General features: G+C 41.3%; 6 protein-coding genes and 1 long non-coding RNA gene across 15 annotated transcripts in view; 5 read left to right on the forward strand and 2 right to left on the reverse strand.

Moving 5' to 3' along the window:
- Positions 1 to 2,256, forward strand: part of camkk1a (calcium/calmodulin-dependent protein kinase kinase 1, alpha a) — a 67,721-nt gene extending 65,465 nt beyond the window's left edge. The window contains exons 16-17 of the mRNA XM_029447507.1: positions 460 to 507; positions 1,277 to 2,256. Coding sequence (XP_029303367.1) covers positions 460 to 507; positions 1,277 to 1,349 — 121 coding nt within the window. The 3' untranslated portion in view covers positions 1,350 to 2,256. The remainder of the gene's footprint in view (positions 1 to 459; positions 508 to 1,276) is intronic.
- Positions 2,257 to 6,444: 4,188 nt separating this feature from the next.
- p2rx1 (purinergic receptor P2X, ligand-gated ion channel, 1) lies at positions 6,445 to 20,556 on the reverse strand. 7 transcript variants are annotated; one of them, XM_029447511.1, is made up of 14 exons: positions 20,293 to 20,556; positions 15,747 to 15,891; positions 13,576 to 13,647; positions 13,227 to 13,296; positions 11,416 to 11,500; positions 11,137 to 11,217; positions 10,367 to 10,508; positions 10,039 to 10,184; positions 8,931 to 9,021; positions 8,771 to 8,836; positions 8,589 to 8,684; positions 7,337 to 7,426; positions 7,212 to 7,247; positions 6,445 to 6,978 (listed from the first exon to the last, which is right to left on the reverse strand). In XM_029447511.1, the coding sequence occupies exons 1-14, from the start codon at positions 20,427 to 20,429 to the stop codon at positions 6,973 to 6,975; spliced, it is 1,263 nt and encodes a 420-aa protein (XP_029303371.1). In that variant the 5' UTR covers positions 20,430 to 20,556; the 3' UTR covers positions 6,445 to 6,972. The 7 variants fall into 7 exon arrangements, with proteins under 7 accessions (XP_029303371.1, XP_029303370.1, XP_029303369.1 ...); XM_029447510.1 differs by having other exon boundaries at positions 7,203 to 7,247; XM_029447509.1 differs by having other exon boundaries at positions 6,445 to 7,247; positions 13,239 to 13,296.
- A 2,325-nt stretch (positions 20,557 to 22,881) lies between these two features.
- On the forward strand, positions 22,882 to 32,718 carry LOC115018732 (RWD domain-containing protein 3-like). Its single transcript, XM_029447918.1, has 5 exons — positions 22,882 to 22,891; positions 30,896 to 31,128; positions 31,213 to 31,437; positions 32,372 to 32,490; positions 32,604 to 32,718. The coding sequence occupies exons 1-5, from the start codon at positions 22,882 to 22,884 to the stop codon at positions 32,716 to 32,718; spliced, it is 702 nt and encodes a 233-aa protein (XP_029303778.1).
- A 19,170-nt stretch (positions 32,719 to 51,888) lies between these two features.
- Positions 51,889 to 53,245, reverse strand: LOC115019090 (uncharacterized). The gene is made up of 3 exons (XR_003833430.1): positions 52,520 to 53,245; positions 52,123 to 52,300; positions 51,889 to 52,020 (listed from the first exon to the last, which is right to left on the reverse strand). It is a non-coding gene; the product is annotated as an uncharacterized LOC115019090 (long non-coding RNA).
- A 526-nt stretch (positions 53,246 to 53,771) lies between these two features.
- Positions 53,772 to 62,180, forward strand: dhx33 (DEAH (Asp-Glu-Ala-His) box polypeptide 33). 2 transcript variants are annotated; one of them, XM_029448440.1, is made up of 13 exons: positions 53,772 to 53,824; positions 53,906 to 54,171; positions 54,900 to 55,060; positions 55,195 to 55,422; positions 56,242 to 56,412; positions 56,998 to 57,183; positions 57,418 to 57,529; positions 58,723 to 58,882; positions 59,359 to 59,447; positions 59,536 to 59,663; positions 59,805 to 60,008; positions 60,122 to 60,208; positions 60,684 to 62,180. In XM_029448440.1, exons 2-13 carry the CDS (start codon positions 53,961 to 53,963, stop codon positions 60,990 to 60,992), a joined length of 2,046 nt encoding a protein of 681 aa, XP_029304300.1. In that variant the 5' UTR covers positions 53,772 to 53,824; positions 53,906 to 53,960; the 3' UTR covers positions 60,993 to 62,180. The 2 variants fall into 2 exon arrangements, with proteins under 2 accessions (XP_029304300.1, XP_029304299.1); XM_029448439.1 differs by having other exon boundaries at positions 53,784 to 54,171.
- A 1,873-nt stretch (positions 62,181 to 64,053) lies between these two features.
- Positions 64,054 to 67,577, forward strand: c1qbp (complement component 1, q subcomponent binding protein). Its single transcript, XM_029449057.1, has 6 exons — positions 64,054 to 64,441; positions 65,243 to 65,393; positions 65,483 to 65,573; positions 65,744 to 65,839; positions 66,548 to 66,673; positions 66,796 to 67,577. The coding sequence occupies exons 1-6, from the start codon at positions 64,189 to 64,191 to the stop codon at positions 66,943 to 66,945; spliced, it is 867 nt and encodes a 288-aa protein (XP_029304917.1). The 5' UTR covers positions 64,054 to 64,188; the 3' UTR covers positions 66,946 to 67,577.
- A 1,601-nt stretch (positions 67,578 to 69,178) lies between these two features.
- The window catches only part of mlxipl (MLX interacting protein like), a 23,596-nt gene continuing 22,365 nt past the window's right edge, over positions 69,179 to 70,409 (forward strand). For both annotated transcript variants that reach the window (XM_029447323.1, XM_029447322.1), the window contains exon 1: positions 69,179 to 69,707. In XM_029447323.1, the coding sequence (XP_029303183.1) occupies positions 69,364 to 69,707 (344 nt within the window). In that variant the 5' untranslated portion in view covers positions 69,179 to 69,363. The remainder of the gene's footprint in view (positions 69,708 to 70,409) is intronic.

Raw genomic sequence — 70,409 nt, forward strand, 5'->3', positions numbered from 1 at the left:
AGTTTGTAATGCAGACTTTCTGTCAAAGATTTGTATTTTCAAAGTCCCAAACTGATGACATCATTCTGACATCACCAGGGTTATTTTCTCAGACTTGAAAAAGCTCCTTCAGAGCCACAGAAGAAGTCATAAAACTGTTCTCACATGTTCCCCATGAGGAGTAAGCTGAATTTGATTCGTAAAATTGGTGGAGAGCCCTTCTTAGAGAAGAAAAATAATAATAATAATAATAATAATGAGAAAATGGAAAAACCTTTTGAAATGGTCATTGATAATTAAACTGTAAGTTGATCAATTGACTGGGCACTAATACTGAAGCTCCACAAAGCACCTTCAGTTTGAGCAGGTGAAGTGTGTTGGGGGGAGGTCATCTCCAACAGCGACCATGCCTTTGACCCCTGAGGTGACCTTTGCCCTCTCACCTGTGACTTTTCCATCTTTTCTCCCACTTTGCTGCAGGGACTCGTGGCCCTTCCGGCCCACTTTAAAACTTCACCCCTCACTCAGGTAACGCTTTGTGCAATACAGTCTGGCACGCTGTCTGTCTAACATCTACCAGCCTCTACGCCCATCATCATCATCTTAGTCTCCTCCTCTCCCTTATCCCCACTGTGGGAAGTGATGGAGCCGCCTTACCCTTCCCCAGCTGTCATCCCAGAGAGTTTTCTCATCTCCCTGCTGCTCTCTTGTATGCTGTGTTACATTGTGTCTTTAATATTCATCATGTAACAATTGGAAAAAGTCTTCTTTTGGTTTTACTGCATTTGGGAAGATAAAGCACAATCCTAAAGTTGTAGTTCAGATGCTTTGAAGTGGGGTTGTATGAAGTAATTATCCACAGTCAGAGTATTATCTACTGTAGATGACGGTCGGCACGCCTCCAGTTTGGAGAAACAGACATGAGTACCAGCACTGAAGCTAAGCACTGCTGGGGACGGGGGCGGCTGCAAAACATATTTTAGGCACCTAAAAAAATTGATATCACTTTAATTGTTCGCTATGTTAGAATGTGAATATTCACATATGGCGTACCCTTAAACTGACAAAAAAAATTTGGGTGGCTAAAATATGTACAGCAGTATATTGCTTAGCATCTGCACTGGTAATTCTGTCTTCCAAACTGGGGGCGTGCTGAATGCCATCTACTGTAGACAATACACTGATAAGTACCTCGTACAACCCCACTTCAAACCGAACTATCCCTTTTATTAGTCTAATCAATTGGTTTTGTAGAACTGCTCATATTAACTCTCTCTTTCCCGTTATTTCCTCTCAGAAAGGGCAGCACAGGAGATGGACCCAGAGAAGGAGAGCTGGAGGACCTGCATGAAGACGAGCCCTCCTCTTGAGTCTTAATGACGCTCCTGTCAGCAGTCTTGAACTCCATCCTCTTTACATCCCTCCTTGAACCACTGTGTGCTCACCCTACACTACACACTTTCATTGTACACACTGGATAGACTGAAGGTTTACATCTCGTATGCTCGGCCCTGCTTATAGATTTTGCTTCTCGTTAGCCTCAGAGTATCCTTTCTCACCCCAATTTGCTCTTTTCCCTTCTCCAACGTCGAGTCTCCGCGCAGTAAGTGTGATCTACAATGTTGCTTGTCTGAACTGATCAACCACTTACTGTTGAGACTAGCATCAGTGAACCGACACGAGGAACTCTGGAATTTCTGGATCATTGAGAGTTGAAATTATTGTTGCAGAAGAAAGACACAAACATGTTTGTCAGCTGGCATTACACTGTAATGTGGGAGAGAAAACTGTCAAATCTTTATTTTCCCGTCTGCATGGATGAATAGTGAGACCTCATCATCAGACTGTCTATTGCCGGCCTGACGAAGAGAATAATCATCACAGACTTCAGCATGTAAATGACATTATAATGTCTCTTCAGTGAACTACTACTGGGCTTTTTTATTTCTGATCAATGATCAGTCATGTTAATGTTGTACATAGATGTCCTGAGGTTCATCAACGTTATCGTCTCACAGCTCTATTTTCTATCTGTGCCATCAGGAGCTTTTTCTTTGGAGCTCGGTAATAGTACTTCCTGTGCTGCCTTCATAGGTCCGACTTGTTGAACTTCTCTGATAGGACAGAAATGAAGTCAGCTGTCTAAGGCGATCACTCAGAAAGGGCAGGGACTTTGCTGTGTTCGAATACATTAAAAGTGACTTTTGTGTAATTATTTCTTTTAGAAGTTAATTCCCCCCTCCTCTTCTCCAACTCTTGTTTAAATATTGTCTCCAACGCCAGTCTCTTTATTTTCATATCCTACTGTACTATTTGGTCCAATGTGAAGTCATTCTGCAGAAATTGGAGCATTTGGAAGTGCATGTTGTTGAATGGCGAGTGTGAACAGACTGAAAAATAGGACTAACTACTCCGATTGTTTAAACCTTAAATCATTTCCCTTACAAATAAGAATGTATTATTATACAACATTCCTGGAAGCAGAGCTGATTTGAAGGCATAAATAATCTTATTGTCCAAGTCAAACATCAGTGAGTGCTCTTACAGAAGAAATTGAATCTACGCATGCAAAGTTATCCAGGCTAACGGACTGTACATCAATTATTAAGGGAGAGGGGAGGTCAAAAAAGGGGCAGGTTTCCTCTATTCCTTAGGGTTAGGGTAGTCTGCCTGTTTTTAGTCAGACTACACATTTATATTTAATTTTTACAGAATAATTCAAAAGAAAGGAATCAAACCATCACAAAAGATTGTTCAGTTGTGCACAGCAGCTCATAAAGTGTCTTTTATGTATTTCTCCTATGACACTAAATGCAATGCCTACCAAAAGTCTCCTTAACATAACATCATAACATCATAACAAAAAGTGTTAAGTAGTAATAATACTCGCCTATTTTATAATTCCATTTCAGTCTTTTATTTTTGCCATTCATTTGGAAATTGTTAATTAATTGTAATCACTTAAAATGCATTGGTGGCTATTGTGAAAAGTATTGTTCCTTAAATATAAGTATTTTATAGACGTACAAAGTATATTTATAAATTAGATTACATTTTAATTAGGTTTAAATTAGATTATAGGACCTCTAATTCATGAATAGTCCAGAGTCCCAATTTAAAATATGTATAATGATGCGCAATCTATATTTTTAAATATAAGATTTAACCACCCTACACACCCCAGTAATTTTCGCACAGTTCCTAACTAGTTTCCCTCGTTTTGAAGGCTCTACACTAGCCATGCATGTGTAGAGCTGTGTAAGCTAGTTTGTTAGTATTCTAACCCTGTGAGATCACAAATGTTGGTGATGAATGAAAAAGAAAATTGTTTTTGTTTTTTGGGTGATTCAAGTCCTTTGTTTGCAATTCAAGGTGGTTGCCAAACTTTAAAAGAAAAGCCAAAACTGTGGGCTGTTTTGTCTCCGCCTACTCAAATCAATGAGAACATGTTTCCCTCCTCAGCAGCTCTGCCTCCGCTCAATGTTTGTATAACTCCATTTTGCTTCTTTCCTTTTCTTTTGCCGGCCTTGGTCACCGCCCTGTGAAGGAAAGCGTATTTGGCTGGCAGAGTGCTCTGAGCACTTGAACCGCAGTGAAAAGAGCATTTCAATGTCATGATTAGGCCCAGGCTGCCAACAACAACACTTCCCCATCCATCCACTTCAGTGCCGTCCCCAGTGTGGCTGATTATAAATGGGAGAGTGCAGTCCTTTGCATTTCCTCTATTAAACTTGCCCTCAGTATCTCCAGTGAAGGACGCAAACTAAAGCACAGAGAACAGATGGGGATTGGTCGAAAGAGTCGCACACACTGTTATTGAGCCTCTGTGTTTAGGGATTCAGGTCCACAGAGGCAGGGACGTTATGCACAAAAACCATGGATGATTAGAATGCCAACTTTATTCTCGCCTGTGCTGGGGAATGTAAAGCTTTATATCTTTTATTGAATTGTTCCTTAAAGAAGTTGATAAGTTGTTCATGAATATCTTAATGTCTAAATGTCTGATATGTTGTCTATGCAGATTGAAATGAAGGGTCTTTCATTTAATAATGCTTTTCCTTTATTTGTGTTCCTCTGCTCAGGATAGTGTGTACGGAGGCACTGAGGTCTGTTTGCAGGGTAACCTTCAATGAAGGGCTGTTTGAACCAAAAAGTATGAAATGGTGTGTTGTGTCTATCTTTTTATTTGCTTAAAAAAGAGTTTAACAGTGATAACATTCTTATGAGTGTGTTTTTTTATCTAGGTGTTGCCAGCTTTACATGTGTGTGTTTGTCGTGAGGGACATTTGTCAGTGCCAGAGGTGCAATATTGTTGTCGTCTTTGTCATTGGTGCATTGTCGGCATGCCCCTGCTGTCAGAGCGGGCCGCTCATCCTTTTATGTGTATTTTAGTTGACCTTGCTGAAAAAAACTAAAATACTGCTTGTATTTAAATATTTGCACTTTTCCACTTGCAGAAACATATTAAAGTTATTGCGATTACATACAACACTACTGGTACTTGCCAGCCATTTAACATTGTACAGTTTATGATCAAGAAAAGAACTGTGGAAACAAACTGTGGTTCACCTGTAAAATACTTTATTTACTGTGTTCCCAGAGTCTCCCGTGCTTTTGATATGGATCTGCATGTCACAGCATTGCTACTTGGATTTTGAGAAATTTTATAAATGAAAACTCGTCTGTTTCCATTTTACAGTAAGTTATTCTCCTGTCTGCAGTGACCAGATGTACATGTCTATATAACACAATTGTGAATATTGTGTAACTGGGGCAAGTTTACTGCTAAAATGATGCATAATGTTAAAACACCGTCAACCCTATTATAATAGCAGGGCTCAGAGCACAGGAGCAGCTTAAAATAGCAGCCTTGTGTTCAAGATCTCCAGAGACACAGGGATGGATAATCACAAGCTGCCCTCGCAGATGAAACATTTAAGCCTGCAGCTATTGGACATTGGTCTCTTCATGCCACTCAGCTACCACTTATTCAACAGCCAACAGTCTTTTTTTATATGAATTATTATCTCTGCAAAGGCTTTGTTTTCTGTCCTGTTTTTTTTCTTAGTTTTAAAGGGACAGTTTGCCCCAAAATCTTGCTGACTTGTTTAGTTCCAACACTCGACAACTCACACCAAAACTATCTAGATTGATAAATAGCACTACGGGTACAAGGAAAAATATGTATTTTTGATTTTGGGGGGGATCTGTCCCTTTTAATCATTTATCCACAGCTTCTAAACTCAATTACATTTGGTAGAAAATGACAAAATTGGCTGAGGAAGAACTGATTTTGGTGCAGATTACATTCCATGTGGCCATTTAAAAAGTTCCACGATGTGCCAATCAATCCATATAAATCACACCCAAAACCACTCATACGAATTTCTTCACTAAATTTAATTTAAAGTGTCTTTTTACAATTTTCGTAAACAGACTATTCATAACTCTGCTTTCAGTTGCGACTCCATTTAAATGGCATGTGAACATATTGAATCAACTCATCCAATCTAAATGTAAATTAATTTTGACCAAAGGTGGTACTACAGCACATTTTATACATTCAATGAGGGCTGAAAGATTAGAAAAAATATCTATTATTCTGACTGATATTGCAATATGATTAGCGAAATTGAAGGGAATGATCATTTTCTTATTTTCATTTAAAAACAAAGATGTTTTCTTAAGTCTGAAGAATATGATGTGTAGGCCCAGACATCTCTGCAGCAATATTTCATTTAAGACAAATATTGCGCCTCCTGCGATTAGAAAATTGTAGGAGGCTATATTGTGATTTCGATAGCATTTCAATTATTGTTTATGAAATTTAATTTAGTGGTCACCTGTATGACTCTTTCAATGCTGCACAATTCATCCTTGGAGAAAGCCCTAATACATCCAGACTTAAGGTATTCTCTGAAAATCAGCAGTCTCTCACTATTTTGATGCAGATCTGTCTCCAGATACATAACGAATACAAATATTAAATTGTGCATCCTTTGCGGAGGTTTTCACACTCTTTCTGGCTTAGTGTTGTTACTATAGTGAAACACAGAAGAGAAATCAATGGGGGCAGTTGCTGCAGTAGCAGCACAGGAAGTGAGTGACTGGAATACTTTCTCATGATTTTAGGTCATAATTATATCCAAAGGAGGAGAGATGATTGGACCGCTGCTGTGCATATTATGTGACTGTCCTGATGTTTGTCCTGAAGGTGCCTGCTGTCTCTGCGTCTCGTGTTGTCTTGTGCATTTTTCTGAATGTACACACTCGCCTGTCACGCATACACAAACAGAAGCATGGCACATCCCTATGGAATGCAGTTGTTGTAATGTAAATATGTACATATATATATAAAGAAGCTATTTTTTGCATGCTTTTTGTACACCTAGACATAATCAAAGACAATAAAAAGGTTTACCTGTATTTCTGTTTGATACTTGCGCTGTGATACAAAAGAAAAAAGCCGTAACATTACTGTACATATTTTATTGAATTCAATCGTAGATCACAAGGTGCACACAGGAGTGAATGAATCACTCAGACAGTGGCACATCTGCACATTGCGTGACTTTGACAAAAGACTGCGACAGTTAATGGGTAATGAGTTATGGGGATTTGTGTACACACGCAAGTGGTAAGAAAGTTTTATTTCCCCTGCACGAATGTGGTGGAGTTGGAGGTTACACCCAAAGTGTGAACAAAAGCAAACCGAGCTACACCCGAAAAAGTACACATACATTTGAGCTACGCTAAAGTTCTACATACAACAGCAATAGTCACAGTCACTCAGGGTGGCTGTAAGAGAGGAAACATGTTGTTGGTAGAAGGTCCCGTTGAATAAATGGACACACTGTCTCCCGACTGTCCTTCTCCAATCCTGAATCCGTTCAGAGTCTGTGTGTGTGTGTGTGTGTGTGTGTGTGTACGTTGTCTCTCAGGGTCCCAGAACAATACTCCTTCAAAGCACCGCCTTCAAGGTTTGCTCCCAGGTCATTTCTACAAAAATAGCAGATAGATAAAACAACAGCCATAACAAAAGTAAAGCAAATATACGGAAGCCCTGAGAGGGCATTTATTTTTTGTATGCGTATCCCCTAAGTATGAGATATTATCTCCTACATATTGGATTTTTTTGCCTGAGCTAAATTAATGAAACTCTTTCCTCCCAGGGCTTCCGTACATAGGCTTTATTTTTTGTAAGATATATATGAAACTCTTACTTTGGATACCTCTGTCTCTGTGCTACCTGCCTCCGAGTCAGGATCCTGTAGGATAAAAGTCAAATCCATTTAGACCTCTCAGGTAACGAAAATAAAAAATCTACTCTACTGTCTAGACTTCTACGTGCACTCACATTGGACTGGCCAGTGCCTTGGACTTGTCTTGCATTTGCTTCAAGGTTGCAATAGTCGCTTTTTTCTAAACCAAGCAACTCGCTGTCATGCTGTAAATACAAAATGTTCTGCCTGTTTTAGTTAAAGAGGGGAACTGTCTGGAAAGGGATTGGGAGAAGATTTAATCTTCAATCAGATAAAATGGCTGTACTGTACTAAGCATAGATATGCTCTGCGCTGACTGTAAATGTTATGGGTATAAATCATAGACTGTACGGTACAGAGCACAGGGCCCCACTTTAATTTAAATTCATCAAGACTTTTCTTGTTATTTTTATTCTTTGTTTACTGTAGAGCAGGGGTGTCAAACATACGGCCCGTGGGCCAAAACCGGCCCGCCAGAGGGTCCAATCCGGCCCGCAGGATGACTTTGCAAAGTGTAAAAATTACAGATAACCCATTAACTGCAATTTTTCAATAAAAGTAACTTAAAGTTTCCACTTCAGTTTGTATGGTGTGGTGTGTCAGGATTACTACACAGATGTGGAAATGAATTTAAATTGAAAATAATTTCTAGATCTTGATAAGTTTTGATCATAAAGTAAAATAATTGTTCAGTTCTAGATACCTGTGACTAAATGTTGTGTGCCTTTGTAGATACACTGTGATCTGTAAGTTGTAATGCACATGTGTAGATGATAAACTAATACTATTGTTGAAATTACACTTATTTTTCTTAAGAAATTTCAGGTTGTTCACAATGTTTTGTAAAAAGATAGTACATTAAATGTGAATATTTTCAGAATGTACTTTATGCCATTATGCCGTTATTTATAGGTTATTATGGTCTGGTTTTACTGGTCCGGCCCACTTGAGATTAAATTGGGCTTTATGTGGCCCCTGAACTAAAATGAGTTTGACACCTCTGCTGTAGAGGCATGCGAGAACAACCAAGTTTTCTTCAAGAAGTCAACGTAACACGTGGTGAGTAATTAATATAAAAATGATCATTATGTGGGTGAAGTATTCCTTTAATCTGAAGGTTACCGCTCATGTTTGGGGTTTCTATTTGTGCTGTGTATAGCATTCCTTCATAAGAACTGAACTGCGTCCAAAAGATGTTCAGGAAAAGAATTGCACTGTTGATGAATATTCTGTTTCTGTCTGGACTGTTAACATTAAAGGCCCCTCTGCTGCCATCTTGTGTTCAAACTGAATTTACATCACAACAGAATCACAATATTATCACTTTATAAGCATCGTAGGGCTTACCTGTACATGTGTGTCTGTGTATTTGAATTTCATGTTCTTGTAAAATGCTCTTTTTGGTAGTAAATAGAGCAGCACTAAGTCACACACTACAGTAGCCTGTAAAATCAGAATTATTATAGTTAATATACAAAGTATTCCACAGACGATGAATAATGATTACAAGTAGTCATGCTACAACATACCACTCCAAAGATGCCCACTCCAGAGCCTATAGCTGTCAGTGTTGGGATGATATCAAACTTTCTCGCCTGTGAAGGACAGAGTGCCGGTGATTCAACATTCCCTTTGACTATTTCTCATGTCAGAAATTCATGAATAAAAATATTCAAATGTATTGCTCACCAGTGACTGCACAATGATATCGAACCTGATCCCAAACACTTTGAGAAGGGTTCTCTTCTGAACTTTGTTGTCCATATAATGCTTTGCATACCTACAAATAGTCATGGCAATTATCATAATATGTAATGTTTTGCCAAAGAGTGCAAATATAAATATAAAGATTTTGCACATATTCCCTATCATCCATTTCAGGTCATATTGCCAAGGAGTTTGAAGGACAGAATTTAATAAATTACTACTATTAGAAACGATAATAATAATGGCATGGCAGGGAAGACTTCCCATGCCATTAGAGTCAACACCCATAAAGCCAACAAGCACTACCTAAACAATGTCCTACTGATGCCTATGTGTGTCCAGACTACTGTCAGATTACATTAAACAATAACAAGTTACTGTTTGAAACAAGTTTGAGCGGACTGTGCAAACACCGTAAACTTCAGGAAGCCTGCATTGAGTACAAACTCCACAGACCTGAAGCAGAGCAGCTTTACCTTTTAAAGGGATAGTTCGGATTTTTAAAATTGGGATTGTTTGAGGTACTTGTCCGTAGTAAGTGTATTACCTATAGTAGATGGCGGTCGGCACGCCCACAGTTTGGAGAAACGGACAGGAGTACATGCACAGTAGCTAAACAATGTACTCCTCTGGACTGGACCATCAGCGAAATGTGTTTTAGCCACGAGGGAAATCGATTTTCTTTGCTTTCTTGCCGAGGGTTAGATGAAGAGATTGATACCTCGCTCATGTCTGTCCATGAGGCTACAGCCAGAAGACGTTAGCTTTCGCTTGACATAAACACCGTAAACAGCAAGCCTAGCTCTGTCCAAAGGTAACAAAGTCCACTTACCAGCACATCTAAACTCCCTAATTACACACACAGAGTATATATAGTGTAATCTAAAGTGTAACATTTTGGTGGTTTTATGGGGTGTAAATAACACCCTATAAAAGCTTAGTTTTAATGCTAAGCTAACTGGCTGCTGGCTTCAGCTTCATATCATGAGAGTGCTATCAATCTTCTCAGTGTGAAAGTAAGTGCATTATAAAACAAGTAGGCCCTAATATAGTTTTTGTTCATTCAGTGAAGCACGCTATATTTACACACCTGAAATTGTAGCCCACTGAAGCTTTGGCTTTGTCTGTCTCAGCAGCATTTCCGTACAGACCGTGGAAGTTGTATTGTGGTTTACAGTGTGTTACATCCACATCGAAGTTGCATGTCCAGTCCACCACAATACCAATGGCCCCTCCCTGTCAGGACACAAGCACATGAACACAATACAAGTCTCCATTATAACAGGAAACACAAAAGAAACAAAGCACCAAAAGACGATACATGTGCAGCTGGGACTATAGATGGAGTGAAAATCTGCCTCTCAACCTGAACAATCGTTTCTATCCATTCAGTGTTAAGTAAAGATCAGCTAACTTACCACTCTGGCGATTGTTTCGAAATCAAAGCCAGACAGTTTAACTATGTCTCCCAGTTTGAATATGGGACACAGTGGAGCGTCGTCCGGATGATGAAGGCATTTACTGATGTATGCAGCATCAATATCCTCTACCAGGTTGCTCCTGAAAGCACAATTGGTATAAGACACAATTATACATAGAGCTATTTTAATGTCCATTAAAACACAATAACTTCAAATTTGGTTGGTTGCATTTAATAGATAAAGACCAATTCTTGTGTACGATATTGGCAAGATTTCTTAAGATGTTTTTTTATTCAAAGGACATTGTTGTCAGACCATCTACGATTTACTTGTTTGAACAATTCAGCATTATCAAGAGCATGACTGAAGTGGGTATTTAAAGTATTCATTGTTTTTAAGCCCCTAAAGACAAGGTACAACATTTTACTAGCTTGATTTGACCAACAACAAGAGTTTAAACCCCTGGAATGGCAAAACATTTAAACTTAAAGGGGTAGTCCAGAGATTTAGTGTCACACTTTCATAAAGTTCGGGGACTATGACTGGTTATAAAGAGAAAAATCCAAATCAGTGCAGTAGAAGCCTAAACATCAGTTCCTAATTTGAGTAATAAAATATGTTTTATTATTACTTACTTATTATTACTTATACTTACGATAAAGCTGTGACAATATATGAAAACACATGGCTTATTTCTATTTATCCTTCTACATATTATGTAGCATCTGCTGAGCCAAATTATGTTTGCTATGAATGAGGTCCATCACCTTGAGACACCAAACAAAGGGAAAGTCACAGAATTTTTGATGAACAGCGTGTAGTTCTCTGCAGACATCAACATAGGAGGACTGGATGGGAATAAGCAGAAGAGAGAAGAGTATCAAATCCAATGTGTTGAGATGCAGAAATCACCACACGTGATATTTCTCATGTCTAGATAATTATGTTGTTCACTTAATGGCACATAATCATCACAAATTCAATCGTCACATTAATTACAAGTCAGTATCAGCTTGCAGTATGAATAATTGAGTGCTTCCACATACTCTGGTATTTTGTGATCGTCCTCAACAGGACACCAAGCCAACACCTCACAAGTCTTGTTCTCCACACAGACTCCTGTCATTTGTCCTTGAAATAGAAACATACTGGAGTTCATCATTAGACACGAAACTTAAAACTGGAGCAAGTGTTTTGAGCAGCGACGAAAAGAAAGACTATAGGCTTAAACATTAAAGAAAAATTTCTCTGCCTCCACTTTTATCATCTTATCTTGAATTAGCATCAACAGCAGAAGCAAGATATTAAAGAGAAGCAAAGCAAGCGCTGAAGTAGCTGTTTTCTTTATCTCGCGCTGATCCTCGCCTAGGATTTCTCTCCATGTGATTAGCTTTGTCGCTATCAGTCTCTCTCATCATGTGCTGGATGAGTTCACCGACAGTTCTACAGCAAGCGTTTGGTCATCTTAAGGCTGACCTTTCACGTGAGCCTGACAGTCTGTTTAGCTACAGGGGCGCTCCGCGTGTTTACTTGTCTACAAGCATAGAGACAGTGCACCGCGTCTAAAGAGATACTGGCACCTCAAGGTGAATTTGACTGGTCTGAAACAGACAGATCTGAAGCCTTGGCAAACATTGGCCTTATTGAATTCGATGTGGGGCACAGAGGGCTTGAAAGGCTCCGAATTTATCCTCGGGACAGATGGGGGACAATAAATGTATATAACTGCTCTTTGAACTCGCTCACAATACTGTGTATGTTTGTACCTATTAAAAAAGCTTGTCTGAATGGTTATTAGTTTTCTATGTCTCTGTGTGCTTATGATTTGTGTCTGCTCATATGTACAGGAGTTATAGTGACATTTGGGATTATATATATATATATATGTGTCTACTTGCTTAAGGCAGGGTTTTTACTTGCACAATTCAAGGATCAACAAGCCCTGATCCAAACACACACAAACTATTTGTTTGGTTGCGAAGGTTGTTGATTTAATTCCATTTATTTTCTCGATGCTAGACGAGAGCAATGCATGAATTACATCTAAATGTTTATCTTAGCAGCGACAATGATGAGTCAGATGTGATGTGTGAGCCCATCCTATAGCAGTTCTCAAGGGCCACAACCCATTCTACAAAAAGTGCATCTGGGCCTTACTTTAAAGGCATGGTTTGGATTGTTTGTAGTGAGGTTGTAGAAGATACTTAGATGGTGTTCGGCATGCCTCCAGAAGTACTGGCACGAAAGCAAAGCAATGTCCTGCTGTGAAAGAAAGGCCCCCTACAAAACAGCAAAATCAGTTTACGTGTACGCTATGTTTAGAATGCTTTTGCCGCTTTACCTTGACATTAGACTGAGCTTTCCCACAGGGAACTAAAGCCGTTATCTATGCTCCCGTGTTCTTGGAGGTTACTTTTTTTGTCAAAGGAAGATTTGGAGAGAGCATAGATAGATATAATGTAAGGTACAGCTGTGAAGAATTTCTTAATATAATGAAACTGATATAGATTTTTTTAGGTGGGCCCTTCTTTCTGGTGGCTGAAATATGTTTTGTTCTGCCCACATCCACAGCAGAACATTGCTTATCTTCAGTGATGGTACTCCTATCTGATTCTCCAAACGCCATCTACTATAGGTAATACAGTGACTATATTTAAGCACCTCATTCAACCTCCACTTCAAACAATCAAAACTATCCTATTAAGAAGTTAAAGTTTTTAAGAAGAGCTTTCGTCCCTCGCGGAAAAAAGACAAAATAACAGAAAGCCAACGTTGATCGCCGTTTGGCCACAGATGGACAGACGGTTACTCAGTGAGGACTGCTGACGCCACACACTGTCAGGCCGTCAGGATTTACCATGTCCCGTACGTTTGAAACTCCCTCCTTCACAGTCAGCGTTTGTGCTGCAGTTGTGCTTGCCGTGGAGCTGTTATAAACAAGAGACTGGGGTCAGTGTGTGGACACAACTGTGGAATGTGGATCAACAAAATCAAGATTTGCATTTACTGTGACTGCATACAGAAACTGTTCTTCATGTCATCTTGGTGGCATTAAGTTCTGCTATTCGACAGCTACAATTACCCAATTACAGAAACAGTCTTGGAATGAGACAATTCCTGTTTAGTTTGACTATTTATGGAAGTGTATAAGTCAGAGGGAGAAGGAGAGAGGAAGAAGAAAAAAGGGAGGGAGAAGTCCAACATACCTCTGGACACGTCCCCATCTCCTGACCTTCTGTTATGATGTAGTTTGTCATCACCACAAAGGATGCGTCTCCCTGAGGTTTAAGATTAAAAGAAGTGATATGTTAAAAAATGTTGTATCATTTATTTATGCCAAACAATGACCTAATAAAGGAGGCAGTGGTTGTTAGGCAACATGCCATTGCAGACAGTCTGTCACACTGACCCAGCTGAGATGACAAATAAAACGACTTCAAACCAAAACCTTCAAATCCCAAAAAGTCAGACGTTGTTTTACACATGGTCAGTTTTCATCTTAAAGAAATAGTCGGACATTTTGGTAATAACACTTTTTGTTTTTTTTGCTGCGAGAAGATTGATACAACTCTACACATCAATATTCTTATCTAATTCAACAAGCAGTTGTTTACAGGGGGTTATGTGCTGGACTATTTATTGGTCATGAGCACAGACTTCCTGTATGAAACCAGTTATAACATGTTTATAAGTGAACTTTAAGACTTTCAGACAGAAAGCACAGTGAATATTTACCTCGCGCTATTTGCGCAAATTTGACTGCTCGATGGTGCAGTCCTTCTTGATTCACCCCAAATAGCCAATGTACCACCTAGACGTTAGCTGTAAGCTAGCTAGCAACAGACGCACCGACCATGTCCGTGGTAGTGTGTGTGTGTGTGTGTGTGTGTGTGTGTGTGTGTGTGTGTGTGGTGCGTGTGTGTGTGTGTGTGTGTGTGTGTGTGTGTGTGTGTGTGTGTGTGTGTGTGACAGCTCAAGTCTCTGACTGAACTCAGAACTCTGCAGAAGCTCCAGTTCTTTCAATTACAATTTCTCCAGGTAGCCTAAGATTTGCATCTAATCGCGTCTTTCCATTGACTTTTTATGCACTCACGACACCTCTCACTTTGCGTTGTAGCTCAGGCTAGCTGTTTCGGGAGTGTATGAATGTCCCCAGGGTTCTATGTCCCCGAGCTCAATATCCTCCTAATATGACACATTAAGGAGACCTTTCAAAGATGTTTTGTTCTCTAAAATGTTTTTTCTACCGACATCAAATGTTTCATGTGTTATTCCCTGGGTCAATGTGTTGAAATGACCCACCAACAGTGTATAGTCTGATGTTATACTCCTTGAAAACTAGGCCCTTACATTTTCAGACAAGATCTTTTTCTTGACTTTAGATATTGATATCTCTACAATGACAAACATCATTTTGCCATTTGAACTGCGAAGATAGCCCTAATCAATCTCTGACAATGAGAACCCTGGGAACATAGGAATGACCCTGATGTTCCCCCCATTTTTCAGTCTTAACTGCTAAAGCTAACCAGCTGCTGGCTGTAGCTACTATGGTGCTGTTCATTGTCATATTCTGGACATTAAGTAGCCTATAGCCTATTTGATTGAGTTTCTCTCAAACTAAACCATTCTACATGAAAACATAAAGGTGGATTTCAGAGTTAAGATGAAGTTGTAGTTGATAGCTACCTGATCAGTGTGAGACGTTGTACCTCGGTGACCTTTTCATCTGGTTGGTTGGGTTTGTCATACCAAACCATGTGCCAAACCCACTCTGAATTTACAAGGCCCACACCCAGACTTCAAAGCAAACATGACAATCTTCACAGTGTCTCTTTATTATTTTCCCTACAGATAACAGGACACAACATTTTAGGTAAACAAAGATTTATATTTGACTGTAGTCTCTCGTTGTTATGTTGTTACGTTGTTTGCTCAGTTTTTTACAGCATGCATCAACGACTTTTGGAAAGCACGGGACACCTGGATGTTGATCAAACCAGATAATCATCCAAGTCAAATCATCAGTAACTTTTAATCTGCGTGCAGTTCATCCTAGTTTCGTCATGGATCGGAGCTGGCATAACATATAGCCAACACAGATGTTCTTAAAAGCAGTACTTCTTTGTCACGATCTGACCAGCCTTCTTCAAAGCGATATTGCATCGTCTGACTCAGCCTGATGTTTATTCACTCTGACAGTTTAATTCATGGACTGTGGATGTTGACTTCACAGCATCTGACTGACCCAGATTTACTACAGTCCTAACAATGGGCAGTGACTTGTGCAAGGTACAAAGCGAATTCTTGACAAATTAGGAGCACATATATAAATGTTCCTTCATGCGTAAGAGGCTTCAGCCAACTAGTCACCAACCTGAGAGGGGAAGACGTAGTCGGCCACATCCCAGACTCTCTCACTTCCGTTTATGCTGGTGTAACCCACTCCTTTCATTTTGGTGAAGACAGAGCTCACTGCTGTGTCTGCGGACTGGTAGCCTTTCTCGTAGATGAACACCCACCTGTACGAGACATAGAAAGCATTAGTCAGGTCTGTCAGAATCCCACTCCACCCCAGCCAACCATGCAACCCCCCAGGCTTGTGTAGTGCTGATGTCGACATTCTGCACTGCAATCCCACATGCCAGCAGCGTACCTCACAGGGATACATGTGCAAGTTATTGTGGTTGTGCAATGTTGCAGTGGTCGTACTTTAAAGATCGTCCCTTAAGCACCACTGAGATATAAGAGTACAGACATTTACTAATATATTTTTTTAAAGTTTCAAAATATGTTAAATCGCATCATCAGAGGGTCTGAGGCCTTGGCATCGTTTTGCAAAGTCCTGGTTAGTTTGACAGACTTAATAATACGTAATACAGGGGTTCCCAAACTTTCTGTGGCCAAGGCACACCAAACACCAAGACAAAATCTCAAGGCACACCTGTGTTCATATCCGGGCAAAATCCCCTCTGTAACACATAGTATCACTGTTATAACTCTGTGAGCATTTATTTAGCCTAGTCCTTGTAAGAAGCTATTCTCCTTCACACTAGCAGAGAGTCTCTGATGTGTCACACTCTAATATTTCCCGGGTTCGCTTTGACAGATTTCTTTTTTTTTTAATGATTGTTTTATTTATATGTAGGCCAAAGCATATAAGACCTATTGTTTCTATATTGTAAAATAAGTGTGTAGGACAAAGTACCGATAAAGTATAGTGTTTCCCTGCGCTCCCCCACTCCTCCCCCCCTGAAATTCAAGACGTTTTTTGTTTTTGTTTTAATATATTCACTTTTCACATTGAACAGGTGCTCTTTTATTAAATAAACTAAATGCTTATGTAATTTATCTCATGTATGTGCACGTTTCAGTTGCTTTGCGTATTTACATTCTCTCTGCTTTGCTTCGCGAAGGGCAGAGCTCCGCTTCCGAACCCACACACACACACACACACACGCACGCACGAGCGCACACACTTACAGTCAGAGACCGAGCGGAGAAAAGGTAAGGAGAGAACTTAAAAACACTGAAGTAAATAAAACATCATTCATAACCTTGTGTACAGTTAAATTCAATAGGCCTAATTGTTTCAAAATCTCATGGCACACCGGGATTTGTCTCACGGCACACGGCACACCATTTGGGAACCACTGACGTAATGTATCTGACGTAACATCAGTACGTTATGTTACTACTTGGTCAGGGTTAGGCAACAAAACTACTCGGGAATGTTTAAGAAAAGATCATGGTTTGAGTTCAAATAAGTTTGTTACGTATGTAAGTTAGGTATGTTACGTACATGACAAATAAATTACCTTACACATGTGAATTAAAATAAATCGTTGAGCACACAAACAGCAGTCTCCTGGGTGAAAGGCTTGTGTTTGTTTGCCGTATTTGACGAGTTGGGAGTGACAATGTCCTGCCTCCTAAAAGAATACTGCTTGTGATAACTCAATAACTAAGTTCATTTAATGTAATTAAACACATATTTGAGGTACTTGTACTTAACAGTACTGAATATTTCCATGTAATGTTACTATATACTTCCACTCGACCACATTTCAGAGGGAACTGTACTTTTTACGCCCTTACATTTATATTTTATATACTATAGTTACTAGATTAAGATTTTACATAAAGTAAACCACAAATGATAAGTTTAAGAAACACAAAACATTGCTAAAGATTTTTTTGGCTTGTTGCCAGTAGTTGCCCCTTGTCATGGTTCAGAGTTCTGTGAGTTGTTAGCAGTTACATCAAAGAGACATTTCCTTCCTAAACTCCTCACATGGTTTAATTTATACAACTGTCTGAGGCCCAAAGTGGACAAATTATTTAACGTTTCACAAAAAAGATTAGAGAAAAGTCCAGAGACTACAAATGTTTGTAGAAGAACTTTGTTTTTTCTTTTTTCATCTCTCATTAATCATCTTAATCTTCCTTGTGACCCTTTGGGGCACTGCACTAAACAATCTAACTGTAAATAAAGTAGTTAAAAACTAACTCCACTACATTGATTCACCAGTAAAGAAACAACTTTCTGATAAAAAATAAAAATAAGAATAAGAATAATGTGTCAGTCACAGGGACCACTTTTTTCTGTTAATGGCATTTTGAATGCAGGACAATCCTACAGGACATCATGCATTGCAGCACAAGTTCATTTATCTATGGACAATAAAAGCACCTTAGAGCAAGAGACGAACAGAAACATCCTTCAAACTAAAGATGGAAATAAGGTGCCGTCTGCACAAAAAAATCTACAAGCCACAACTTCTATCAGTTAGGCGAATCAAATTATGTAAATCGCTAACATTCCAGAGAAAGATGAGTAAAAATAGAGCACATTAATGGAATAAAGAAACCCATGAGCGTGAAGTATTGGAAGGATCTTCCAAAACAGCCGTCTAAGTGAGATCTGTATCTGCTCCGACACAGAGGCAGGCAGGAGGCTCCTTGATGTGCGGAGGGCTTTTCTTCCCACTCTAATGTGGCGCTGAGATTAGTGCTCATTTTGTAAAAGACAAATTAGAATGGAAAACGAAGTCAAGCTAAGTAATCACAATGAAATGCAGGCAAAAAGATTGGCATTTTTGTCAACTTAAAAGTGACAAGACGAGAGTTAATTATGGTTTCGTGAGGCTGCTCTCTGTTGAATTAGTCTTTGCTTTTGAATTTAAGAGGTTTACATTTAATTGATTTACCAAAAACAATTCCAAAGCCATTCATGTGGGATTTTTTTCTGCGAGAGATTTAAGCAGAGCACTGTCTGGTATGTGTAATCCCAACTGGCCAAGGATGCAAACATTTCCATATATGAGAATGAAGCTGTCAGTTAAGATAAGTTAAGAATCTTTTGCTGATTAATATTTAAAATCGATAAAAAGTAGAAAATATATATATTTGCGGCAAGACTGAGGTTAAAATTGAAAGCTACATGCCGACTTCTGCTCCGACCTGTCAGCCTGCAGCTTGAATCTTAAAGAGTAGAATCTGACAGCTTTATAATCCCATCTCATTTCATGTCCATCACAAAAAGTTTGATGACAGGTGGGAAGACAGCAGAAGAAGGAGCTCTGTCATGTACCGGGGAACCTTAATATAAAAAGAGACAAAACCTTTAAATGTCACTGTGGAACTTTTTTTGTTCTTTGCATCAGTGCACAGTGGAAACTGAAATCCCATTTCACAGTTACCTTAAGATTTTCTAAGGTTTAAAATGAAAGAAACGTTCGTCCAGATGTGTTACAAGTGGCCTGACTCTGAAGATTGTCAAGATTAAGGCAACATGACAAGATATTGACCAGTGGGCCAAACCAACCGGTTTAAATCAGCTTTCTGTTTCCCCTTTAAAAACGGAGAAAAACCTTGCCATTAGCAAGAAAAGACATGCTTGAATGTGTCAGTCTCTCTCACATTTGTGTTCAGTGTCAACGTCACCAGCCGTGTGGCAACGAATTGGGCAGCAGTTGATAGTTATGTGTGTTAGCATATGCCTCAGCGTGTTCATCACACACAACTCCTCCGGTTCTGCTGCTCAGAGATGCAGAGACAGACACACTCATACACAAGCACACACATGCACAAGCCGTCATTGAGGAATTTCAAAGTAACAAAAACAGAAACCGTGATGCTGTTTAAAAAACAGACTCTCCCTTCCACAGAGAATTTCCAGGACATGTCAAAACAAGTATATGGAGATAGTGTTTGTAAGAAAACAAAAATGCTGTCGTTTTTTGTCTCAACTTCAGAAAGGCAAGTGATAAGATTTCATACTCTTGCCCATTCCGTCAAAACAGAATCAACCGTCTGTTTGCAGGGCCTAATTGCTGTGTCAATAGTACGTGCAAGTTACAGCTAGTATCTCTGACCGTCGGTCGCACCCTCCTAGATGTCTTCCTTTTAAACAATTGTCTTTTTCTAACAATTTTAATAGTAAATGTTGCTTTTTTATCATGGAAGTGAATTCAGACATCAGGGTTATGTCACTATATGTCATTGGTATAAGTGATTATATACCAACGGTCCTCGAGCAATTTCCAAGGGGGCCCAAGAAAAATGGGTAATAGTTTATTTTCACTATTTAATTCACTGTAGAAGTGAGCCCAATGTGGGTAAGAGTGATTATTCTGATTATAGGTTTCACTTCCACGGCTATTTCTTTAACTGTACTTGACAACTACAGAATTCTGGTCTTTATCTAACAACTGACATTTTTCTGTTGATGGAGGCCCCTCAAGAAAAGACTTTTCCAATGTGAGTCTGTGACATGATGTGTATCAATTTAGGGGGTTGAGAACCACTGCTCTAAACAACCCATGCAGCAAAAACCTTAAGATCTCACTCACTTTCAAATGCTCTCTGCACTCTGCCCCTTGGAACAGCACAGAAACAATGGATGGATGTGTGGCTCTTACCCAATGATGTAAGCCAAGACCCCTAGCTGGATGATACGGCACACCACTCCCACCCTCCTGTTCCTGACCAGCACCTGGCGCGGGGTCTCATACTCAAAGAAGAAGTCGGAGAGGGCGTTGCTGATATGGCTCTTCATCTTCTCTCATCGGCTGACCCCACAGAGAGGAGGGTCTCTCGCTCTTCACCCCACTTGCATGTAGAAACACTCCAGACTCCACTTCCACTCCTGGTCACCTCTGTGGCGAAGGTCCTCTGCCTCCTCTCATAAGTAACGTCTGACTCGCTTCATGAGAAGTCCTGGAGTGTTAGGACTTACTTCCTCCCTCCCACGCTGCTCTCCCTCACTCCCTCTTCTCTCTATCTCTCTCTCTCCCTCTCTCTCTCTCTCTCTCTCTCTCTCTCTCCCTCTCTCTCTCTCTGCACAGGGTCACACTGTTTTCACTCACAGTTGTGCATCTCCACATTCACATCACCAATGCATCTCCTGGCTTTCCATTGCAGTTTTCTTTCTTTTTTTGTTTGTATATGCAGCACACAAAATGAGTGAAAAGACATTTTTGGAATCCACTCTCTTGACTTGGTTGCAAAGAGCTCAACAGCTGCCACTCTGGACCTCCTCTCCTCTCTCTGTGCAATCAAACCTTATCGTTTCCACTGATTCTCTTCCTGCGTGCTCAAGGAAAGACACAAACCACATTCAGCTTATTTGCCTACTTTCGTGTCACCATTTTCAGACAGTAAGCCCTCTTATGTTTTATCATCATTTCATGTGGGGAAACACTTTGGGTTTCTCAGCTCGCTCAGAAATGTCTCTCCTTTCATATACTGCGAGCTGGTGCTTTGCATTTCTAATCTTCATTCTTAGAGATAACGAGGTGGCACATGCACCATAATAATATTTCCATTTCAGTAAGCATAAATTGAAATGTTACATAAAAGGTTTCACATCTGTAAAATGTTTTCTTCACTTCTGTGCTGTGTTTTCTAATCTCTGGAGATTAGCAAATGGAACATCTTATTTTGCAACCATGTTTAATCCAAATCTAAATCTGATTAAAGCCTATTCCAAATTAATATATTGGGAATTGCCAAAAAAGTGGCCAATGCTTAAAATTTGGATTTGGCAAGGATTGCAAAAAGAAGTATGCTGTACATCTAAATAATAATCTAAAATGCTTTATAGGAACAATGTATTGTGCTCCAATTTGCACAAACTACTACTAATTCCCCGTTGAGACGCCGGGCTACGAGTCTACAGCCATGCTAGCAGCTGCGCTTGGAGCTACATGCTAATGTCAGCTAACATGCTCACCACAGGGCTGCAACTTTCAACAACCAGCTAGAGTGAGATTCTTTTTTACTGTTGGGGTGTGCAAGTGGTGGAGGAAAGTTGTATGATCTTAATGGAGGTACAATATTACAGCGGAGGTAAGGAAGGGACATTACATTACATTCTTTTAGTTACCCGATACAATCGAGGTGAGTGCAATTCCTGAATGTTTCCATTGAAATTGTAAAAAGATAATTCCGTGTCGTAGCCATTATTCTCTTCTGTATTGGACACTGATTCCCAGAGTTTTATTATAAATTAAAGTCTATACATTTGTATTGAAGAAATCTCAGAGACAAATCCAAACCAGAAGCTTGAGACAGAGCCTGATAGCGGTTGTCCACATTTGTTAATCAGCACTAGACACTGGAATTGTGTCACCAAATTTATTAGGATTACTCCTCGGGAAAATTAATATGTACAATTTGCCATGCAGATAGTGTGACTAAAAATGAATTTCCACTTACATCAGAGAAGACAAGACAATATTTTAATCACATAACACACTTATGAATCACAATTACTCTGAAATTAAACTATTTATGCTGCATGTGTGCACAAAGTTACAAAGCATGTGTTGCATAATTTCCTGTGTGTTGGTAAATAACCTGTTTACTACAGAGAACATGCAGGTGCTTTAACCGCTTCCTTTGACTAATGCAATACAGAAAGCCTTTCAAAACACTAGTGAGTCTATCAAGAACCTGAGCTATTTGAGGACACTTTCTTCCCCCTGGCTACAGATGTAGTGGCTGTTGCTTAAAAACCTTTTACACGCTGGCCAGGGGCATGAGAGGTGATAATAATATGTCTAATTGATTAAAGAACAACATGAGACCATGAGATCATTTCTCATTTCCTGTAAAGATGAAGACCCTAAAACATTTAGGACCTAAAGAAATAACCTATATTTAACAGCTTTCACTCTCACATCATGAGACACTAATTTCCAACCATACATTTGTGAGATTTTAAATATTCACACTAATATCTCTGTGAATGATCTTGCCTTTGTATTCCCTAATACTGTAACCTTTATTAATGTGTTGGTTTGCCAGTTCGAGAAATGTGACTATTGTTAAAATTGGTTTTCTCATGTTGTTAATAGGCTATATGTTGAAGCGGATATCTTATATGTAATAGGATTATAAGGTGGGGAATAATTTTTATGGGAAATGTGGAGGGATATTATGATCATAATGTGTTATCAATTTACAAATGTATGTGGTCTCCTCCAGGCAGATTAAAGTCCACTACCATGTCTAGTGGTAGGTAAACTACTAAATCCAGCATCAAAAAGCTTATCAGAATCAGAAATACACTGGAAACATACCATATGAAACACAGGCAATCTGCAACTGGCTCCAGTCCCAAAGTTGCCCTCTGGTGGCTGCATCAAAGATAAGCAACACAGGTGTGACCTTCATTTTCCCGGGACCCGAATCCTCCATTTCCATGTTAAAAGGACTAGTTAGCTTTTTGTCTTCAAAGATTGAATTGAATGAATTGTTTTTCATTGTGACATGAATTGTTCATGCCACAAGATAGCCTTAACGCTATGCACTGCAACATTCATCCAGTCACCCCTTCAGGCGATTCTAGCTATTTACCTTTCAGACATCTCAATAGATATGATTAACTTGCCTCCTCACTTGTAACCCCAAAGCCAGTAAGCAGGGTGTGCATCCCATTCTCATCCCCAGGTCGTCAAAAACCTCTGCAACGCCCCTCAGCATCTCCATGGCTCTGCTGATACCGAGGCACAGTATGGCACCTATTGAGCATAGGAATGGCACAAAGCAGTGGTATTAGATGATAAGAACGGATTGTTACCTCACTGTGTTTTTATGTGCTTATGCTTAAGTTCAGTGTTTCCCCTGTCCAACTCAAGTGGCACACACACACACACACACACACACACACACACACACACACACACACACACACACACACACACACACACCATACCTGTCAAAATTGGAATTTCAAAATAAGGGAAATTGTTTTGGCGGACTCCGCCCATATTTTAACAGCTCTCAGCCCCCATATAATGTAAATGTAAACACATAAAGGACGGGTATATACATTCAGGAATACATGTTTATTTAAAGAATGTATTACTTGTACAGACATGTTTATAAGATTTATGTATTGTATGCATTAGTTATTATCATCAATTTATTTGATGATGGATGAGTTGTGTGGCTTTTGTTTCCCCCGACGAGGACTTCTTTGCGATTTCAGAATCTTGAAACACGTCGCTACACTGCGACTGAAAGCATCCCAGAATCTAAAGGCTCTTGTCACACATGAAGTCATTGACAGTGTATGTTTTTGTGCCTCGTGCTTGTGCTTGGACGATTGTTCATGCTGGCGAACATCGCTTATTCCGCCGTGTGCGATGCTAAAATCTGAATGGCACACTTTTGCACGAGTTTGCCCGACTCTGCTTTTTATTAAATAAGGGAAGGTCTCCTCCCATTAGTCTAGTTACTTACATACAGTTTTAACTTGTTTGGCAGGTTAAACCGCATCTCCATCTATCTCCCGTTCACTGTGACTCTCATCCATTTGTTTTATCTTCTCCTTCTGTGTTATTGTTCCTGTTTTCTTCTTCTGTGTTATTGTTCCTGTTTTCTTCTTCTGTGTGTTTACTGGTGGATAACGTTTTTCAGCTAAAGTTAAACATAATACTGTCATCTGCTCTGCCGGAGGCCACTTTTTTAAATTAGGCCTATTTACATTTTTGAAAGGTTAAAAATACGGGATAATTACGGGAAAATATTTAAACGGGAGGACAGCGGGATAGAAGGAAAAATACGGGATAATCCCGGGAAAAACGGGAGGGTTGACAGGTATGACACATACACACACACACACGCACAGGTGCAGTGGACAGAGTAAAGGCCACAGCAGGATGAAACATGTATTCATTTAAAATCCAAACCTTACCCGGTTTGTGCGGAGGTGTAGGTGTGGTATTTGCTCTTGAGAACATAACTGTTGTGAAACAATCAGAAAATAACGTGTTATTCCTCTGATTCACTGCTTTTATCTTGCAAACACCGCTGCCTCGCTTCATTCACTAGACCAGCCTCTCTCTCTGTCTCTCTCTCTCTCTCTCTCTCTCTCTCTCTGGGTGGTTGAGCCGGGGAGGAGGGACCAACGCTGAATCCTGTGTTCCTTCACAAACACCAACTGACAAATGTTACATAATATACCTTTAAAACCGCACACAGTCAATCACAAATGTAGCCTACAGTAAATACTGGTGACCTGTGTTTAGAAATATGTGTTCACCTTTCTACACCCCCCTTTCCAATGATTGTATATATGGAAAAATGCTTTTTGTTGCAACTCTGCCAAAATCGTTCCAAAGCCAAATTTATTCCTGGGAGCTTGCATGTACCTCCTCATGAAAACTCATGACAGTGTTTTGCATTTTGTACTGGCAGGTCTATGATGTACAACTGCTGGACAACACTGAAATGCAATGCACCGTTTCACGTGTCAGTGTTGTGATTTAGTTTGTTTTATTACTTTTCATTCCGGTATAGAACTGAATAATTGTAATTGTATTTATCTTCGGATCAATTTTCTTTTCTTTTGCTTTTTACCTTACTAAATCCGTTGAGGGGCGAGGGAGAAATCAGGAGGGAGACTGTGAGCTACAAACATATGACACACTTTGTATTGTTTCAATATGACGGCATGTTAAGGTCATTGTAAGTGAAACATGTGTTATTACGGAGCTGGGGGAGGGGGGTAATATTCAGAGAAAGAACTCAGAATCAATGGTAAATTTACAAGAAAAAACTTATTTGATATTTCTTGGCTCCTCACTTGAACAGGAAGTCGTTCTTGAAGACCGTCCCAAAGCTCTTATTTCTGCTCGGAGGAGCGAGAGGGAGAGAGAGAGAGAGGGGGGGAGAGTAAAAGTGTGAGAGAGAGAGAGAGAGAGAGAGAGAGAGAGAGAGAGAGAGAGAGAGTAAAAGAGAGACAGCGATAGAGAGAGAGGGAGAGAGAGAGAGAGAGAGAGAGAGAGAGAGAGAGGGAGAGAGAGAGAGAGGGGAGCTAGAAAGGGAGAGAGAGAGGGGGAGAGTAAAAGTGAGAGAGATTTTTTTTTTTTTGACTTTTCAAAAACACTTTATTTACATATTCTTAAAACAAACAGTTTACTAATAAAGTGTAACGAAAAATCAAAAAATATATATTTATAAATAACAATTCTATAAATATATAAAAAATATCCAATAAAAGCCTGTGTAAAGTGTAAACATTCATTATTCACAGTGCAGATAATATTTTTAAAACACCAACGTTCTTTAAAAGTGTCGAGATCCCCGGTATGTTTGTGAAACCTAAAATCGAGCCAGAGTCTTGCCCTGATATTAAAGAGCCACACTGTCTTGGCCTCCTGCCCCTCTCTGTTCTCAACTCTGTTTTTTCTGCTAATGTAGATGGCCATTTTTGCCTCTCCCGAGAGGAAATTTAGGAGCTGCCACTTTTCTTTGTTGTCTTTTTTGTAGGCAACTCCCATGATAAAAACACTCTCGGTAAAAACTACGTTAAAAAGACTAAAAACCAATGTTAAAAGAGAGAAAAACTCTGTGAGTCTCTTACACTCAGTAAAAACATGGAATACAGTCTCACGTAAGTTGCAGAAAGGACATTTGTTAAAAACAGCAGGATTAATGACGGAGATAAAAGCGTTACAAGCGACGGCACCATGTAAAATCCTCCACTGGAGGTCGGCTGTCCGCTTTTTGAGGGGAGGTTTGTAAAAAGACCCCCACTGTGGGCTTGGTCCACTTCCTCCACCCAGTCTGTTACTCCACACAGTGGAGGGTCTGCTGCACAGGCCTTTCTTGTGGATGCTTTTTACACAGTTCGAAGTCTAAAAGTGGCTGTTCGGCTGGCCAGGTGGACAAGGCCCTGTCCCCCCTCCTCTCTGGATAAAAACAGCACCCCCTGTGGCACCCAGTGTAGACCATCCCAAAAAAAGTCTACCATTTCTTTCTGTAGTTTTGCTAAAAGGCCTGAGGGAGGGTCTACACAGGTCAGACGGTGCCACAATTGGGATGCAACAAGGTTGTTTAAAACCAAAACCCTACCTTTAAAAGACATCTGAGGGAGCAGCCACTTCCACTTGGAAAGCTTTCCCTGAATCTTTTCTGTGACGTTCTCCCAGTTCTTCTGGACAATAATTTCTTTTCCTAAAAACACGCCAAGATATTTCAGGCCGTCAGTTCTCCAGGTGAGGCTCTGGGGAAGAACTGGGAGACCGCCACGCCACTCCCCGACAGCGAGGGCCTCACTTTTCTTCCAATTTACCTTCGCTGCCGATGTTACACTAAAACTATTTACTATATCTGTTAAAATGTCCGCATCTCTCTGGCTTTTAATAAAAACAACAATATCATCTGCGTATGCGGATAAAACAAATCTGCTATTAAAACCAGGTAAAACCAGACCTTGTAGGTTGGAGCGTATTTTGCAGAGGAGAGGTTCCAGGGAGAGCGCATAGAGCATCCCCGACAGAGCACAGCCCTGCCGGACCCCTCTACACACTCTAAAAGGAGCACACAGAGTACCATTAAACTTCAGCACACTCTCAACTTCACTGTACAACACCTTGATCTTGCCTATGAAACCAGCGCTGAACCCAAACTTATCCATTACTTTCTAGAGGAAGTTGTGCTCAACGCTGGTCAAAGGCCTTTTCCTGGTCTAGAGAAATCAGACCAGTATCAAAGCCCAATGAGCTGGAGACCTCCAAAACATCTCGAATTAGGTAGACATTGTCTACCATGGACCTGCCGGGCACACAGTAGGTCTGGTCCCGGTGGATGACCTGCTCCATAGCCCCCCCCAGCCTGGTGGCCAGAGCCTTGGACAGAAGCTTGTAATCCACACACAGCAAAGACACAGGGTGCCAGTTTCCGATGTCCGGCAGGTTTCCTTTCTTGGGCAGGAGCGTTATCACGGCCCTGCGGCAGGACATCGGCATGGAACCAGAGGCCAGACTCTCATTAAAAACATCTAAAAGATCTGTTGCTAAAATGTCCCAATATGCTTTAAAAAACTCAACAGTGAGGCCGTCGATACCGGGAGCCCGCCGTCCTTGCATTTTCTGCAGAGCAGCCTGTAGCTCCCGTGTAGTCAACGGCCCCTCCAGCTGTGAGTTGGTTTCCTCGGCTACCTGAGGTAGTCCCCCTAAAAACCTCTCTAAAAGCGTTTTCTCCCCCTCATACTCACTCGAGTATAGGGAGGAATAAAAACTCACAGCCCGTGTTCTGATCTGGCTTGGTTCCGTTATTTCTTGCCCTGTGACTGAGAGCAGTGAGTGGATTACCCTCTTCTGTCCGTTCTTCTTCTCCAGGCCGAAGAAGAAGCTAGATGGAGCATCCATTTCGGTGGCGTTTTGGAACCGGGACCGGACCAGTGCGCCCTGGACTTTAACGTCTAGCAGGTCGGCTAATGCCATTTTTTTACTTTGAGGATTTCAATATATCCTCGATCTCCTGTGGACTCACTGATTTGTTCTAGTTCCACTGTATCACCCTCCAGGTCTTTCATAGATCTGGTGATGTCATGTGTGACATTGAGGGTGTGCTGCTGACAAAGCATTTTTATTTCAGTCTTACCATGGTCCCACCACTGCCTAAGACTGTTAAAATCACCCTTCCTCTGCCTAAAAACACTCCAGAAATAAATAAAAGCTTCTCTAAAATTTTTATCAAATGTTAAAACTGAGTTAAAGTGCCAGTATGCGCTTCTTGGCAACACATTTCTAATAAAAACATTACATAAAAGCAAAGAGTGATCTGTGAAACCAACAGGTATAATATTACACATTTTAAAAATGTTAAAATGATGTTTAAAACAATAAATACGATCTAACCTAGCAGAGGAAATCCTATTTTCTCTGCAATGGGACCATGTGTATTGTTTAGCCTCTGCGTTCATCCTCCGCCATACATCCACCAGACCATGAGAGCGGACCAGCTGCCTCAGAACATGCTGAGACGCTGGATGCGTCTCTGCGTGGTTCTGATCTAAAAAAGCATTTTCTGTACAGTTAAAATCCCCCCCCAAGAATAAAAAATCCTCCGAGGCACAGCTATTTAAAACATCATTAATTTTTTGTAAAAACAACTTCCTCTCTGCACCGATTGTTGGGGCATACACATTTATAAAAACAGCATTAAAAAGGTCAAACCGGGCTTTTACTAAAAGCAACCTCCCCTCGATAAAATGCTCGACCTCCAGTGAGACTGGAGTAAAAGATTTGGAGAAGAGGAAGCCCACTCCTCCACTAAGAGATGTGTTGTGGCTTAAAATGACTTCCGCTTCCCACTCCCTCCTCCAGTCTATCTCGTTAAAGCCGTCGCTGTGCGTCTCCTGTAAAAAAAGGACATCAATGTGTTTTAATTTCGCAGTTTCATATATTTGTGTCCTTTTTTTAAAAACTCTGGCTCCGTTCACATTTAAAACACCCATTTTAAAAGTATCCATGGCTGAGATGTTAAAATAAGAAAAAATAAAAACAAATTAATTAATTAAGACCCCCATCACCACTGTTTATTTGTTTTTTTACTCTAAGCACAAGTTTTTTTAATCTATAAACCTCCTGCTCAATGAGGCCAGACTCTTTTTGGCTCATATGGAATCTGGTTGAGCTAATAAAAACGAGTAAATCCAGAAAGTAATCCTCCACTTTTACTCCGTGTTGGTTTTTTGTGTGTTGGAGAAAAACTGGGTACATTTTTGTTTTCTGGCTGTTGCTCAGAGTAAAACCAGGGATGTCGCTGCTGTCTGACACACACTCCTCTTCACTAAAACTGTCTTCTGTCTGTCCCTGCTTCCTGCCTGTCTGTCCTTCCTCCCCGACTTTACTGTTCTTGGCATCACTGGATGCACTCTGACTTTTCTTTTTCCGTTTTGTGGCAGGTTTTTGTTTTATTACCTCTTCCTCCATCTCAGCCTCTTCTACCTGCTCACTCCACGGAACTTGTATTTTTTCTGTCCCCTCCCCTTCTACACCACCCATTTCCTCTACTACATCGCCCGCTTCCTTTACCTCTTCTACTCTTACCTCACTCACCTCCTCTGCACCACTCACCTCCTCTGCATCACTCACCTCCTTTACCTCTTCTACTCTTACTTCACTCACCTCCTCTGCACCACCTACCTCTTTTACTACATCACTCACCTCCTTTAAATCTTCTGCTCTTATCTCACCCACCTCCTCTGCACCACCCACCTCTTCCACACCACCTATCTCCTCTACACCACCTCCTCTACCTCTTCTCCTCCCATACCACCTGACACCCCCTGCACTTCCTCTCCCTGTTTTTTTTGTTTTTTTTCCCCATTTTTTTCCACCACACCAAGTGAATTAACACCACCTATCCCGTGTACAAAGCTGGACACAGCAGCTGCACGTCTTGACGCGGCGCGTGGAGCGGCCACCGGCCGCCCCAGCGGAGAGCCCCCCGCTGGACCCCCGCGCTTCGGACAGGCTCTCGCGGTGTGTCCCTCCTCCCCGCAACCAAAACATTTCATAACCGATGAAGTTGCAAATATCACGTATTCATAATCATCTACTTTAACGTGGAAGCGGAGGTTGAGCTCCGCATCTCGGTTATTAAGTATCATATATAGCTGTCTTTGGTGAGACACTACGTGCTTCAGCAACTGAGATTTACATCCAGACAGAATCTTTTTTACCGGGGAAACGACTTTCCCGTGTCTGGATAGTTCTCTGCTGAGAAACTCATCGGTTATGAACGGAGGGACATTTGATATTACAACTTTGGTTGCGGGCAGAGTGAGTGGCATCACCTGCACAAACCCTCCGCTCACCGTAATACTTGTCTCGATGACGCGGTGCACCCGCTCCACCTGGTCCAGGAAGATGACAACTGCCCCGTTCATCCGTGCCAGAGACTTCACACTGCCATGTCCGACCTTGTCTCCCACAGCTAACCCGATCTTCTCAACGCTACACGGGAAGCCGGCTGATATTTTGATCCCGTGCTTCCTCGTGAGCTTGGTATAGTCTCCATTTGCCATGACGTCAGACGCCGGCCGGCAGAACACCGGCAGGAGAAAAACACCAATGAACCCCATGGAAAAAATTCACAGGCTACCCAGAAATAAAGTCAAAGAAATAGTCTTCAACTTTACCAGCTGCAACATTAAAGTAATGAACACATTACTGTATCGTGCCGTAGCTGTGCTGCAACATCACTCTGTTTGCCTTCCAGCTCAGGATGGGCTCATGGTGCAAATCAACAGCACTGTTGGAGGACAAAGAGGGTTGGACGTGAGTCTGTTGTTCCACCTGCACCCCTGCTACCCTTCCTGTCCCCCCGCCAACTCCGTCTCTTCCACTGGTCTTTCTAGGACTCAGTGTCACAACATCAGACAGAAGCTGCTGGATCAGGCTGCAGCTTTACCTCCAGAACCAATGGTGCATCAGCTCGTGGAGGGGCTGCAGGTAAACAAACTGTCTAATGAGCAACAACATTTTTACATTGAAGGAATGCTCCTCCAATAATCATTGGATTTGTGTTACAATCAGCAGTGTGTGCAGGTGACAGAGAAGGGCAGAGGTGCCGAGGAGGAGGTGAAAGAGAGAGAAGCAGAGGAGCAGTGGATGGCAGTGCTGTCGTTAGACCACACCCGATCTCGAAATCGTTACATCAGTCTGCTGCAGCGCTGGAGCCAGCAGCTTCAGCTCAATGGGACGATATTACTGGGACGGAGTATACTGGTTATTCTGCAGGGAGCCAGACCCAACATCAGGGTACCCACGTGTTCAACACGCCATCACACAGAGTCTTACAGACAGAACATGCAGGGCACAAACTGTATGTATGTATGATGACTTTAAAGATTGATTAAATATGCACGATAGACAAAAACATAATTTTTTCATGCACCGGTCAATTTTGAGAGTTTTGTCTTCTTTTGGACGATTGGAAAGAAAACATCTCAAAAACACATTTAGTTGTTTATTTTACTAACTTTGTCTGTCAATTTAGTGATACAAAGAGATATCTAAACTTCCCTCTGTAAAACATTTGACTCTAACATGATAACAAAAAGAAACAAGAATGTTGAACCTGACTTTATCCAATGTTCACATTTTTGTTCTGGAAATGTGTGCAAATGATCACATAGTTAATAAGATAATGCGTCATTACATATTAAAACATAACAATTCAGAAAACTTGTAATACAGAAAAGAATTGCCTTAAAGTAATTACCACTGTGGACGTTTCATAGTGGTGTCTATTAGTTACATTTGAACCCTGTTCCCCTGAAGTGTCTCCCCTTATAGAAACCAGCATTGAAATGAACAGCGCGCTCTGCTCCTAAAATCAGATGCTTTGTTGACTTTGCATCCACCCCAGCCTCCTCCCTCTGTCACTCTATAATAACGGAACCTGACTTCCTCTTCTGCTCTAGAAAGAAGAACTGAAGTCCTACGGCCAGCTGAAGGCAGCAGCTGTCACTTGAGTTTAAACACATGTTGTTTTGGGCTCTTGCTGAAATGTCTCCATCTGGTTTGAAGCGTACTGCGACCTTTAGCTTCTGCTCTGTATTTTATATCAGACAACTTGGCGACATGTGAATGAATGTTGTATGTTTTCTTTGTAAAGGTTTTCCGTGGTGGAGTCATGGATGGCTCCTGTCTCCCTTCGGAGTGTTTTCTGACTGTCATCATGTGTCTGCAGGAGTTTTGTCGCTTTTTAAAGACGGTGAAGGTGGATGTGGATTCTTCAGGCAAGAAATGCAAAGAGAGGATGATGAAGGTTCTCATTGAAAGCCCTTCGTCCCCCTCCTGTGGACATGGGTATGGATCCCTGACATCTGACTGTGATGTGGAGTCAAAGGAATAAGGGCAGGACTTCAGTGTTGGATCCCAGCAGTAATCCTCGTCTCTCTTCTCTCTGTGTTCCTCTGCAGGCTCCAGGGTTTTGTTGTGAAGAGCTACGAGTCGTTAGCAGAGCTGAGCGCAGCCTTCCAGGAAATCAACATAACAGAGCTTTACCAGCAGATACTGCCATCATTAAGTGACTGATGGCACACAGTTTACCACGGTGACCACGCTGAAGATTCAGACCATGCAGGCAGCAGCTACGGCTTGACTGGAGAAACAGGCGCACAAGAGTAAAGCCTCGTCCCGATGCTCAACTCCAACACAACACTGAAACTGACTGATGGTCGTAACGCAGGGAAACAAACAAGGGTTCATTATTGCTGACGTGATATTTTGACGCTTCATTAAATGTCAAGTGTCTACAGGTGACTTTCTTTTTGTTCCTGGAAGAAAGCAGCTGAAACTCTCCTCTGCATCTACAGCAGTCTGTGTGGAGAGAAACCCTTCATATGTTCACTGCAGCTATAATAGTCTTAACATAGCTCAGGCTTCCTAGAGTGGACAAGTATGATATTTGATTTTTACTCAGATCTTTTACTTAAGTATTAAAGTATTAATATCAGATTGTAAAAATACTCTATTACAGGTAAAGGTCATGCACTCCAAACTTACTGAAGTAAAAAAGTCCTAAAGTATTGGTATCAAAATATACTTAAATTACCAAAAGTAAATGTACTCATCATGCAGAACCGACCGTTTCAGAATAATATATTTTTATATTATTGGATTATAACTATCTATATATATCTATACTATATTAATGTGTTCATCACTTTAATGTTGCAGCAGGTAAAGGTACTTTATGTACGGCTGGGTAGCTTAATCTGTGACATCATCATTTATTAGTTGATTTATGTTTTATATTGATCATCTAAATCTGCAAAGTAACTAGTAACAAAAGTACTTCAAAATTGCACTTGAGTACAGTACTTGAGTACATGTACTTAGTTACCTTCCAACACTGACTTTGCATGATTTCCAGGTCTGGATAAGTATGTACAAAAGAAAAGAGTCTGGAAACATCTTTGTGTTTCCAGACTCTTGCCCCTGTTCTGTTTTCTAAAATACACATTTTTTTAAATAATGGGTGAAATAATGTTCAGTTTGATGGATAATAAAATGGTCAGTTGCAGCCCTATCAGTGAGTGAGCTACATGGACTGGTTTAGTTGTTAGCATTGTGTACATCCATTGCTAGTAGGAATGTGAAGTATTTGCAGCTGCAAGAGTCGTAGTAGTTGTAGTCAAAGTGGCTCCTTCTGCAGTGACTGTAGCTGAAGTGAGGCACTTCATGTGTGGTGTAATATCTCCACCTCTGACCTCAGTGCTTCAGAACTACTGGCTTTGTCTGCAATACAGTTTACGGCTCAAAGCCAAATCAGAGGGAATTGAGTTGATCACCTTAAGTTAACAGAGTGGAGCTCTTTTGTGACTTAGAGCAACAGTTTCAAATGTTTACATCCTCGAATGAATCATGTTGAACTGGCCATGTGTGGCGTTCATGTCTGTTATTTTAATAAATAATATAATGATGTCGCCTCGGCTACACCACAATACACCATTTAGTGTTGACTGATTGGTATTAGCGGCTACAGGCCAACCTAGTAGCATACATAGTCAGAATATAACTTAGATGTTAACATTTGGATTTAAAAGCATTTATTTACATAATAAAACATTTGTTATCTGCACTCAGATATGTTCTTAAATTCTCCTGAGAAGTGGAAACATGAGTCTGGAGAAGTGTGGAATGTAAATGTAAAATGTGTATGAACACTGTTCACTGATAACTTTCGTTAAATCAGATACATTTGATTAAAGGTGGATTTAGGCTCCCAGCATATATACAACAAAGATTATTTAAGCCCATATTAAACTTTATGAACATGATCATGTGGAGTTGCAAACATAATTCCACAATACTATAATGTTTGTGCACATTTGTGTATGTTATTTATTGTATATTTGATTTTATACTATGATTTGATTTTTAAAGGAACCCTATTGTGACAGAGTTTTGAGGCATTTTCAGATTTGTGAGACGAAATTTTGTTGTCTTTTTTCAATACAATAATGTTACAAAGCAGACCTGACAGCTCAGGAGTGAATAATAAAGAAATAATCTTTTTTAGGGTTATCATTGACCCATCATGAAGTGATGCATTTGGAAATGTGTGAAATGGTTTGCACCATTAGTGTTGTTTAAGATGTGTGCTCTGTACAAAACATAATGTAAAACAATATGAACATACATTATGATTTTCCAACATACAAACATAAACATTAGAAACCAAACTGAGACACTTCCTGTAGTTTTGACTTTGTATTTAAAACACAGTTTGATGGCAGGTATAATTGGGGAGTTGTGGTAACTTTGTCTTCACTTCTTCTCGTCTCGTCTTCTCGGCTTTATCGTCTCGTCACATTTCTTCTCTGCGCTCTTCCCATATTTCCGCTTCCTCGTCTGGCTCTTCCCTTCTCGTCTTGTTTCTTCTCCTCACATGCAACTCCATCTATTTCTAATGCAATAGCTCCCCCCCCCCCCCTCCCTTTGGACCCCTGTAATGGGGTTTACCTTTGGTAATACCTTGTTAACACAATTCTCATCAGAGCATAGTCCTTTCATCTAATACAGTTTAGTATCAATCAGTTCTTATATATTAATTCAAAGCAAGTCAATTCATATCAATTAATACAATTCAAACAAATAAAGTTAAGTCAAAGCAATTCAAACACATTCAATTCAAATACATGTAAATAATTCAAAGCAATTCAATTCAAAATAAATCAAATGGAAACAAATATAGTTAAAGCAATTCAATTAGAAAGAAAATTAATAAAAAATTAAGCTTCAGAACGAAAGCGCTTACTTGCAGACTCACCTGCAGACTTACCTGTGGGTTCAGCGCCTCTCTTGCTCCACCTGCTACCAAACTGGTTTCTGTTCTTCCTCAAGAGCTTCATGTTCTTCACCCACTTCGGCACAGGTCCGCTCCACAACGGCCGAGGCTCACTGGGTGCCACAGGTCTGTGAGGGGGGCGCACTTCTAAAGGCTCACTGGTTGCCACAGGTCTGTGAGGGGGGCACACTTCTAAAGGCTCACTGGGTACTTCAGGTTGGTAAAAGGATCTCGCCATCTGCCGCCCTCTTAGGGTGATCCTGGTTGGAACATCTGACCGCACACGAGTCCAGTGTTCCTCTTCTGATCTTGGGGCTATGCTGCAGGAGAGGTTAGAAGTAGAGCCAGAGGAAGAGCTGGAAGAAGAGCCAGAGGAAGAGCTGGAAGAGGATCTCGCCATCTGCCGCCTTCTTAGGGTGATCCTGGTTGGAACATCTGACGGCACACGAGTCCAGTGTTCCTCTTCTGATCTTGGAGCTATGCTGCAGGAGAGGTTAGAAGAAGATCCAGAGGAAGAGCTGGAAGAAGAGCCAGAGGAAGAGCTGGAAGAAGAGCCAGAGGAAGAGCTGGAAGAGGATCTCGCCATCTGCCGCCTTCTTAGGGTGATCCTGGTTGGAACATCTGACGGCACACGAGTCCAGTGTTCCTCTTCTGACCTTGGGGCTATGCTGCAGGAGAGGTTTGAAGAAGAGCGAGAGGAAGAGCTGAAAGAAGAGCGAGAGGAAGAGCTGGAAGAAGAGCAAGAGGAAGAGCTGGAAGAGGATCTCTCCATCTGCCGCCTTCTTAGGGTGATCCTGGTTGGAATATCTGACGGCACACAAGTCCAGTGTTCCTCTTCTGGCCTTGGGGCTATGCTGCAGGAGCGGTTAGAAGAAGAGCGAGAGGACGAGCTGGAAGAGGAGGAAGAGGAGGAAGAGGGAGTTTTGGGGGGGTTCCAAGTGAAGCAACCAGATTGTGAGCCAGGTGGCGAGCCATGGTGAGATCCAGCATCAGAGCCAGGTGGGGAGCCATGGTGGGATCCAGGGTCCAAGCCAGGTGGGGGGCGATGACGGAATCCAGGGTAGGAGCCAGGGTGGGATGCTGCATCAGAGCCACGTGGGGAGCCACGGTTGGATCCTGCATCAGAGCCAGGTGGGATGCCATGGTGGGATCCAGGGTCAGACTTGTATGCAGGTTCAGCGCCTGTGTTGGTCCACCTGCCACCAAACTGGTTCCTATCGTTCATCAGAAGCCTAAGGTTCTTCATCCACTTCGGCTCATGGTCAGGTCCAGTTAGGGAGCCGTAGTGGGAACTAGGGGGAAAGCTGTAGAAGGACCTAAAGGGGGAACAAGAGAAGGAGACATGGTCAGGTGCAGCTGGGTGGGAGTCTGGTGCCAGGCTCCTCCGTGGGCTGCTGGGCTGGCCGCGGTTGGGAAAGAGGACAGGTGTCAGCGTGTAGTGTTGGTCCATCTGAAGGTAAAAACAAAGATAGCCTTCAGACTACTGCTCACATCATCACATCATGTTAACACACCATGAAGTGTTATACCATAATGACTTTCTATCTTGACTGTATGACTGTATCTTAATAATCACCTCTTTGCTGCTCACCTTGTGTATTGTTCGGGGCACAATTACATTTTAAGATTTTTCAAACGTTTTGTGTAAAATACTTATGCATGAAAACCGTACTATACAATATATAGAGAACATTTGTGAATCATGAGCATATTCAAATAATAAGGATGAAATATTATTGTCACTGCTTGTATCACTTAGTCAGTGTATGGTTTATATTATATTTTATTTGCCTAGGATGCTAGCTTGCATGCTAACATGCTAACTTGTCAACAGATGAAACGGACGGTCAGTATTTAGTCACAACAGTCAAACTTCAGTCATATTTGATTCATTTACACGGAAAATTTAAATATTGCAATTATATCGGTGATTTTTGAGGAGGTTCGGAAAGTCTCAATGGTAAAATACATAGAAAACAACAAGGGTTTAAAAAGTGTACAAATCTCACGTCTTCCACGAAGAAAGTCAGGTTGACAGTGTCCGTAGAGGTCCAGATGCTAAAGGTCGCAGGTTGATGTAATCTTTTCAGATAAATCGTCGAGTGAAAGTAGAAATATTCCGTTTTTCTGTCTGTTCGTTTTTGTTTAAATTAAACTTGTGCACCTGGAGACCAAACATAGCAACCGTGGAATCCTTAGAACATGTTCCCTCAGAGTGCTCGTGAGTCCAACCGTCCTCCATGTGTTAGTCTCGCGATTTAACTCAATACAACTTTATTAGGAATATCCAGCATGTGAGCGCGACATAACAATAATTATAATAAAGCTCTTAAAACTAGATTTTGATTCACGGTGTCGTGGCATGTTTATAAATGAGATAATAATTGTATATATGTGCGACCATTGCACAAATTAATTCTCCACTTATTGCAAAACACTTTGCAAAACATTAATATAGAAATGTATGTAGGGTACATTCACTGACCTTAATTCTCCAGTGTCCACAGATTTACAGCATCTGGGCCTCCTGTTGTACAGTTTCCCCCTCTGTTATGATGCAGTTTTAGAAACAGAAAGTCCGATTTAGAGAATAAGTGACACCAGCATCAATACTCCTGGACGAGAGGCTCCTGCTCACTCATTGGAGGGTGATACGGTGGAAATAAAGAAAGGAAAGAGAGTGCCATTTGGTTTCATTATATTGGAGAGAAGGAAGACATCTCTACGGCTGTAATCTTCAACACTCTGCAATTTACACCAAAACAACCTACATTGATAAATAGCACGACAGGTAAGAGAACAAATATGTATTTTTAATTTGACAGGTGAACTTTCCCTTTAAAGCACTTTAATGGAAACCAAAAGGACTATTTTGACTAATTCTGTGTACAGCACATTGAACACTGTAAAGATAAAGAAATGTATTTGGTGCCACACAGATTAAAGCAAACATAAAGAACGGTTAAGGCCACAGAGTGGATTCAGCAGACCAATCCCCCATGTTTTATTTCAGTTTTACTGCAAAAAACAAACCTGCCAGACATTGGCACTAAAAGTACATAAAGGCAATGTAGGATGATGACTCAAAGTCTTCGCGTAGCAGCAGACAAAATACATTTTCTTCCAAGTGTCTACAGGTGACTTTCTTTTTGTTCCTGGAAGAAAGCAGTTGAAACTCTCCTCTGCATCTACAGCAGTCTGTGTGGAGAGAAACCCTTCATATGTTCACTGCAGCTATTATAATCTTAACATAGCTCAGGCTTCCTAGTGTGGACAAGTATATTTAATTTTTACTCAGATCTTTTACTTACGACCCCAGCTCGGCGAGGGAAAAGGGAGTAACATACACCAGATGTTGATGGCAAAATAAGATATGTTTATTAAATATGGTGGACAATTTGACAAACAATTGCTTTCAACGACACCACAAAGAACAAAAGGAGGGCTCTTAACACAAGAGCAAATAAGGCATCAAAGCCAAACTAACAAAACAAACTCTGGGTGAAAACTTGATAACAGAACACATAAAACAGCGCCGGGGCACCCTAAAGTCTAACAGAAAACGCTGCAAACTTCTAATCAATTAACGCTAAAGATAAACCTAGTTCCAACACCTAGGATACAGTACACAGAATTTCAACCAACAATATACGATACACGGAATCTAGTATCCACACAACTACGAGGCATCTGGCTGACAACACCAGCAGCCCCGACTGTCGAGCTGGCTTGGCATTTGTAGTCACCGGTCTCTCCCGTGCGCCTCGGATTGGAGAGCCGGAACGGGTGCACACCAATCTCAGCCGGTCTTCATCAATGTGGGAGGAGGAGGTGTCGCAGCCAATCAAGCGGGCGGCGGTCACACATCCAAATCTGCATACCTAAATAGGGACATAAAGTGCATTCATCCACAAAGTAATCCTCCGCAGATAAACAAGGCCGTAACACTCCCCACCCTTAAAACACAACCTATCAATTCCTAATGAAACATACATCACTTCACAGGTTACCTACAACCTGGACAAAGCATCTGCGAACACATTTTCAGCCCTTTTTATGGCGAATCTCTAAATTATAATCTTGCACAATCAGCGCCCACCTCATGAGTCGTTGATTGTGGTTGTACATGCGAGACAAAAAAACGAGAGGGTTATGATCTGTGAAGGTTACAATGGGCAATGAACTGGAACCGACGTATACCTCAAAATGCTGGGGTGCCAACAACAAAACAAGTATTATAACCAACCTCTGAAAAGGTGGCTAGAGCGTTGCACATGCCAAAAGCTAGGACTGTGTATCGTAAAAGGCGAGTCACAAACGCAAACCTTTCGGCGGCGCGTTCAGTTACCGGTACCTGCCAATCACCTTTCAGCAGATCCAATTTTCTGACATTTTTAGCGAGGCCCAAGTTATCAATACAGTCCTCCATCCGCTGCAACGGATAAGAGTCCTGAACCGTAACTGTATTTATCTTACGGAAGTCCGCTCGTTGCGCGGCACATAGACGCTCTCGTGTCACCGGGAGAGTCGGGCAATCAGGAGACACAGCTGGACTGACGGGGCGCACCTGCTCAGACTCAGCGTCACCAAGAGATGCGTCCGCAACCGCAGTCTCCATCTCGAGCTCAACTTCTCCTTAAAACACTGGTATAAGCTCACATCATCATTTATACGCGCCTCTGCACGGGTGACTACACACGTAGGGAACACATCAGAAGGTGGCTGAATTATCTCAGGTGAGCCAGCTGACTGAAGTGCGTCCAACACTTCCAGCGCAGGAGTCACTTTACCACCAGCGATGTCGTTACCCATCAGAAATACAATTCCTTTAATTGGTAACGCGGGACAAACTGCGACAGGGAAGAAACCACTGATTAATTGAGATTGAACGTGTACGCGTTGTACCGGCCTGGGAATGTAACCCATTTCAATGCCGCATAAAACAGAACCATAACCACAGGCAGACAGACCAGAAAATGGCAACACAGAGGCGACGATCACAGACTGCGAGCCACCCGTGTCTCTTAAAATGCGCACCGGACACTGATCGGCAGGCTTGCCGGTTAGGGACACGAACCCGTCGAATATGAACGGCTTGAAGCATTCATCAACACTGTCACCATTATCACGATCTGTACACGCTTTAATTAATCCGATGCCTCTCGGCTGTGACGTACTCTGGGCAGGTCTGTTGTTGCTCTTTATGTTAAGTGTCATACAGTTGGCAATGATGTGTCCAGGTTTATGGCAGTAGTAACACTCCCTTTCCTCTCTTCTACTCTGCACTGCTCTAGGCAGATTAGGCTGCAGAGCCGGACCTTAACGAGGTTTCTCAGCAGAGGCTGACGGGAAAACAACCTTGTGAGTTAACACATACTCATCGGCTAGTACTGCAGCAGAGGAAAGAGACGTTACTTTCTGTTCATTTAAATACACAACAACTCGGTCAGACACACATTTCTTGAATTCTTCCATTAACAGTTCTCGCAGAGAACTATAGTGGTTCACTTTACAAGAGGTGCTCCATTTATCAAATAAAGTTCCCTTTTCCCTGGCGAACTCAGCATAGGTCTGGGATGGAGCTTTTCGGTGATTGCGAAATTTCTGTCTATACGCCTCATGGACCAATTCATAAGCGCGCAGGATAACAGCTTTAACCATATCATATCTCAGGCTATCCTCTAACGAAAGTGCAGCAATAGCTTCTTGAGCTTTGCTATAAATCATGCACTGTACTAAAAGAGGCCATACCTCAGGCGGCCACTGCAAAGCTAAGGTAATGCGCTCAAACGCACCAACATATGAATCCACTTCAGTTTCACGAAATACAGGCACCAAAACAATGTTTTTACTAATATCGAAGGCACTGCGGGGTAGTGACGAGGTGGAGGTAGGGGATGTACCTGTGGCACCTATAAACGCCCTCGACGCGTGCATCTGTGCCTCGAGATCCAGTTGACGCAGCCGTATGACTTTGTCAGCTTCTATTTCTAGTTTCCTGATCTCATGCTGAGCTTGTCGGTCTTGCGCTTTTTCCTGAGCTTCCATTTGGAGACGGGCAAGGCGGACTTTAAGTCGAGTCCAGTCTCTGGACCCAGAACTGATAGAAGACAGGGGCTCATAGCGGGGCAACGTAAACGGAGTTTTCATCCGCCTGTCTACCTCGCCATCAACTTCTGCCACCGAGTCAGCACCTTGGGGTTCCCCCTCAAGTTTTTGACTCGGTGTGCCATCAAGCACAGCAAGCTCTGGCCGTACTGGCAACACAACAATAATCCCCTGTTCCACCAACTCACTCACCACTAGAGCTTTAAGCTCTCTCTTCAGGATCGATTTAGCATATATGACACTGAAGTAGTTCGCAACTTTCATCATGCCATCTTTACGACAGGCGTCGATTTTATCCACAGAGGGATCGGCCAAAAATGACTGTACGTCGAACGGCGCCATTTACAAAACAATTGAATTTTCAAACTATCCAAACAATCAATAAATAACTTATTTGTTTTGGGAATCTGTTAATTATCCCGGACGAGCCCCCATTTATGTTACGACCCCGGCTCGGCGAGGGAAAAGGGAGTAACATACACCAGATGTTGATGGCAAAATAAGATATGTTTATTAAATATGGTGGACAATTTGACAAACAATTGCTTTTAACGACACCACAAAGAACAAAAGGAGGGCTCTTAACACAAGAGCAAATAAGGCATCAAAGCCAAACTAACAAAACAAACTCTGGGTGAAAACTTGATAACAGAACACATAAAACAGCGCCGGGGCACCCTAAAGTCTAACAGAAAACGCTGCAAACTTCTAATCAATTAACGCCAAAGATAAACCTAGTTCCAACACCTAGGATACAGTACACAGAATTTCAACCAACAATATACGATACACGGAATCTAGTATCCACACAACTACGAGGCATCTGGCTGACAACACCAGCAGCCCCGACTGTCGAGCTGGCTTGGCATTTGTAGTCACCGGTCTCTCCAGTGCGCCTCGGATTGGAGAGCCGGAACGCAGGGGTTGACTTTTGAACAACAAAAGGAGCTTCTTGCATTGCAAAAGGAGCACGTGAAAACGCAAAGGGAGCATGAAAGATATATGAAAGAGTTGGAAATTAATAAGCAAATTGAGGTAGCGAGGATTCACCAGAAAACAGAACATGCAAAGATAGATCTGGAGATTCGTTGGTTGTCTGAGGTAAAAGGTGGCAAGTGGTCCACTGAGGATCAGAGCGAGATGCATAAAGTTGGTGTGCGTCCTTTTGATATCAATAATTTGCGTGTGTTGCCGCACTTTAATGAGAGGGACCCAGATGTGTTTTTTGCATTGTTTGAGTGAGCTGCTAAGGCTAGAGACTGGCCTGATGCGGACTATGCTCTAATGCTCCAGTGCGTCCTTACAGGAAGAGCACAAGAAGCATATTCGGCGTTGAGTTTAGAGGATAGCTCTAGCTATGTAAAAATAAAAACTAGTATGTATGTATGTAGTACTATGTAAAAAGACCTAATGTTAAGCCTGCTGCGTTCGTTGCGCCTGTGAGTACGACTGTCTCTGAAGTCCTTACCACTTGTTCTTGTGAGCCTGACGTTTTGGCTGCGTATGCTCCTTTTATTAGAAGTGGTGTTGTGTCACTGGTAGGAAGTGAGGTTAAAATACCGATACATATCTTGAGGGATACAGGGGCCTATGACTCGTACATAGTGGACTCTGTATTGCCTTTATCAGCAGAAACTGACGTCAGTGAACGTATTCTCTGTCGTGGGATAGATTCCTTTGCATAAGATGATCCTTGACTGTGAGGTTGCTGTGGGGGTTCGGCCGGCGTTGCCCATTGAAGGGGTTCACTTTATTTTGGGCTGGTAGCCGTGTGTGGTCTGACACTCCTCCCTCACCTGTGGTTACACTCTGTCCGGTAGATGCTACTTCTGATGAGAGCTCTGGTGAAATCCCAGAGGTCTTTTCAGTCTGTGTGGTTAGTGGTAGGGAGCTTTTGCATGAGCAACGGAGTGATCCCTCCCTAAAAGAGTTGTTTGTTCGTGTATTGTCTGCCTCTGAAATAAATAGTACGGCCAGTGGTTATTTCTTGGAGAATGAGTTGTTGTTGTTGAGTGGTGATTTTGTTGGAGAGGCCGTTTTCCAGTTGGTGATGCCGGCTAAATTCCGCTCCCTGGTGCTCAAAGTGGCCCATGATGATAGTGGACACTTTGGCATAAGAAAAAATTATCTGAACGTCCTTAAAAAATTGTTTGGCCGCGGGTGAAAAGAGACTTCTCCGCGTACATTAGAACATGCCATGTATGCCAGTTTACGGGGAAGCCGAATCAGGGCATTACGCCTGCGCCACTTCAACCTATCTCTGCTATAAATGAACCGTTTGAACATCTCATTGTGGACTGTGTAGGGCCGTTACCGTGCTCTAAATCGGGTTGTAGATATATCCTGACAGTTATGTGTCAAAGTACCAGGTATCCCGCTGCGTACCCGTTGAGGTCAATCGCTACGAAGGCTGTGGTAAAAGCGTTGACACAATGTATAACTGTATTTGGTATCCCGAAAATTGTTCAAATTGATAAGGGGTCTAATTTTTCATCACACATGTTTGCACAAGTCTTAAAGGTTTTGCGCGTAACTCATACTCACGTCATCTGCCTACCATGCGCAGAGCCAAGGCGCTTTGGAAAGATTTCATCAGACTCTTAAGTCTCTCCTGCGTGCGTATTGCACCGAGCTGGATAGAGACTGGGAGCAGGGTGTTCCGTGGCTGATGCTGGCTGCAAGGGAAGCAGTGCAGGAGAGTACAGGTTTCAGCCCTAACGACTTGGTGTTTGGACATGTGGTGCGGGGGCCCTTGTCAGTGCTAAAAGATAACTGGATGGATGCAGAGCCACCTAAGAATTTGATTGACTTTGTGAATGGTTTTAGACATTAGTTGGTTGTAGCTGGTGGAATGGCAAGGGAGAAGTTACAACTATCTCAGAGTAGGATGAAGCACATCTACGATCGTCGCGCAGAACGCCGTGTGTTTAGTCCAGGAGATCAGGTCCTTGCTCTTATGCCTTTGGTGGGGTCGCCGTTTCAAGCTATATAAGTATATTGGTCCTTATACCGTTGCTGAGAAAGTGTCAGTTGAATTATATCATCGCAACGCCAGGGCGGAGAAAGTTAACGCAACTCTGTCACATTAATTTGCTAAAACCATACTATCAGCGTGTGTCTGATGCTGATAACATGAATAAAGATGGGGTGCGCCCGGCTCTGGTTGTCAGCTCTATGTCCGTTGCGCGTGAGGACTATGGGGTGCCAGAGCCGGATGACAGTTTGTTGTACGGGCGTTTGAAAAATTCTGAGTCGCTTTGTAATTTGGACAAGCTACTCTCCCACATGGCAGAATCCAAACGGAGTGAGTTGTGTGCACTTTTGCATAAATATTCCTGTTTATTTGGTGACATTCCCTCTCGTACCACATGGATAGAACACGACATTGATGTCGGAGACGCGTAGCCGATTAGACAGCGGTTATATCGTATGTCACCTGAGAAGCGTAGCCAACTAGATGCTGAAATTGCATAGATGTTACAAAACAATATAGCTGTTCCGTCAGCATCAAGTTGGGCCTCCTTGTATTTTGGTACCAAAACCGGACAAAACACCCAGGTTCTACACCGATATGAGGAAGGTTAATTCTGTCACAAAATCAGACTCTTTTTCCTTTACCGCGTAGGGACGACTGTATATAGATCAGGTCGTGTCTACCAAATTTGTGAGCAAGTTTGATTTGCTCAAGGGCTACTGGCAGGTACCTTTGTCCAAGCGCGCGCAGGAAATATCAGCGTTTATAACTCCTTCGGGTTTATATTCGTATGCCGTGATGCCGCCCTCTATGGTTGAGGCAGAGCTGGAAGCTGATGGGGGATCATCGTCAATTACCCTGATGGAAGTCACTGAGGTAGTCAAACAACTCCACAGTGGCAAAGCCGCAGGGGTTGATGAGATCCGTCCAGAAATGCTGAAGGCTTTGGGTGTTGAGGGGCTGTCTTGGTTGACACGCCTCGTCAACATTGCGTGGAAGTCTGGGACAGTGCCTAGGGGTTGGCAGACCGGGGTGGTGGTTCCCCTATTTAAAAAGGGGGACCAGAGAGTGTGTGCCAACTACAGGGGTATCACACTTCTCAGCCTCCCTGGTAAAGTCTACTCCAAGGTCGTGGAACAACAGACCAACTCTTTACTCTTGCAAGGATCCTGGAGGGGGCCTGGGAGTACGCCCATCCGGTCTACATGTGTTTTGTGGATCTGGAGAAGGCGTATGACCGGGTCCCCCGGGTGATACTGTGGGAGGTGCTGCGGGAGTATGGGGTGAGGGGGTCACTTTTGAGGGCCCATCCAATCCCTATAAGTCGGACTCGTTTCCAGTGAATGTTGGCCTCCGCCAGGGCTGCGCTTTATCACCAATCCTGTTCGTGATTTTCATGGATAGGATATCGAGGCGTAGTCGTGGAGGAGAGGGGTTGCAGTTCGGTGACCTGAGGATCTCATCGCTGCTCTTTGCAGATGATGTGGTCCTTATGGCATCATCGGTCTGTGACCTTCAACAGTCACTGGATCGGTTCGCAGCCGAGTGTGCAGCGGTTGGGATGAGGATCAGCACCTCCAAATCTGAGGCCATGGCTCTCAGCAGGAAACCGGTGGATTGCCTACTCCGGGTAGGGAATGAGCCATTACCCCAAGTGAAGGAGTTCAAGTACCTCGGGGTCTTGTTCGCGAGTGAGGGGACAATGGAGCGAGAGATTGGCCGGAGAATCGGAGCAGCGGGGGCGGTATTACAGTCACTTTACCGCACCGTTGTGACGAAAAGAGAGCTGAGCCAGAAGGCAAAGCTCTCAATCTACCGGTCGATCTTCGTTCCTACCCTCACCTATGGTCATGAAGGCTGGGTCATGACCGAAAGAACGAGATCACAGGGTACAAGCGGCCGAAATGGGTTTTCTCAGACGGGTGGCTGGCGTCTCCCTTAGAGATAGGGTGAGAAGCTCAGCCAGTCCGTGAGAGACTCGGAGTAGAGCCGCCGCTCCTTTACGTTGAAAGGAGCCAGTTGAGGTGGTTCGGGCATCTAGTAAGGATGCCACCTGGGCGCCTCCCTAGGGAGGTGTTCCAGGCACGTCCAGCTGGGAGGAGACCCCGGGGAAGACCCAGGACTCGGTGGAGAGATTATATCTCCTCACTGGTCTGGGAACGCCTCAGGATCCCCCAGTCGGAGCTGGAGGATGTGGCCCGGAGAAGGGAAGATTGGGGTTCCTTACTGGAGCTGCTGCTCCCGCGACCCGATCCCGGATAAGCGGTAGACGATGGATGGATGGATGGATGGATATATATATATATACTATATATATATATATATATATATATATATATATACTATATATACTATATTAATGTGTTCAGCACTTTAATGTTTGCAGCAGGTAAAGGTACTTTATGTACGGCTGGGTAGCTTAATCTGTGACATCATCATTTATTAGTTGATTTATGTTTTATGTTGATTATCTAAATCTGCAAAGTAACTAGTAACAAAAGTACTTCAAAATTGCACTTCAGTACAGTACTTGAGTACATGTACTTAGTTACCTTCCAACACTGACTTTGCATGATTTCCAGGTCTGGATAAGTATGTAAAAAAGAAGAGTCTGGAAACATCTTTGTGTTTCCAGACTCTTGCCCCTGTTCTGTTTTCTAAAATACACATTTTTTAAATAATGGGTGAAATAATGTCAGTTTAATGGAACATCTTTGTGTTTCCAGACTCTTGCCCCTGTTCTGTTTTCTAAAATACACATTTTTTAAATAATGGGTGAAATAATGTTCAGTTTAATGGATAATAAAATGGTAAGTTATTTACATAATAAAACATTATTTGTTATCTGCACTCATATGCTCTTAAATTCTCCTGAGAAGTGGAAACATGAGTCTGGAGAAGTGTGGAATGGAAATGTAAAATATATATATATATATATATATATAATATAATTCCACAATACTATAATGTTTGTGCACATTTGTGTATGTTATTTATTGTATATTTGATTTTATACTATGATTTGATTTTTAAAGGAACCCTATTGTGACAGAGTTTTGAGGCATTATCAGATTTGTGAGACGATTTTGTCTTTCAGTACAATAATGTTACAAAGCAGACCTGACAGCTCAGGAGTGAATAATAGAGAAATAATCTTTTTTAGGGTTATCATTGACCCATCATGAAGTGATGCATTTGGAAATGTGTGAAATGGTTTGCACCGTTAGTGTTGTTTAAGATGTGTGCTCTGTACAAAACATAATGTAAAACAATATGAACATACATTATGATTTTCCAACATACAAACATAAACATTAGAAACCAAACTGAGACACTTCCTGTAGTTTTGACTTTGTAATTAAAACACAGTTTGATAGCAGGTATAATTGGGGAGTTGTGGTAACTTTGTCTTCACTTCTTCTCGTCTCGTCTCTCGTCTTCTCGGCTTTATCGTCTCGTCACATTTCTTCTCTGCGCTCTTCTCATATTTCCGCTTCCTCGTCTGGCTCTTCCCTTCTCGTCTTGTTTCTTCTCCTCACATGCAACTCCATCTATTTCTAATGCAATAGCTCCCCCCCCCTCCCTTTGGACCCCTGTAATGGGGTTTACCTTTGGTAATACCTTGTTAACACAATTCTCATCAGAGCATAGTCCTTTCATCTAATACAGTTTAGTATCAATCAGTTCTTATATATTAATTCAAAGCAAGTCAATTCATATCAATTAATACAATTCAAACAAATAAAGTTAAGTCAAAGCAATTCAAACACATTCAATTCAAATACATGTAAATAATTCAAAGCAATTCAATTAAAAATAAATCAAATGGAAACAAATATAGTTAAAGCAATTCAATTAGAAAGAAAATGAATAAAAAATTAAGCTTCAGAACGAAAGCGCTTACTTGCAGACTCACCTGCAGACTTACCTGTGGGTTCAGCGCCTCTCTTGCTCCACCTGCTACCAAACTGGTTTCTGTTCTTCCTCAAGAGCTTCATGTTCTTCACCCACTTCGGCTCAGGTCCGCTCCACAACGGCCGAGGCTCACTGGGTGCCACAGGTCTGTGAGGGGGGCGCACTTCTAAAGGCTCACTGGGTGCCACAGGTCTGTGAGGGGGGCACACTTCTAAAGGCTCACTGGGTACTTCAGGTTGGTAAAAGGATCTCGCCATCTGCCGCCCTCTTAGGGTGATCCTGGTTGGAACATCTGACGGCACACGAGTCCAGTGTTCCTCTTCTGATCTTGGGGCTATGCTGCAGGAGAGGTTAGAAGAAGAGCCAGAAGAAGAGCTGGAAGAAGAGCCAGAGGAAGAGCTGGAAGAGGATCTCGCCATCTGCCGCCTTCTTAGGGTGATCCTGGTTGGAACATCTGACTGGCACACGAGTCCAGTGTTCCTCTTCTGATCTTGGGGCTATGCTGCAGGAGAGGTTAGAAGAAGATCCAGAGGAAGAGCTGGAAGAAGAGCCAGAGGAAGAGCTGGAAGAGGATCTCGCCATCTGCCGCCTTCTTAGGGTGATCCTGGTTGGAACATCTGACGGCACATGAGTCCAGTGTTCCTCTTCTGACCTTGGGGCTATGCTGCAGGAGAGGTTTGAAGAAGAGCGAGAGGAAGAGCTGAAAGAAGAGCGAGAGGAAGAGCTGGAAGAAGACCGAGAGGAAGAGCTGGAAGAAGAGCGAGAGGAAGAGCTGGAAGAAGAGCGAGAGGAAGAGCTGGAAGAAGAGCAAGAGGAAGAGCTGGAAGAGGATCTTGCCATCTGCCGCCTTCTTAGGGTAATCCTGGTTGGAACATCTGAGTGCACAAGAGTCCAGTGTTCCTCTTCTGGCCTTGGGGCTATGCTGCAGGAGCGGTTAGAAGAAGAGCGAGAGGACGAGCTGGAAGAGGAGGAAGAGGGAGTTTTGGGGGGGTTCCAAGTGAAGCAACCAGATTGTGAGCCAGGTGGCGAGCCATGGTGAGATCCAGCATCAGAGCCAGGTGGGGAGCCATGGTGGGATCCAGGGTCCAAGCCAGGTGGGGGGCGATGACGGAATCCAGGGTAGGAGCCAGGGTGGGATCCTGCATCAGAGCCACATGGGGAGCCACGGTTGGATCCTGCATCAGAGCCAGGTGGGATGCCATGGTGGGATCCAGGGTCAGACTTGTATGCAGGTTCAGCGCCTGTGTTGGTCCACCTGCCACCAAACTGGTTCCTATCGTTCATCAGAAGCCTAAGGTTCTTCATCCACTTCGGCTCATGGTCAGGTCCAGTTAGGGAGCCGTAGTGGGAACTAGGGGGAAAGCTGTAGAAGGACCTAAAGGGGGAACAAGAGAAGGAGACATGGTCAGGTGCAGCTGGGTGGGAGTCTGGTGCCAGGCTTCTCCGTGGGCTGCTGGGCTGGCCGCGGTTGGGAAAGAGGACAGGTGTCAGCGTGTAGTGTTGGTCCATCTGAAGGTAAAAACAAAGACAGCCTTCAGACTACTGCTCACATCATCACATCATGTTAACACACCATGAAGTGTTATACCATAATGACTTTCTATCTTGACTGTATGACTGTATCTTAATAATCACCTCTCTGCTGCTCACCTTGTGTATTGTTCGGGGCACAATTACATTTTAAGATTTTTCAAACGTTTTGTGTAAAATATTTATACATGAAAACCGTACTATACAATATATAGAGAACATTTGTGAATCATGAGCATATTCAAATAATAAGGATGAAATATTATTGTCACTGCTTGTATCACTTAGTCAGTGTATGGTTTATATTATATTTTATTTGCCTAGGATGCTAGCTTGCATGCTAACATGCTGACTTGTCAACAGATGAAACGGACGGTCAGTATTTAGTCACAACAGTCAAACTTCAGTCATATTTGATTCATTTACACGGAAAATTTAAATATTGCAATTATATCGGTGATTTTTGAGGAGGTTCGGAAAGTCTCAATGGTAAAATACATAGAAAACAACAAGGGTTTAAAAAGTGTACAAATCTCACGTCTTCCACGAAGAAAGTCAAGTTGACAGTGTCCGTAGAGGTCCAGATGCTAAAAGTCGCAGGTTGATGTAATCTTTTCAGATAAATCGTCGAGTGAAAGTAGAAATATTCCGTTTTTGTGGCTGTCAGAAAGTTTGTTTTTGTTTAAATTAAACTTGTGCACCTGGAGACCAAACATAGCAACCGTGGAATCCTCCGTTAGAACATTTTCCCTCAGAGTGCTCGTGAGTTTATTAGGAATATCCAGCATGTGAGCACGACACCCTACATACATTTCTATATTAATGTTTTGCAATAAGTGGAGAATTAATTTGTGCAATGGTCGCACATCTATACAATTATTATCTAATTTATAAACATGTCACGACACCGTGAATCAAAATCTAGTTTTAAGAGCTTTATTATAATTTAATAAAGTACAGTTTCCCCCTTTTTTATGATGCAGTTATTTACATAATAAAACATTATTTGTTATCTGCACTCATATGCTCTTAAATTCTCCTGAGAAGTGGAAACATGAGTCTGGAGAAGTGTGGAATGGAAATGTAAAATATATATATATATATATATATATATATATATATATATAATATAATTCCACAATACTATAATGTTTGTGCACATTTGTGTATGTTATTTATTGTATATTTGATTTTATACTATGATTTGATTTTTAAAGGAACCCTATTGTGACAGAGTTTTGAGGCATTATCAGATTTGTGAGACGAGATTTTGTCGTCTTCTTTCAGTACAATAATGTTACAAAGCAGACCTGACAGCTCAGGAGTGAATAATAAAGAAATAATCTTTTTTAGGGTTATCACAGTTTTAGAAACAGAAAGTCCGATTTAGAGAATTACCAGCATCAATACTCCTGGACGAGAGGCTCCTGCTCACTCATTGGAGGGTGATACGGTGGAAATAAAGAAAGGAAAGAGAGTGCCATTTGGTTTCATTATATTGGAGAGAAGGAAGACATCTATACGGCTGTAATCTTCAACACTCTGCAACTTACACCAAAACAACCTACATTGATAAATAGCACGACAGGTAAGAGTGGATTCAGGAGACAAATCCCCCATGTTTTATTTCACTTTTACTGCAAAAAACAAACCTGCCAGACATTGGCAGGTAATTAAATAGTGTGATGAAGAAACTAACAATATCCACAATATGCAGTACAACAGTACTGTGTTTCCTTACGGTTGGAGTCTTTGAATATCATTGAATTCCAGGAACATCTGCATGTGAACGTAGGCATCTTTGGCAGCACGTTCACTGTCGTAAACAAGTCAGTGGAGTCTGAGGGCTTCAACATGGTGAACAGTACAATAAAATCCTTTTTTTCCCACAGAAGAACCCTGGTGAGGATGCAGAGACTGCTGGATCAAGTTTTGAAGTGTATCGGACGCTATTCACTTTTGTCCATCTCTGTCAGTACACAGTAGCAGGTGTGCTGGGTGCAGTAAGTCAGAAACCCTGCAGAAAGAAGAGACAACATGTGAGAGGGTGAGGAACGATGCAGTTGAAATGACAAAGTGTGCCTGATGGTCTAGGGTGCTGGCTGTGTGGTACACTCACGCAGTAGCTTGGTGATGATAGGCGGCCGTTTGGACTCTGGTTGGTAGATGCCCAGGAAGTAGACAGGGACCCCTGACAGAGCAATGCCAATCAGGGAGTTGACGGTATCGCTATAGAGAGGAACTGCCACCAGGAAAACAGTACACATACAGAACACCACCGGGTACACTAAAGACAGCTATAGAGAGAAATCAGGAGGGAGACTGTGAGCTACAAACACATGACACACTTTGTATTGTTATACTTCAATATGACGGCATGTTAAGGTCATTGTAAGTGAAACATTTGTTATTACGGAGCTGGGGGAGGGGGGTAATATTCAGAGAAAGACCTCAGAATCAATCGTACATTTACAAGAAAAAACAAGTCTCTTATTTGATATTTCCTGGCTCCTCACTTGAACAGGAAGTCGTTCTTGAAGACCGTCCCAAAGCTCTTATTTCTGCTCGGAGGAGCGATGAGCGAGGATACACGAGAGCAGCCTTGGTGGAAGTCTTTTACAGCCGACTCGCCCCCTAATTGAATATCAGTTATTGATTGGACGCCGCCGCTGATCGCACTGCTCTGATGCATCTCAACATCACTGGAGTTTCATACCGCAGTGAAGACAGATAACAGATCAAACTCAAGGGCATCACTCTAAAGCGTTGAATTGCGTTTGTTTTCTGATTTACCATCTAGTAAATATCTGTTAATTGTACATCTAAACAACTAAACGGAGAACAAACCATTTTTTCTTCATTTATTAAACGTTTTTTCTCTTAATGATCGGATTATGGATTGAATTATTTCACCCATTAGCTTTTATTATGGATTCAATTTAATTTCAGAAATAGTAGGAGAGTTTCAGCAATAAACACTTTTTATATTTTTATTTATCGTCATGTCCGTTCAGGCTGATCCTTCCCGAGCGTCAGGTTTGATCTAAATTACGTTTTGTCCCTGAAACATTTAGCCTAATAAAATATTCTGGGTTATTACATAATGCATTTACAATCAGAATATCAATAAATATTGACGCAAATAATGCATAAATCATATAAATGCATTCTGTCCGTAGAAAAGGTTCCTGTGCCTCTAAGCAGGACACAGTAATCCTTTAAACGTTGTTATTCATGCGCAGGTGTTTGTTAGGTACCAGGCTGCTGCTGCTGCGCTGGCAGTGGTGGCATATCTGTATTACTATCAGCAAAGTTTGATAGTAGACACCTTGAGAGTACGACACCTCTAGCGTCGAGTTTGATACATCATTTCAAATTTCCCTTAATAATCTCTGAGCAGGACACAGTGCACAGTATAAAGACAGAATGCAGGTTGTTATTCATTGTTATATTGTTAAATAGGTACCTGCTGCTTCTGCTCTGGCAGTGATAACTGTGTGCTGTTATTAGTATTAGCACAGTGCACATATGTGCAGACACAAACTCCGTCAAAAGTCTCTACAGCTGATCCAGCTGTGATCACGTGACGCTTCAGAGGAAAGGACGTCTCATTTCTCTAAAAACACATTTCCTCGGTTACTCTAAATAAAACTATATTCTCACAATCTCTTAATCTATTTTTCCTATATTTAAAATGAAATAAAAATATATATAATAATTGAATTTAACTGGCAGTCATTACTCGGGTTATAATGCACACTGTGTTTATGACGTCAAACATCTGCGCCGAATTTGACCACGTGGGGACGTTTTTTGCAGAGGTAGCAAAACATCCGCAGTGACGCTTGGTTGTTTGACAGTGAGCATGAAAAATACTTTTTTGTTTCTTTTTGACATTACAGAACTTTCCAGAAAAAGCTGCAACGGTTCCGATATCAGAGTCACTTTTTCTAGACCATGCCCCACGACCCCGACCCTCCACCGGCTAAAAAATTCAAGCCGGGATCTGTTTTCTTCCGTCTCGATAAGAATAAACCTGGAATGCTGCTGCCTAGAAAGGGAAATGCAACCACTCCAATAGACGTCCAGAGGAAACAGCTTCCCATCTACCAGGCGAAACCTCAGCTACTGAACCAACTGAGACAGCTTCCCAATGTTATTCTCATCGGTAAGGAGCTCTCAGCTACACAAGCTAATAATGCTACGACGTTAGCTGCTGGTGTGCGACTCTATTAAAGGGAAGATTCACTCTGAAATAGATTTATCTGGTCAAATCTCGTTTTCTGATTCACAGCTTTATACCTTGAATTAGTTTTCCAATTTGGTCATTCCAAACCAATTCCCCAAGACCTCCCAGTAAATGTTATACACTCTTTTTAAACAATCATGTGTAAACTTCTATTAAATGTATGGGAACCTACAAATAGTATTTTAGTTATGAATGTTTGTATATTCTAATCACCAATTGATAATTGTACACTAAAGTGGGTGGACATTTCTACGGACATGAAACTCTATGGATAATTTCCGACATATATTTGTGAAAATAGGTGTTGCTAAATATTTTACTATAATTCAATTAATAAAAAATATGTTTTACCTTCACGAAGAATTTTACATTTTTAAGATTTAATATCTCCACTAGTTTTTGCTTTCATGCAACCACATTTTGATTCTGTATAAATACATGTTTTTTTTTTAAACCTTATGTAAATATTCATTGCAGATGTATAAACAATTGAAAGATATTATATTACTCCTCTATTGGTTAATTTAATAGTAAATAATAAGCAATGGTTGAGGCTTAGAATAAACAATCTTCAAAAAAGACTCTATAGATTTATAGTGTAGCACCTGAACTCTGTCTCACTTGGCCCATTCTCTCTCAATCATCAGGGGAGACTGGCTCTGGGAAGACCACTCAGATCCCCCAGTATCTGTATGAGGCCGGCATTGGACGACAGGGCATCATCGCCATCACTCAGCCACGTCGAGTTGCTGCCATCTCACTGGCAGGAAGGGTGGCAGAGGAGAAGAGGACGCAGCTTGGCAAACTGGTATGCTCAATAGACAGGTTTCCCACATACAGGCTTAGTCTGTTCTTTGAAATACTGGCTTGAAGTTACTTCAGCTCTTCATCAGTTGAAGTCCTACCATGTTGTTTATAATAAATCAACAAACTTCTTTTCAGGTTGGTTACACAGTGCGCTTTGAAGATGTCACCTCTTCTGAGACAAAGTTGAAGTTCATGACAGATGGCATGCTTCTGCGTGAGGCCATCGGAGACCCCTTGCTGCTGCGCTACACTGTGGTGGTCCTGGATGAAGCTCATGAGCGCACCGTGCACACTGATGTGCTGTTCGGCGTGGTTAAGACTGCTCAACGCAGGCGCAGAGAACTTAATAAGATTCCCCTGAAGGTAGGAGTTCCAGTTGTCATGGCTTCAAAAAGATATTTTACACTGGGCGGCGAATCCCTTCACTACATGTGCTCATGAGATTAAAGGCTTATTACATTTACCCTTTTACGCCTAGGGACGTTTTCTCTCTCGAATTTCGGGAGTTCAAACAGCTCCTTTAATTAATAAGTCTATAATAAAGTGCGTAGCCAAAATACAGACACTCCCTTAAGGACAAAACCCATTAAAACCACATTTTTGGATTCCATAACCATTAAAGCATGAGCTCATGCATAATTTATTTTTTATTATTTATTCCTGCTTCATAATTGTACCTTTTTTTTTGTTATTATTATTTTCCACCAGATTGAGCCATTTTCTCAATTCTGTCCTACATACCAAATACATGCTATTGTCCTGGTACAAAAAACTAAAATGCATCAAGATCAATGTTGTTCCTAATCATTTACAATATCCCAGTCTGTGAAGAAAGAAATCCTAAAATAGCATTTATTATAAAGGAAATTTGTTTTGTCTTTTTTTTTTCATAAAACAAAACTCCAGGCAATATGTTAACAAACTGGCATTTAAAGTTACATTGGTTTAAAAAATGTAATTTGGTGAAAGTGGAAAAAAATATTAATATATAATGTTTTTATAGCAGTTATGGCAGACTTCTAAGGACATCACAGCATCTGTTTATTTTTAAATTAAGGGACAAGGGTTCATTTCTTTAATCTCATTTTCTGCCTCCGCTATGCTGATCTGTTTACGCCTTAACTTTGTCCTTTCACCTAAATCCCAAACCTTTCGCTTCTTGGTTTTGTGTCACCTGCACAGGTCATAGTGATGTCCGCCACAATGGATGTGGATTTGTTCTCTGAGTACTTCAACAAGTCACCCGTACTGTACCTGGAGGGCAGGCAGCATCCCATTCAGATCTACTACACCAAACATTCCCAGTCAGACTACCTGCAGGCCGCACTCGTCTCCGTCTTCCAGATCCATCAGGTAGCCTTCAATATCTGCAGAGAGAGAAAATGATTTTATCGCTTTGAATTGCTCTCTTTTGGTTTTCCATCAGCAAAAGTTGTAGGTATTTGTTTTTGCCAGCAAAACTACACTGTACAATTGACAAAGTACAGACGTGCCTGTTCCGTTGCCAATTGTAAATGATCCAGCGAGAGAACACACTTTGTTTGTCACATTGAAGATTTAGTCACAGCAGTTTCACGCATCGCTATGACGATCGAGGGGTTACAATCTGCAGTGGAAAACAAAATTGGGGAAATTACTTTGTACCAAAAGTTTGTCAAGTGGAAGTGGAAATTCGGCATTTGCTCTTCTAACGTATTGTGTTTTTGAATGAGTACCCTGTACTTACTGTGTGAGTAAAGGGACCCTGACAAATACACATTTTCTTCATTTTTTATTTGTGTGTCATCAGTTGTATTTCCAATTTAAATCAAAGTCAAAACAATAGACTTTAGCATTATAACAACCAAAACCTGTGAGTAAAGAGCTTCTCTGGGTTCATGTATTGTGATGATTCTTCTTGACACCGGAACACAACGCGGTCTTGTTGTTTGCGTTCAGGAGGCTCCTCCGTCCCACGATATTTTAGTCTTCATGACTGGTCAGGAGGAAATCGAGGCTCTGGCAAGGACATGCCGAGACATCTCTAAGCATCTGCCTGACGGCTGTGGTCCCATGTTGGTTATCCCTCTGTACGCATCACTGCCCCCAGCACAGCAGCTCAGGTGCTTCCAGCCAGCTCCCAAGGTAAAGGCAACAGTGTACATGCAGGAGAAACACAGTGGTGCATACCAACAGACATGTTTGTAAAAACAAAACCGGAAAATCTGAAACCTGTCCACTGCTGTTCTCAATTGTGTTTGTTTTTAAGACTTGTTAGTGCTTTAGCTTCACTGCTTTCTTATCACTGCAAAGCTATATGTATCATAGTCTAATTATTTTATATTAAATGTATAATATTGTCCTCTTCACCATGTTCAGGGATGTAGGAAGGTCATCCTCTCAACCAACATTGCAGAGACGTCCATCACAATCTCTGGGATCAAGTTCGTCATAGACACGGGGATGGTGAAGGCCAAACGTTTCAATCCTGGTTAGATCACACACACAGACACAGACACACAGACACACAGACACACAGACACACAGACACAGACAGGTCCTCCACAGTAGTCAGTGAAATTGCAAGTTCTGCATCAAAGTACAATTTTTGAGGTACTTCAATGTTACTTCATACTTCTCCTTCATTTCAGGTCCCCTACATTTATCTGACTGTTTGGCTGTACTGAATAGTTCCTTCGAAGCTTTATTCATTATTCACGTTGATTTTCAACACTCAAATCTCTTATTTTGCATTTCTATTCATTGTGTTTGAACCAGGTATTTGTGCAAAGCTGTAGATTAAGATTAGGCTACGCTAAGGCTAACATTTCTAATAACTCCAGAGCATTGGCTGGTCCAAAAGTCAAATGTATTGAAAAAAGAAAGATAAAAACATGATTTTGGAAATGATTACATCTAACAAAATGTTCTGCTTCAATTCATATTTGTTTTTAGCTTTTCACTACAGTCAAAAAACGGTTTTGACCAGTTATGTTAATTAAAGAAAGTTGATGTAAAAAGACCAATTCATTTAATCCGATGAATTACTTCAATCAAGTTGAGGATTTTGTTCGACATCATACAATATGATGCCAGACATTCAAAGCCTCTTACAAAAGCCTCAATGGAAGCTTCCAATGTAAAAAACAGCATCAGACAGGTATAGTGACTAGTTACTTTCCTTATTAAGATATTACATAAAAAGCACATAATCATTATTAAATCAAATGCATCATCATTAAAGATTAAACCAGTGATTTCCAACCGTTTTGTTCTTGTTGCCTCCTTTCAGTGAAGCAGGTTTCAGATGTCTGAGTTGTTAGCAGTTCCTACAAAGACGTCTCGCATGGTTTCATTTAAAAAACAATTAAATAACTTTAAGATTGTGAAGGATACATTTGTGGAGCAATATTTAGTTTCTTCTTTTCAAACTCATGAATCATCTCTCAACTCCTCAGATGTATCTTGTGACCCTTTGGAGGGGCCTAACCCCTATGTTGGGAGCCACTGGACTAACTAGCTACTTAGTTAGAATGATAAAATACTGCTTATACATTGTTGCCCCAGTATTAACAATCTAACAGTGTCATATATGACACTAAGGTCAGTCACAGGGGCCAGTATTTTACAGTATTTAGTGTTTGTGTTGCGCTGATCTTATTTTGCATGTGCTGTGTGACTCAGACAGCGGGCTAGAGGTGCTGGCAGTGCAGCGGGTTTCTAAGGCGCAGGCGTGGCAGCGATCGGGCCGGGCTGGCAGGGAGGACTCTGGCTCCTGCTATCGTCTCTACACTGAGCACGAGTTTGACAACCTCATCCCCATGACTGTGCCTGAGATCCAGAGGTACCGTAGGACAGAGGCTTATGGTTTAACATGATTGTCCAGGATAATGGTCCTCACATGTCCATGATAACGATATTTAATTATTTAACGCCTGTCAGGAATTTTGCGCTATATTCAGTCTCTCCTCTTTTTCTCTTGCTTTCTCTGCGTCTCTGCATGTTTCCCCCACATGGACTGTACTTGGGCGGCCTGCCCAGGTATATTTGGCGACCTATTTTAGCAATTATTTATTTTATGAACGGCCTGAGAGAACAAATGTGTCTCCACTCCCGAGATATTTATATTTATGTATCTCTACGTAGCTTTTTTGGACTATCATATTTCATTGTGTTTCTTAAAGCAAAATTATTTGTAGGAGAATTTCAGTATCCTGCACCTGTTGTCATGCAGATAACAGAGCTCTGTATGTGCTCATCGGTAGGAATCCCCCAGATATTGATGCATTTGTGTGTGTGTGGTGTGTGTGTGTACTGCAGGTGTAACTTATCCAGTGTGATGCTGCAGCTCATGGCTCTGGGGATTCCAGATGTGATGAATTTTGATTTCATGTCCAAGCCTTCTCCAGGTAAGATACTACTCATCATGAATCACTGTGCACCTCTGGTCATCCAGGAGTGTTGGTACCTCGTCGTAACCTCTTGTGTTTATCCCAGAGGCCGTCCGCTCTGCTGTGGAGCATTTAGAGCTGCTGGGGGCTTTAGAGAGGAAGGAGGGGCAGGTCTTCCTCACCGCTCTGGGAAAGAAGATGGCAAGCTTCCCTCTGGAGCCGAGATATGCCAAGGTAAAAGAAGTGCTGGGAGATGTGTGTTGTGGGGATCTGAGAAGGAGTGACAGGCTGTGGTTCTCAGCGCCACATGGGTCACACACACAACCCAGGTGGAATTCAGTGTAACATTTCCCTGCCTTGTTTACTCCCTCGCAGACCATCCTGCTGTCCCCTGACTACTCCTGCTCTGAGGAGATTTTGAGCATCGTATCGCTGCTGTCAGTGGACACTGTACTGTATAACCCTCCTGCCCGGCGGGAAGACGTGCTCGCTGCACGCAAGAAGTTCTCCTCCAGCGAAGGAGACCACATAACGCTGCTTAACATCTACAGAGCTTTCAAGAAAGTCAGTGGTAATAAGGTGAGTAAAGATGGATGAGTAGCGGAAGAAAATGTATGTGACTAAGCAAAATCCAGAAATCTAATTATGTTGTTGAGCTGCCTTTTTATAAAGCTGTATGTCTTCTGTTAAAGGAGTGGTGTCGGGAGAACTTTGTTAACAGCAGGAACATGGGTCTGGTGAAAGATGTCCAGGCGCAACTCAAAGATATCTGCCTTAAGGTACACAGCTGTCCATCCTTCATAAAGTTGACATTCGAATTCTAAAACATGCGAATGTTGCGCTGATTGTTTGTTTGTTTGTTTATTTTGTGTGTCTATTCATTGTGTTTAAACCCAGTATTTCTGCATAGTTGCAGCTAAAGATTAGGCTACACTATTATTATTATTATTATTATTATTATTATTATTATTATTATTATTATTATTATACTAGTTTGTTGGATTAGATTCTAGTGGCTGCGTAGGATTGTTTCCGACTTGTGCATGAGATTCTCCATCTTTAAGATTATGATATGTAAATAACACTGCTATGGCTGCTATTATAGCATTCCATCAAGGAATGTTTTAGCATGTAGTGACATCTGCGTTGACAGCAGCCCTCTTGATCTCATTGGTAACTAGACACTGTAACTGATGTAACCAGTAAACCACCGTGCTGTTCTGACACATCCTGTTCTGCTTGTTGATTTTCCAGCTCAATTTGAAGATGGAGTCATGTGGGCCGGACATGGGAAACGTTCGCCACTGCCTTGCCCATGGGATGTTCGTCAATGCCGCGGAGCTACAACCTGACGGCAGCTACTTGGCTCTGGACACTCACCAGCCCGTGGCCATCCACCCCTCCTCCGTCCTTTTCCAGGGCAAGCCAGCATACGTGGTGTTCAACGAGCTGCTGCACACCTCCCGCTGCTACATGAGGGACCTGTGTTTGGTGGATGCAGACTGGCTGCTGGATGCAGCACCAGAGTACTTTGGCCGCAAACTCCACCCCAGCAAGAGCTAACCAACAGAGAAACGGGACCGAAGTAAATCTCTGCAAGGACACCTCCCCTTCCTCAAATCACCCAGTGGCAACTAAACTGGAAAATGTGTTCTCTTCACAAAGCTGAATTTAGACAAAGACGCTTATTGATTACGTACAAGTGCAACTCAGAAAAGAACATTTTCTGTGTAGTAAACTTCTGGATTTCACTACCTCCCAGTTGACAAGCATTTTGCATGTGTCACTGCAACAGAAATCTGCATATTGAGGCCTCACAACAACTTTGACTTCCTGTAAGACTGTAAATCAGATTTTATAAACTGTGTTTCCTCTGCCTGGTAGTATTTCATCTTACCATTTAGCCAGCTGAAACAAAACAGTCTTTTTGAGATGTCATGCATCAATTCCTTCAACACATGCATGCGTTTTAACAGCACAGATAACGTCACAGGAGCCGTTCTTCAATTAAATCTAATCAGACTCGATAGAATGCTACTTTCCATATGTTCATCTCACCAAATATTGTACTTGCTTGTTAAGCCACCGACCCAACAAGACTCAGAAAGCTAAAGACTTGTTAGTGGCTCTTTTCTGTGTCATTTTGAATAATAATGAGGAGTTAATGTCTTTGAAATGTTAGCTTCTCAGAAGCAAAGCAGTCTTGTCTTAAAGTTTCCCACCATGTAGTTTTGAATTTATACAAAGTGGTCTTAAAGGGTTTATATATGCAAGGACGGTAGATTTGTCTTCACCTAACGAGGTTATTTAAATACAAGAAAATATGAAAATTGCCAAAGTCGGAGTGAGAATATGAGGTTTTTACATGTCCCAGTGACATGACTTCACTTTTATAGTTACTCTACATGCAGCACTTGGCTTGTAAGCTTGTGCATGCCTTTTTTTTCCACATCTATGATTGTGTCACGAGTTTCTTAAATACATGCACATCAGGAGAAGTAGCATGCCTTATTCTCCAGGTCCGACTGTCACCCAGCCCCTACGCAGACTAACCAGACGTATGCTAACAACATGGGAATGCTGTGCATGGAGATTCTAGTTGGCGACTTGATCCCTCAGGTCTTACATACTTTGTAGAATGTAAATCACACCATGTTTAGGAATAGGATGGATGCTCTTCTTGTCTTTTTCTACACTGGACTCAGGATTGTACAATATATATACCGTAACCTGAATAAATTACATACACTATTTCTAACTTATAAATACCCAACACCAAATGCATCTGGGGTAGAGAATCATCAGGCCATGTTACAAGGTTGAGTGTTCTGTGGTTTTTTTCAGGAGAAGTTGACCATTTAAGATCTGCATGTTATGACGTTTGTAAGATTTGAATGCACGACTTTTGACGAGTTTATTATGAGTATATTTAATATGATTTGTTAAAGTCTTACATGACCACTATTGGAATAATTTCTAATAAAAATCCAGTCCCACAGAACAAGTTTACATGTGAAAAGTGAAGTTTCAGGGGTACGGGGGGACATGCTTTGACACAGTAACAGTCCCATTGTCCATATTTGTGAGTGTCTAAAGCAGGGGTGTCAAACTCATTGTAGTTCAGGGGCCACATGCAGCACAATTTGATCTCAAGTGGGCAGGACCAGTAAAATCACAGCATAATAACCTATAAATAACGACAACTCCAAATTACAAAGTACATTCTGAATATTTTCAAATTTGATCTTTTTACTAAACATTATGAACAACCTGAAATTTCTTGAGAAAGAAAGGTGCAATTTTAACAATAGTATCAGTTTATCATTTACACATGTGCATTAAAATGTACAGATCAGTGTATCTACAAAGGCACAAAACATTTTGTCACAGGTATCTGGAACAGTATTTTACTTTATGATCACAACAACTCATTTTTACACTTTGCAAAGTCATCCCGCGGGCCGGATTGGACCCTCTGGCGGGCCGGTTTTTGTTTGACACCCCTGGTCTAAAGAGCTGCTGTACCATGTCAGACCTGAAAACATTCAAAATGAGTATGTTGGATATATAAAGCATAAATCACTCCTAATCCCAGTCATTGTTATTTAGTCATGTATAGATGACCCCATTTCCACATTATGCAAAATCGGATGAGTCAGAAATACTTTTTTGATCGCCTGAGGGAAATTGGTTTAAGTTACAGTTGCTCCAATTCTAGAATAGAAATATAAACACAGAAATGTTAAGAAATATATATGTGCAATATACTACAATATAACAACAATAAATATGTAAAAATAAAAACAAATATTTTTACTACAACATATGACTAAATAATAAGGCTGTGTTAAAATGCAAGAATAGTATAAATAAGAATATTAGTTTAAATGTACATTATATATAAATGCAGTATTGATGCCAGAGTGTTATATACAATTAATGTACTGTTAAGACTATTCCAAAGTTAGAGAGACAAGGTATACTTAAGTGCGGTGTATTGATGAAATAAACAGAGCATTGAGATGTATTTTCAGTGTTTACAACATGGTAGTATGATCTGATGACCTTGAGTTTTAGGACAAAGGACTACTAAAGTGTTGCTGTCCTGCGTTAGTTGTGTGGAAACAGCGCCATCTTCTGGCAGCATGACTTCATGTCTAACTGATGCAACTGATTCAACTCATTACACTGAGAAATACTTACAGTAGAATGATACAACCCCTCCGTCGAGGAAGTCCATGTCCACTGTGAAAATAATATGATTGTGTGAGATTGTATGAGACCATATTAGATATATTTTTTAAGAGGTTATCTTTGTATATTTGTACAATTATATGTTGTGCTTCAAATGGTGTGACATTTTATGTTTTATTTCCTAGCTAAATATTCATATGTTTGAAATAATAATTTCAGGTTCTTCAATACAGAGACAACTTCTTTATTAAACCACAGGGGGCGCTGTAGGGTAGGTTGTGACAAAAATTATATATATAAAATATAATTTACTTTATTTTATTAGATTATACCACTTATTCATATAGCTGTGATCATAGTTCAGATTTTCTTAAAACAGTAAGGCAATAATTTAGTTGTATTTCTTTCACTATTGTTTCCGGTGTAACGGTCATAGTTACGAAAGGTCAATGTGTCCTTCCACACGTGTTTTCTGTGATCTGGAAGGAGCAACAGTAACGGGGAACTAGCCGGTTGTTGTGTGCTGTCAAACTTATTTATCTGTCCTTGATATTTCTATACAGTCATGTTAAAGTCAGTTGTTCGTGCGGTTGGAACCGCTGTCCGCCTTTCTTCAGCCACCACGTCCACAGCCCGAGCTCTGCCACTCAGCTGCCCGACTCTGTGCTCTCCAAATTCGGCGTCAACTCGGCCCTTCACCCGGTCTCTCTGGATGCTGAATAACAACGGAGCCTCGTCAGGATTCAGGTCGAAACTCTTTAGTGCAAAAGTGACAAGTCCCTCGGTATCGTGTGGATGTGAAGGACTGCACACAGAAGGTAACATTTGATGTAAAGGTACTTATATAAGCTAGCTAGCTTGCTTAGCATGAGGCAATATTAAACTATGTTACATGACGAGAGAAAAACATGCTTAGCTGTGTAGAGAAGAGCTCCCGTCAATATGTCGCTCAATTAACAGTAACCTCATTTCTAAAGACGTTTTTGCCTGTGAGAAATGAAGTGAGTTGTGACATTATAACACTAAAGGACGCTTGTATCCTCTCACTGTTAGCGTTCACCTTGAAAGATGTGTTAAGCTGTCCTCAGCAGAATACAGGTAAAAAGATGACCGCTAAAGAAAAAGAGTAACTGTTCTTCAGAGAAGTCATACTTTGTGTGGTATGTGTTGAAATGTTAAATAGTGTTATAATATGTATTATTATGAATATATTAATAATTACATCGACCTTCTTTAATATTTTTCAGAATGTAAGTGAATCATCAGCACTGTGCATATTTTGCTAAGAGCTGCTCTTTATTAATTGGCCAAAAATGAATTAAGGTAATAAAACAAGCATAGTAGCATTGTGTGTGCTGTACTTATGCCGGCCTATGATAAAACACGTTCAAGGCATCAGGCCTTGCTATGAAATGTTTTCATAAGAGAGTAGGTGCTCTTGATATAAACATGTCAAGCTAACAGCACCTAATAGAAAATAGCCTTGTTGCTTCAGAAGGATTCTTGCAGTTAGAGTCCAGTTGCTTGGGGGAAAGCCAAGCTAATCAAACCTGTAGAAATTAGATTTTCCACGCCATAAATTCTTTCATGATTGTGTAACCTTTTTCCATTTTAAACAGGTGACAAAGCGTTTGGCGTTTTCCTGTCTGATGAAATTAAAGAGGAGCTGAAGATTCAAAAAAACAAAACTCTTCCTAAGATGTCTGGAGGATGGGAACTAGAGATGACTGGCACAGAGGCTAAACTCATAAGGAATGTTGCTTCAGAAAAGTAAGGCAGGCTCAGTCTGTGATTTGTACAATCCTTGTTGTTGACACGTGGGCACACTAATGAACTCTTTATCTGTTGTCTTTTTACAGAATCACTGTCACATTCAATGTCAATAACAGCATTCCTCCTAACTTTGATGAGGAGGCAGAACAGGGACAGCAGAAGTCAGCAGAAGAAGAGGTGAGTTACAACAAACCTGTTGGTCACCTGGTGCTTTAGAAGATGTATGTGACGTGTACGCAGTCATGACTGCATCACCCTGGATAATTTTGTTTAAAACACAAATGACTTGATGAAAACCTCAAACATAACAAAATGTTAATATTGTAATGTTTATCATTTCTTTACAGCCAGAAATTGTGTCAACGCCCAACTTTGTTGTTGAAGTAACTAAACAGGCTGCAAAACATTCCCTGGTGTTTGACTGCCATTTCCCTGAAGACGAGGTAAGCACAGACTGCATCCATTTACACAGAACAGTGATGCACCGGTTGAAACCGGCTGGTTGTCAGCTGATCAGATGACCAGTGATATCCGTCAGTCAGTTTCGTATATCCGTTTTTTTTTTTTGCCGGTCAAATTTACACACGTGCCGCACAATGGTTTTACGTTGTGCACAGACCGTTTCATGACAGCCACACCAGGGCTGGGCAACCCACTTAGTCATAATATCCACATTACTGATGAGTATTTATCAAAAATGTCGGTGTAGATATTTTAGGAAAGCACCAATGGTCAACGCTACGATATCGTTGCGAAAGTTCTTTAGTGAGAGTGTAGAAGACATTACATTTGCAACACCTGCAAGTCCAAAATGAGCCGTGGAGGAACAACTTTAAAAACAAGTTTGACAACAAGAAGGTCCCGTAAAATGTTAGTTATTTAATATCGATGTTTATTGTGAACATCAAATTGTATTTCAATTTACCATGAAAACAAGTTACAAAAATGTTTGTCAATTATAGTTCTTAGGAAGAAATCAAATTTGAATCGGCAGGTCAGACTTTTAAAACCGGGAATCGGCCAAGAAAATCGGTGCATCTCTAACACAGACACTAACATGTCAGACATATAATATTGACAGCATGTCTCTGACTTTTCATTCTGACAGTTTGAGTTAAATAGAAAAGCTGGATTTGCCTTTTTTTTTTTAGGTGAGTCATGGTGAAGGAGAAGAGGAGAGCGACATCTTTGCCATTCGTGAGGTCAGTTTCCAGCCTGAGGGAGACTCCGAGTGGAAGGAGAACAGCTATACACTCAACACAGACTCTCTGGACTGGGTAAGAGACAGGAAACAGAATAATAATAACTAAATGCACACAACAGTTAATGAAGCTGATGGTGGCTGTGTTTAACACGGGTCATTTGAACTAATGACAACTTTAATGCTGTTGTTTTTCAGGCCCTGTATGATCACCTGATGGACTTCCTGGCGGACCGGGGGATTGACAACACCTTTGCTGATGAGTTGATGGAGTTGAGCACTGCCGTCGAGCATCAAGAGTACATCAAGTTCTTGGAAAACCTCCAAGGTTTTGTCAAATGTAACTAATGTTAGATATAAGTAAAATTTCACTTTTCTTCAATACACATCCTGGCAAAGTTAAGGTACGATGATATAAGTCTAAAGCAAACTGATTGATTTGATATCTTCGGCTGCTGCTTTAGTGTGACAGTGAGCCATGTTGCCAGCAGACGTCACATTATTACTTGGCTGCAAATGTGATCTCTTTTGTTAAAATGTGACTTTATTTTTCTGTAACTTAAAGAATATAGTTTAAATTAAATATTTAAAGGTCAGACACAATGCAGGTCATGACTGAGCAGAAAGCTTCTGTTCCTGTCTTAACTGCACGGGGTTGATATGTTCCAGTCAGTATTTGTGGATGTCCAACTATCCTAAAGCCAATAAAGGGATAATTTGCCAAGATGTGAACACGAAACAAGAATTCCACAAAATGAAACGGTTTACTAAATCAGTCCTCACGTCAATGTACGTAACAGCGTCTGCTTTTACAGCTTGAGTCTTACTCCTCGCTGACTGTACGGGATTTCATGTTGACTAATATTGATTTGACTCTGTTAGACCATAATATGGGAAAGCTAAATTTAAATGGCATACTTTTAGCATGTCTTCTGCAAATGAAAGCTCAGTGTTAAATAAAACAGTTTGATATTAATGGATGATTTTATGGTTGTTTTTATGCAAAGCAGATGTTTGAAATGCAGAAGTGTCCAAACTGCATTTAAACACAGCAAAGTACTAAAACGTATAAATCTATGGATTCACCCTAATTTGAGACTAAATATTTTATCTTCTGATCTACATGATTAAGGATACAATGGGGATCTGGATGTTATAATACTTAAGTCACACCAGTTCCTTTAAACGTTCAATATTGCAACATGTTCTCTTAATCTTAATCGAGTAAAAGTAAAGAGGAATGAATAAATGTCACTCATATGTTTAGTATTAATTAATCCAGTTTAGTGTATATAATCGATCACTAAATTGTCTTCCAAACTTAAAGTATTTTCATATTAACATTGTTTTAGTATGAAATACCCCTTTGGGAGTGTTTGTTGAGCTGTAGTGTGGGGACTGTCACACATAGAAGATCTTTTGCAATAAAAAATAACTCTTGAACATACCCACTTGAACGAGCCAAGTCATGCCCCTGAAGCATCATATTAAGTTTAGATAAACTTTGAAATACATTTTTCTCACTGTCAATTGCATACAAAGCTCCCACGGGTCCTTAAAAGTTTGTGAATTTAAGGGCGGAAAGTCAAGGTCTTGAACGTTTTTGAAAAGAGACCTGTGTTATTGAAAGAGCTTGAATTTTTTTTTTTTTTGTACAAGAATTGAAATTGAAGTTCTTTTGATTTTTTTTTAACTTAATGTTACTAAATAGGCTATGTTCCAGTGTCTGCATCTGTGTTCCCCGCAGTGGCAGCATTGCTTCACGTGTTACCTGACTCGGAATAGTGCAACAGTAATTTACCTTGATCAGTGTCTCAAACTATGCTGCATTGTCTCCTTGAATTTAAGGGGAATTGGGCCTGGAAAATCCTTGAAAGAATCCTTGAAATTGAAGGTGTGGAAACCCATAGGAAGCACAATAGAGAAACAATTACATGCAAACCTGTTTTAATGTCTATATGGGCACGTGTCTATTGTTTCAGCATAATTTAAAAATCAGTTAACCGCTCCTTCCAGTACAGTACTTGAGCAAATGCACTCAGTAACTTTCCACATCTGGCTACTTGAAATTAAAAAATGTATCTTATCTTGTCTTATCCTACTAAGTAATTACTTTATGCTATAAGAAGTGGTGGAAGAAAAATAAGTAATCAGTACATAATATTATTTTATTATTATTGATGCCTTCAATTTTCTATTAATAATCTGAATAGTGAACAATAATAAAACTAGCAATTTATATTGTCAGATAAAAGTAGTACAAAGTACAATATTGGCTTCCAAAATGTGGAGTTGTGGCTTGAAATGGAATTACTCAAGTAAAGTACAAGTACCTCACAATTAAATCCAGTACTTGAGTAAATGTACTTACTTCCATTCCTCCGCTGACTATAAGAATATTTTGAATATTGTGTCCAACCTGAAGTATCACATTGACTCCAGACAATAACAATATTTCCTATAAGGATTAGTCTATTAATAATTAGTCTTCAGTGATTGGTGGTAAGAAGGACTTTACCACCATATGAAGTTGACATAATGATAGTAGGCTCTTGCTCAACAGTCCACTCACAGTGTCTCGCGCCGTGCTGCTGAGGGAGGTACACGGTGGTCTCTCAGCTGACAGATGAGGGGCCTCGGTGCTGCAAGCAAGCGGCTTCTTTCAGGAGGTATTGGACTATCTGAAGAAAACGGGGGAGGAGGGGGAGTCATTTGAGGAGAAAGTTCACAGTTTGGCGGACAGTCAACACTGAATGAAAGCGCACCATGGCGGGCAAAGGGAGAGTTTGTTCCGCCGGACAGAGCCAGCAGATTCTGGACTCCTCGGAGTCGGACACGGAGGGTGAACCCGCTCGGGCGGCAGGTACCGGGCCGCCCGCCTGCTCCTTCCCCGGCTCCCAGGTCATCCACAGCGGACATTTCATGGTGTCGTCCCCCCACAGTGACTCCGCGCCGCGCAGGACGAAAGGCGGCGGGTCGATGAGATATGACTTTGACACTGTGAACAGGACGTGGTGTCAGACGTACCGGTACGGCCCGCTGAGCTCCGGGAGCCTCAGCATCGACCCCACTCTGACCCGCCTGTTCGACTGCATGTCCCTGGCCTACAGGTGGGTGCCATTTATCTAGTCAGCGACCACCTCAGATTTGTTGAACTGCTTTTTAAATTGCATGACCCCCCCTATAATTAGTCTAGATAGAAGCAGTCCTTCATTTCTTAACCCCCTTCATTTCAGATAACCTCCTTTTCATTTGCAGGAACAGATCGGTCAATACATTGGTGCCTTGTTTGTAGCTCTCATGAGAGAGTAGAAGTTATTTCCATGTTATTATATTACAGCTGGAAGCATTACAAAGTACAAATGAATTAGAAATAATGAACATGCAGGCTTTAATTGACATTCCTTCCCCCCTGCAGTGATCTCCCTCTGTAGTTCATCATTTACACATGTTATATTAGGATCCACAAACTGCCCAATGTGTACACCAAGAACTCCAAATACAAAATCTCTGTGTTTCAGCAGGTTTCCCTTTTAAAACTGATAGTGTTGGGTTTGAATGTGTGTCTGTGGATGTGTTGGAAGAGTCTCTTGTGCAACCGCTTGGAAAATCTTCATCGAAAACTGGACTTTGATTCTAGTTGGCAGCGCTGGAAAGATTACAGTGTAACTGAGGGAAAGCAGATCCTAACATCATGCTTATTTTAGAATATGTTTATTGTTATAATGTATTACACACAGACATGCGAGAGTTGTAACATTCAAACATCCCTGGTGTGTTTGTCCTGTTTTTTCTGTTTTTAAGGAAAGAGT

Source organism: Cottoperca gobio, chromosome 14, assembly GCF_900634415.1.
Source record: "Cottoperca gobio chromosome 14, fCotGob3.1, whole genome shotgun sequence".
Lineage (NCBI taxonomy): Eukaryota > Metazoa > Chordata > Actinopteri > Perciformes > Bovichtidae > Cottoperca > Cottoperca gobio.

Excerpts from the sequence above, each read along its gene's own strand:
- p2rx1 (XM_029447508.1), bottom strand. The coding sequence starts at position 20,429 with ATGAAGAGCCATATCAGCAACGCCCTCTCCGACTTCTTCTTTGAGTAT. Across the intron at positions 10,185-10,366 it reads TCGAAACAATCGCCAGAGTG|GGAGGGGCCATTGGTATTGT; the intron begins GTAAGTTAGCTG and ends GTGTCCTGACAG. Across the intron at positions 7,427-8,588 it reads ACACAGACACACATGTACAG|CATGACAGCGAGTTGCTTGG; the intron begins GTAAGCCCTACG and ends TTGTATTTACAG.
- LOC115018732 (XM_029447918.1), top strand. Across the intron at positions 31,438-32,371 it reads GAGCCAGACCCAACATCAGG|GAGTTTTGTCGCTTTTTAAA; the intron begins GTACCCACGTGT and ends ATGTGTCTGCAG. Across the intron at positions 32,491-32,603 it reads TCCCCCTCCTGTGGACATGG|GCTCCAGGGTTTTGTTGTGA; the intron begins GTATGGATCCCT and ends GTTCCTCTGCAG.
- dhx33 (XM_029448440.1), top strand. The coding sequence starts at position 53,961 with ATGCCCCACGACCCCGACCCTCCACCGGCTAAAAAATTCAAGCCGGGA. Across the intron at positions 59,448-59,535 it reads CATGTCCAAGCCTTCTCCAG|AGGCCGTCCGCTCTGCTGTG; the intron begins GTAAGATACTAC and ends TGTTTATCCCAG. Across the intron at positions 59,664-59,804 it reads TGGAGCCGAGATATGCCAAG|ACCATCCTGCTGTCCCCTGA; the intron begins GTAAAAGAAGTG and ends ACTCCCTCGCAG.
- c1qbp (XM_029449057.1), top strand. The coding sequence starts at position 64,189 with ATGTTAAAGTCAGTTGTTCGTGCGGTTGGAACCGCTGTCCGCCTTTCT. Across the intron at positions 65,394-65,482 it reads AGGAATGTTGCTTCAGAAAA|AATCACTGTCACATTCAATG; the intron begins GTAAGGCAGGCT and ends GTCTTTTTACAG. Across the intron at positions 65,840-66,547 it reads GCCATTTCCCTGAAGACGAG|GTGAGTCATGGTGAAGGAGA; the intron begins GTAAGCACAGAC and ends TTTTTTTTTTAG.